The following is a 58269-nucleotide window of genomic DNA, read 5'->3' on the forward strand; positions in this document are numbered from 1 at the left end:
CTGCTCGATTGGAATGACACTGACAGATAATTATCATTCCAATTTTGACATTGTCGCCACTCTGTATATAGTCACTCTACTCTATAAGGCACTCTACACTCAAAATAATCCACACGTCCTTTCCACGTGAAAAATCACGTAAATTTCTCTACAGGGAGTTACGTGACTTTCAGCTGATTGTTATTGGAAAAAATAATAACATCTATCTGATTTTCACGTTAACGCATTAGTATGCGTGCGAACTACCTGAAAATCACGTAAATATTACAGGAAAAGCTGGATGGAAAATATTCACATAACTTTTCCTATGATTTCGACGTGAAATTTATTTTGAGTGTAGACAACGTATGGATTTTTTACAGTGTTAAGGTTTTCGATAGTTAACGCGAATCGATATAAGCAACATCGTTACCAAGATCGCATACGCTGCTAGTTCACTATTCACTTTAGTACTGCCCATTTCTCGCAGTCGCTGCTGTCGCATATTAAAAGAAAAATCATTTTATGCTAATGTCAAGTTTCATTTTGCTATAGTAAGTGTTTTTCAGTATATTTCTTGTGTGCTAGAAAATAATTAGATAATAGCAATTAGTTCTAACTGCAACAATCATCTGTGGTTTTGTAAGGTAAACTAAAAACTAATTGTTGTCCATAAAAAAATAATTGAAGCTATCAACGAGGAAATTCATAAAAATTGAATTGAAGAACTAAGAAGCCCCTAAAGTTACCGGTGTGGTGTCTGTTAATTGACAATTTCCTCTGAACAGGTAACAGCCCAATACAGCTATTAATTAAATTAATCTAGATTAATAGGATTCGTGGTGTAAAAATGGTCGGAATAGTTGTGAAAAATCGTTTCGAAAGATCAATTTCAATTTCTAAGCCACAGCTATTTTAAAGAATCTAATAAAAATTACTCACATGTTTGCAGCAATAAAAAATGAAAAAGAAATTTTTCTTGAAATTATGTTTGCTATTGACGTTACAATTAGCTGAAGCGAACGATAATGCTGTAACAGAAACACCAGAAATGGCTAAATCGGCAAATATCTTATCTGGAGATGTTAAGTACAAAAGTCCTTATGCGGATCCTGCTAAATTTTACTTTGGCGACAATTTTGACGACAACGTCCAATTTGCAACAAAATGGATTAAATCTCAAGCGAAGAAAGACGACATTGCTGATGAAATTTCCAAGTATGATGGCGAGTGGAAAGTAGAACAACCACAAAAACCCCTGTTGTCAAACGACATGGGATTAGTGTTGAAATCGAAAGCCAAACATGCGGCGATTGCGACCCGCCTGGTTCGACCATTTGTTTTTTCTAATAAACCACTAGTAGTACAATACGAGGTAAATCTACAAGACGGGCAAGAGTGTGGCGGATCATATATCAAACTGCTATCAGCAGGGAAAGAAATTGATGATTTGAAGCAGGTGAGTTTAGTTTTTTTTTACATTTTTAATTTATTTTTATCGACAGTTCCGCATGTTTACCAAAAAAAAAGAAATTTTCATTAAATTACACTACTAATAGGATGGACTGGTACCGAATGACCGAAACCCAAATGGCCATTCGTAGGTTATAACCTGGATCTATCCAATGAGACTAACTACGTATCTGAGAACTTAACGAGGTTCATTCAGGAATAATCCTTCGGATAGAATAATCATCAATGGATCAATAAATACAGCTATACTTGTGACAACTGCTTGTTTCTAGCGCTAGTGTCCATTGACCCGTCCATATACACTAGCGCTAAAAGTAAGTTGTCACTTCAAAACCAGCTATCTTCAATGATCCATTATACAATTGTACTTCATTTCAACTTTCTGTTCGCTATAGGAAAGCTGGTATCTAACTTTTCAGTTGAGCGGCTAATTTTACTTCAAAGTTGTTAGGCTAGGCAGCATATACAAAGTATGAGGTATTTCAAAATTGCATATATTATGACAATGTGAAAATAGGGATGAGCAAATTTTTTATTCGCCGATTTCGTAAATTTTTTTATTGCAAGTTGTAATGTTTTTGCTGTATTTGGTATATGTTTTTATTCATTAAGGCAAACTCGATTTGATGTAGTGTGAACCATTTCACGATTTTTTAAATTTTATGTTAATTTACTTGAAATTTGACATGCTGATGTGATATGTTATTTTACTTTTCTTTTGGTCTAAAATAATCACTTTATTTCTAAACATATCGAGCTGCAGTAAAGGTGCATTTAGATTGGCAACATGTGGCATGCAACTTTTTCCAAACTGTTGCCCAATGTTTCCAAGCAACATGGCAACGTATCACAAATATTCAGGTGGGAACTGAAGCAACATCGAGGAACAACTAGCAACATGTCGCATATCACATATTCATTCCATATGTTGCCAAAAAATGCCCAGTTTAAACGCACTTTAAAGGTGTATTTAGATTGGTACATGTGGCATGCAACTTTTTCCAAACTGTTGCTCGATGTTTCCATGCAAGTATGGCAATGATGGCAACGTATCACTAGTATTCAACTGAGAGAGAGGCGCCAGCTCGAGCTCAGTGACAGATTGATTTATGTCGTTGTCTTCTTCTTATATTTGATGCAAAAAATTCAAATACAGTAGGATTTCGAATTTGGCAACAAATGCGTGTCGCCTATGTTGCCAAAATCGAGACCCTTTTTCGATATGAAAAAAATTAATGTAAATGCTTTAGAAATTGACTAAATATCATTAATCAACGATTGCAACTATTTTATGTTTAAAAAGTCCGACAAGAACTATCCGTCCGGTACAAATAAGTTATTGGCACCAGTGAGACGTAGTCCTACGGCAATAAAAATATTATTGTTCGAAATCACATAACTTTTTTTCATGAACATACTGAGGGCAACATTCCTTCGTCATTTGAAGCATGTATGCGGAAATTGATTGATATTTAAGCATATTTTTGGAAGTGAAATATCTTGTGTTGTTAAAAACGAATACTTTTGTTGCCAAAATCGAGGCATGCCAAAATCGAACCGTTGAAATTTCAACGCAAATAAATACTTCCCCTGTTTTATTCAATCAAGCTAGCCCGGTTCATACTGACATTTCTTACCCGGTTTCCACTGACAGTTCGATGCACAATAACAATCCCAACTGGCGCCTCTCAGGTATTCAATAGACCAAATCAAGGTGATTTCACGAAGCCGATTTGGCGGATACTGGCACCCTTGTTTACCTAACAGACGACAGAATCCAGCAAAGATTCAGCTGTTTAAACGGCAAGTTTGTTGTTTGAACAGCAATGTGACTAATTTAGAAAGGCCATTATCATTATGCCTGTAAAATGTTAAAAACATACGCTGCATTCGATATTGACCTATTCGACAGAAACTTATGCGCTGACGGTGGTGATTTTTGGAACTAGCCGAACCGTGAGAAAGTTGATAGTTTGCTTGAAGAATCGGAAAAAAGTTCACTTTTTTAATTTTCTTAATGTAGTGATACAATGTACAAGTGAAACTATTAAGAAAATTGTGTACTTTATTTTTGGTATATACTTTGTCAATGGTTTTTTACCAGTATGTACGAGAAAATAATATTTTTGAAGTAATGAAGAAGGATTTTTTGGGAATGGAGGGGTTATCCTTTAGTTAAGTCCGAACGAGCGGCAGCGAGTAAGGACAGCATATACCCAACAATTGACTAGGTCGAATTGGAGGAATTATTGGTGGGGATGGTCACGAAGATCCATGTACTGCACTGAATTTACTAACGAAAGTAATTGCGGTGATTTCTAGGGAATGGTAGGTTCTGAGAAGAGGCTTCCTGGGGAATGGTATTTTCGGGATAATGACTTTCTGGGGAATAGTGTATTGTGGGAAATAGTTTTCTGGAGAATGGGTCATTCTGGGGTTTGGAATTCTGGGGAATGGTTTTCGGAGGAATGGTATACAATCGTACGAGCTATGTCAAAGGGATTTGTCTTATATCGAGGTAAAAATTGTCTTATATCGAATTGTCCTATATCGAGGTTATTTTATAACGAGGTTGTCGTATATCGAGGTATCCCTGTAGTTTGGCCTGGCGGATACAAAATCAAAAGCGTCAAAAGCGCAGCTAATCGTTTTTCAAAATCCGAAATGTAGGAGCAATCTTTAGAAACACATTTTATTATCTTAGAACTACACAATTTCAACACCCGCTAGAGATTATTTTCCATAAAAACCTGCACATTTCTTCATAATGCTAAGTTTCATTTAAAAATCAGGGATGCCAATTTGCCTGGTTTTCTATCCGCCGAACTATAGAGCTTTCTGACAGCTCAAACACCCACACTAGCGAACACGAAATACGCGTATATATACATGATATTTGCCTCATTTTCGGAAAGGGCTGATGAGGCAAACAATCATTTTCAAGAACCAACACAGACATAAATGGAAAGGTCTATATAACTATAAATACTCACAGTAATGGCCCCCATACACGTACGCATATGTCGCGTTGGAAATGAACAAAATGTTGAAGAGTCATTCCGACCGAGCGCCGTGCCGAACATTTTCTTCTGCCAGTTTGGTTCGTGGCACTCACACACAAGCGAGCGTGTTGGACGAACATGAATTCACCAACATTTTCGGCCAACATGTACGTACGTGTATGGGGGCCTTAAGAGATACGCGGAAACTAAAGCCAACGATTTAGCATCAGTGTACAAAAACTGCCAGCACTTGCTGCGAAGCAAAATGTCGTAGCAGTGTGACTTGATTGTTTTCAACATGATCCGCTTCTGTTTTGTTTACAACAATTTTGCACTATAGAGCGATATATCTTTAAACTTAATCAATGTAAAATGCATCGCAAAGCTTTTTACACACTGTGTCCGAGTATAATATTCAAGGCGCGTGACAATAGTCTAAGTAGATTTCATAACTATTTCAATACTTGTTATTCAAACATTTGAGCAAACAGTATGCATAGACCATTTTACGACGAACTAACAACATTGCTGATTTTGATATTGGTTTCCGTGGGGTCAGCTGTGAATTTGTCAAAGTACTAGCATGGGAAAGCGCAATATTAATATCAGCACGTTAAATACCTTGTCGCTTGTCATGAAGTATTCCACCCCGCACACATATAAAGATTTTTTGACATTAGCTGTAGACCTCGCTGAAGCTATTTGCAGTAGGAATAATATCAACAACATCAAATTCCAAACTCCCGGATCTTCTCCTCCACTCTTTGCTCCCCTCTCACTTCTACATAATCGAGCCTCAGCTAATGCCATTCTCGTTAGTGACGAAACCTGAACTGCTTGCTTACATCTACCTGACTATGCTCTAACCTTCTTAGCAATCTCTCACACTCTCTCTTCTCTGCATAACATCTCTACATCCCTTCTCTACTCCTAAATTATTAATGTGGTTCTGGTTATTATAAACTTTCAATATAGCGACGAGGTACTTCTCCCTCTGTGGACGCATAGCAAGTCTTTCGGTTGATGTCGATAACGGCGATCCTCCAGCTGCAATAATCCGTTGCGATTAATTCGGCGACGATTCTGGAACTTGTAACGATGTATTAGGTTGTGTATCAGTGACAGGAGTTTCCGACGATAGTTCAACATCTCTTCTAGTTGAGGGCCATTTCTTGATGTGTGATGTGTTGATGTGTAACACATCTACGCAATATTATTCCCTCTTCATTTTCAATTTTTGTATCATTGCCAATTTTCTCTATCACCTTAAATTTTTCCAATCGAAACTCAAGCTCAAGCTTTCCGTGTTCATAATTTTTTGCCATCACTGTGTCACCTACTTTTATCTCTGATTCTCTTGCATGGCGACGATGGTCAGCGTACAATTTGTCTTTAGTCTTCTTTATGGCATCGGCTTCACGGATGCTCTCATCACGGTACCAGTTTGGGTCAGTCCTAAGCGAAGGCAACAGGTCCTTTACTGGTCGGCCTGTGAGAAGCTCCAAAGGTGCTTTTTCTGTTACCGAGTGGGGGGTCGTATTGTAGGTGCAAATATATTCCTTCAAGGCTTTCCGCCAATCCGATTTCAAAGCCATAGCTATCCGCAACGTTTTCAGGATCCCCTGATTCTGCCGTTCTACCAAACCGATCTGCGGCCAGCAAGGTATAGTGCGAATCAGTCGTATATTTTTGTTTATGCAGTAATTTGCGAACTCCTCGCTTGAAAACGGAGGACCGTTATCATAACGGATTGTTGCGGGGTATGTATGGTCATAAAATATCTCTTCAACGGCCTCTACAGTTTTGGCAGCATTCGTACCTTTCATCTCGATCACTGAGAAAACGGCTGTAATAGTCGACCACCACTAAGAACGTAGCACCGCCCAGCCTAGCTTCGAGGTACGATGCTGGTCTAACAAGCCAGTCGTCGTATGTTCGAATCTCGGCTAGGCGGTGCTTGCTAGTTAGAGTCAGTAGGATTGTTGCACTGGCCCCGTAATTTTCCTGTACTCTAACAGCCGGCTGCGAAGTCTGTCGATAAAGAAGGGTAATGTCTAAAGACGGTATAAAACCCATGGCTTTGCAAAAACGTAGCACAACTCTTCGCTGAAAAAAAAATCAATGGCGATATCTTGCCAAGCTCGCATCGGCATTTCTTTTCTATATAGTGCTTCAGGTGGAAATTGATTAGAGACCACAGCACAGCCGACACATTCCTGTACCTTATCAACCACATCTCGGTCCATGCAGGGCCACCATAGCCTTTCCCTAAGATTTCGGCGCATTGCTACAATACCTGGGTGGTCCCTGTGTGCAATATTCAAAGCAATTGGTCTCAGTTCGTTTGGGAGCACAATCCGTTCATCGCGAACAACAATTCCTTTAGTGATCCCTAATTCCTTATGAAATGCCTGGTAACGAAAAAGCTCCTTTGGCCAGTTTCCCGATTCTAACGCTGTCATAACGCCTTGCAGTGTTTCATCATGTTTTGTTTTCAACCTGATATCATCTAAAGTTATAGCCGGAAAACCCTCACCAACAGCGCATAAGTAATGTTCGGCGTTATCATCGAATGCTGTATCTGACGGAGGACATAGACGCGATAGTGAATCAGACATATTATCTAATCCCGAAATATACTTAATTTCGAAATCGAACGGTTGAAGGCGAAGAGCCCAGCTTTCTGCCCTTGAAACCGCACGTTTCCCTTCTCGGTGCTTTATAATGAAATGTATGCCAATTAAATACAAATAAAACTTTTCTACTGCCCAAACCGCCGCCAGTGCTTCTCGTTGAGTTTGGGGATAGATTCGCTCTGTCGCAGTTAGTCCCTTTGATGCATAACTGGTTATCCTTGGCGTGTCATATCGATCCTTCTGGACAAACACAGCCCCAAGCCCTACCGGAGATGCGTCAACAAATAGCTCAGTAGTATCCGCAGGATCAAAGTATCCCCAAAGTACGCTGATCGCTGCAAATTAATCCACCTTGACTCACTCAGCGTTAGGAGAGATGTCGCCAAGGCTTGCTTCATCAGCGACTTACTAACGTCCTATATTGACTGCCCTGAACTTCTCGGCTTCTTGGACGTGAACATCCGCAGACGTGCTCTTCGTTCCCATATGTTCCTCGATATAGGGAGATCCAGAACAAACTATGGGATGCATGAGCCAATAAAAAATATGTGTCGTGTATCTGAGAATTGTTTCGAGTGCTTCGATTTTAATTTGTGTAGACGTGTTATTAGGAGAAGACGGGGTAAGACGGCCCCCCTAAGCGAATAAATTGCTAGCATAAAATGTGTACGAAAATTCATATTGTCTTGTTCCACACATGAAAAAGCATTCATTTATCTACCATTTAAAATTATATAAAGAATTAATTAATTTATTTTTCCGTGATTTTTCATCAATTTTCGAAACGTCTAAAAATTACTCGTTCACAACCAGGCGGGGTAAGAAGGACCACCAAAGGGGTAAGACGGACCATGGGGGAGCAAGGCGGATTGTGGCAGATTTGAAGGTTTCTTTGAGTTGTAAACACAATTTCAATATTATTAACTAAGTAAGAACAAGTTCTTAAGGGGTTTTTAGGTACATGCTAAAAGAAGGTATAGTTTAATTTAGACACCCGCTAAAAGAAGGAACTTTACTACAAGTTCAATTTTGAAAATAAGAGTAGACGTTATTTTACTCCACTGGTTTTTATTTACTCTTTTCTTGGCGTTATTTTTGTTGATTTGTCAGCAGGACGTTTACTCTTCGAATACCATTAACTTTAGGTGAAGGTAAAGAAGGCAACGTTAAGTGAATTGGAATCATCGAATTTTGATTCCGTTAGATCCAAATTTACATTGATTATGTTATTCGAATGGCACTTGTTGGCTTCTTTTGACGTGGGAGGCTCTGTGTTAGACAGGATGATCTCAGATTCAGGGATAATTTTTATTACAGGTGTACTCTATTTCGAAAAAGACACTGATGAAGCCTGCAAGTCGTAAACGAAATGCATATCTGTCAGAATAATAAAATAGTTAGTCAAATTTAACAGGAAAAAGGTTTGTTTTTTTATTCAATATTTCTAAAATCTAAACACTAAACTAAACACTAAACAGAAGAACTTTAGGCAATTATGAGCACTATGACGTATGGCGCTTTTACCCCGTGAAAAATGGCCCGTCTTACCCCTAGCTAACAATTTACATTATTTTGCTTTTATCTCTCAATCCGTACTATTTTATATACATTTTCCGCCACACGCAGAACAAGAATTGCCCAATTAAAGTCAGTGGTAAGAGAATCGTCAAAATACTTAGCTTTTTTTACTGAAAAACCTTAAATTTGTTGCTGCTGAAATTATATCGCATGAAGATACTGCGAACGAAAAGTTTGTTTTGATTCTAGTTTTGACGTTGGATACGGCCGAGTGCCACAGGTTGTCTCGAAAGTGTTTAGATAGGCTAATAAACAAACATACTGGGGCATTTGTAGAAAATTAAAGGATTTCTTGACGAAATCGATATGGTCCGTCTTACCCCGTCGGGCCTTCTTACCCCTTGTTCCCCTAAAGGATTTTGTAAGAGCGTTATCGGTGTGATGTTAAAAGATGTTTGTATTATTTGTAAATTAATTTAAGTAGAGTCATTGAGTTTGTTTTTAACCTGTTCACTGTGTGTATAAATAAATAAATAAATAACATCCCAATTTCTTTACGTTTACAGTAAGCTCTAATCGAAGATTATTGAACGCCGCAGATTGTTCTGGACCAAAAATTGACACCTCGCCTCTCAAGAATTGACGTAGAGGTTCAGTTTTGGTCGATAGATGGGGAATGAAGTGGCCAACAAAGTTGACTAAGCCAAGGAAGCTGCGAACTTCCTCTTTCGTTTTGGGGTTTTTGAATTTTTTGATGGCTTTAACCTTTTCTTCTGACGGGTTTATACCCATCGCACTTACTACGAATCCCAGAATTTCTAGTTGTTGAACTCCATAAACGCGCTTTGCTTGGTTCAACTGAGCATTGTTTTTTGACAAAACTTCTAGAACTTGTTGCAGCCTTCCATCGTGTTCTATTTTTGTTCTGCCAGTCACAACTATATCGTCGATGTAGACAATCACTCCTTCAACTCCTGCGAGCATTTGAGTCATGATTCGCTGGAATATTTCCGGCGCGCAATTAATCCCGAACATCAACCTTTTCAAACGCATCAGGCCCCTGTCCGTCTTGAAAGTCGTAATGTCTAGCGATTCAGGATGCAGCTCTACATGATAATACGCCGAAGTGATGTCCAACTTGGAGAAATACTTAGCTCCTCTTAACTTATTCAGAAAAGTTTCAATGATCGGAATAGGGAAAAGCTCACGCTGAATTGCTTTATTTGGATGCCGCATATTTATACATAATCGAATATCGTCGCTACCTTTCGGAACGACGATCATCGATGAAATTCAATCAGCCGGACCGTCAACCGGTTCAATAATATCTGATCGTAACATCTCCAAAATTTTCGTATCAACTCTCTGTTTCATTGCTTCAGGTATTCTTAAATATGCCAGCTTCCAAGGAACTACTGATTTATCAATTGATAGTTTTATCTGGACATTAGGAAACTTCTGAAATAGAGTTGTATTCATTTCAACATTATTGACGTCGAGACCAATTTTCAGTATCTTCAGGTCTTCCGCCGTCGATTTACTCAATAAAGATCTATTCGCTCCCTCTATCACGAAGAACTCAGTGTAACACTTTGGTTTGTTTTCGTTTACCAAAATCCATCCTTCAAACACCGCGCGTACCCGCAACGGGTTTTGACTTGCATACGCAGTAAACTTTCTGTTATAGATCTGCGCCTTGTTTGAAGCGAGATTGTCCCAAACTTTCTCCGACATTGTATTAATAGCAGCACCCGAATCTATTAAAAATGTTACGGGAAAACTGTCGATCAAGCACACTACCATCTCGTTATCTCGTGCATTTGGTTCTACTCTTAAACAATTGCCTCTTAAACAATTTCCTTAAAACGCAAAAATAAGATGCTTATTTATTCAGTTTTGAAACATGTATGATACACAAATAAGACTTAAGATAATTCTCCTTCAGCATAGTTTGAACAAATGTGAATATAATAACGTCATCAATAATACTTTTTATCTACCTTCATAACATGTTTTGTCTCTGGGAGACTTGGGCGTTTATTGATCCACTCGTCATCTTCACGCCTCCGACATTTTGCGACGATAGTTCTGTCCATTATAGTTTGTGTACCTGTTAGTTCTATTTGTACTTCTGCATCTCCGAGCGAAGTGCCCTATTTTACCGCAATTGTTACAGCGCGCATTCCTAGCAACACATTGCTGCGAATCAGCTTTATGATTATTTAATCCACATCGTCCACATTCATAAAGTGGCGGTCTTCCTTTCCCTTGCTGAAAGGTACGGCTAAATCCGACATTTGATCTTTCGCGGTCTAAATCGTTAATCCTCGGTTTTCCTGTTTTATCCTGATTCACCACTGCAACTGAAGATGACGAATGATCCTCTCCAAATGGTTTCAGTTTTGCTTTTTGCTTAGCCAACATTTCACGATTTATAGCGTAATTTATCAAATCATCAAGCCCCATGATATCTTCTAATGCTTTGTCTCGCACTTTTTCGTCGTGAGCACATCGTATCATAATCTGCTGCAGGATTTCTTTTTCCTCTCGTCCACCGAAATCACATCTTGCCGACTGAGATCGCAACCGGAGAATAAATTGGTTGAAAGGTTCCTCACTAGACTGTTTCACGGCACGGAACAGTTCTAACTCCACACGTTCGTTTCGCTTACGAATGAAAAACTCGTTCAATCGTTTTACGGCGTTGTCATATTCTGGAGTTTCCTTTGGCATGAAAGGAACCTTAACCGGATCAGGATAGATTTCATCAGGTACGGGTCTCAAATTACCAAAGGTGCGTTGAAGCCCTCTGCCACCGTAAGCCAACATCATAACAAGCTTCTCGTGCTGCGTCTCGACGTTTCGAAGTTCCGTTACCAACTCAAACGCTCTGTGCCACTCTTCCCATTCTCTCCGCAGATAGGGCTTTTGCTACACACACACATGCAAGACGTCTGTTAGGCATACATTGCATCTTTTCCTATTCGATGCAGCAAAAACGCGTTGGATAAAATGATCATTTTTTCTGAAACTATTTATCCATTCAAAACAATTAATGTTTAAATCAACCAAGAAATGTACCCCGATATATATATACATGTATACATGTTTACATTTAGCAACTAATATTTCAGTGAATTAGCATTAAATCGGTGACCCAAAAATACGGCTTTCGAATGCAGCATGCCGCATAGCCCAAGTTCGAAATAACTGAATTTGATTTTAGTATAATTTATTGTTTTCTTGTCCGAAAGTAATCGCTGGCTATCGATATTTGTTCAGTTTTATCCCGCTAACATAGTTAATAGTTACATTTTTGATAATTTCTATCGCGTTTTAGCTTGTTTGTTGAAAATAGATTTGTTATTTAGTAAACAGATATATTACCTTGCTATACATATAGCGCAAATAATAATTTCTGTTTTAAACGAAGAAATTAAATTATTTAAAAAATCTCGCCCTTTCCGGCCTATATGGTTTATATGGAGCTGTCACTTTTGCCTGCTCAACAGCTCTTCAATACATATGCACTCTGCAAACACCCTATTCTGTGGCTCAGTCATATCCAACCCGGTAACAATGTGACAGCTCAGCTCCCATACTAATCAAACGTACCTAAAACTGCTGGTTCATGGTTCACGACAGATGTTTGAAAATCCCTTGTGCATATAAGATAGGGTTGCCAAGTCTGTGCGGGGGGGTTGTGGCAGCATATTAGAGGATTTGTCTGTAATGTGTAACGTGCGTTAGACAGTTTCCTGTGTAAATTATTGAAGATAGCTAGTTTTTGAGTGACAACTACTTGCTTCTGGCGCTAATGGACAATTTAATGTATATTACCGCCAGAAGCAAGGTATTATCACTGCAAAACTAGCTATCTTCAATGATCCAATGTTCAGGATTGGTAATGAATTTATCAGAAAATTTAACAAACCAGGCAAAAAGTACAAATCCGGCTTTATACGTCAGAAAACCGGCCTTTTTGCTGGATTGACCGGCCACCGGCTTTGCAAGTGAAAAACCGGCCACCTGGCAACCCTAATATAAGATCTGAATTGGTTTATTATTTCAATAGAGTATTTTACGAACTGACAACATTATGCCAAGTACCAAAACGTTTCCGGGGTAATGACAATAGCAGCATAAGTGGTTCTTGCTCTATTGCTCTATTTGGTTCTGTCATGTAACAGATTTTTTTTGTACAACTGCAACGATCTCTATTGCTTGAATTTACTCTTGAATTTTGCTTAACTTGTTCTGTTAACGACAAAATCGATCCAGCAATCATGAAAGAGCATTTCATTTTAAATTGCGCAGCGGATAACTTTCAATGAAACACGCAATATTTAAATACTTTAGAGCAGACAACTCGTACACAAGAGTGACAATCTTGTAATAAATACCGCTTTTTATCTTGTAAACAAATCAATCAAACAACCCACCAAGAATTCAAACAGTTTTACCGAAAACATGAAACAATGCTGAAATAATCAATACGCACTTTTCAAATCGTTGTCCAGACAGCTTTTTGCGTTCACATTTATTGTGCGCGCATTCCCTTACTGGACACGACGGTTGAAACAGTCGTGTTTCTGAACGGTCGTAAAAAGGGTCGTTTTTAGCTTTTGACAGATAAAATGTCAAATTGTGTCATCATCGCTGTTTCATTATTGGAACCAATCGAGCAAAGTAAATAAACCTAGGAATTACCGTTCTATCAGAAGAAACGGAATGAAATTCAGCATGAAATGAATTTGTATTTTCAACGCCGGTTTGCCGAAATTTCATAGTGAATAAAGCGTAGTTTATCCTTCATTATCCAAACAAGCAATAACAAAGCAATAACGTTCGTATTCGGAAACAATTTGTTTAATGCTTTTGTATGATTAACACGAAGTCACGATTAAGGTTGCGACAGAAACGCAATGAGCCTGTGTTGCCAGTTATGGCGATAAAACATTACGAACTGTGTTGCCAATTTAGTCATTTTTTTACCTTTAGAACGTTTGAAACAGTACCTGAACTCCCCTCGGATTCCATTGATCAAGTAAATGCACAATAACGTAACAAAAATTAACATTTCCTTTGGAAATCGAAGGTGCGTCAATTTTGATCGGCACGTAAAAACGATCGTCGCTACATTTTTGACACTGGCGGGTGTTATGGGAAACTGTTAATAACTGTCACTTTGTTACGGGGTAGGTCATATCGTTGACTCTTTCCCTGTTGAGTACATCTGAAAAAGTTGATTTAAAAGATTCAAACTCACTAAAACGTTGCGTGTATTAGTTTAAATTAAATATCACAGGACTAATAATTTGTTTTTATATTTCGAGGCTTACACTTTAATGCATTATGCACGCAAAACACACAGATAAAGAAAATCTCAATTATACCGAACAGCAGGCTTGGTATACACTTTTCGCATCGATTTTGCTCTTTTGATTACTGCATCTCACCCAAGCAAAATTTGAAAAAGTGATGTATGGGGCGTTTGTAGAATTTGTTATTATCTACAATATTGCTGAAGTAAGCATTACTGTGCATTTTGTATTTATGACGCTATAAGGCTGCTACTCTCTTGGTAGCAAAAAGAGCGCACTTTTGGCTACCAACGGCATTGCTACGCAGCAGCACCGTAAATACCAAAGATAAAACTTCACTTTCTTCAGCAATATTATAGATAATTACTAGCTCCACAAATGCCCCATACACCACTTTTTCAAATTCTGCTTAGCAGAGGAGCAGTAATCAAAAGAGCAAAATCAAAACGAAAAGTGTATGCCAAGCCTGCCGAACAGTATTAGTGATGATTCTATCTTATTTTGTCAACCTAAATGCCGCAGCGAAACGTATAAGAGAGCGATGATTACTGCTCAAGTCCAAAACTGTATTCTTCTCTATTGTAACTGAGTGTATATTGCTGTAACTATACTGTATTAACTATAGTAGTGGTGGGAACTGCGCCTTTTGACACATTGATTAAGGCTGTGAACCATTTCGCGAAATTTTTAACTTTTTGGTTAAAATTTGACAGTTCGATGGTTATTTCTCCTTGAGTGGTTAAAATCAGTTCAGAATGTGAACCATTTCATATTTGACGGATTGATAGTTTTTTTTTGCTCAATGAGAGCATATAAGGTGAGGATGAAAATATTGTTTTTTCTGTCCGAGTTAAAATCGGAGGAATTTTTGATGTTCATTTGCTTTTTTTGATAGATAAAATTCATCTCATTTCAATCCGGGTTGTTTGAACAAATTTGTAATGCGATAAGCATCCATACCAATGTAAAACAAATCTATCGAAAAATCAGCGAAACTTGTCGAAGCTCTCTTCCTCACCTGTGCATATCTCATTGGCTCTCAGAACTTGGTTAAAACTAACCATGCTCCCGAGCAGGGTTATTTTCGGAAAACCATCGAACTGTCAAATTTTAACCAAAAAGTTAAAAATTTCGCGAAATGGTTCACAGCCTAAACTCACATTCTCGCATTCGCTCTTCAAATTACCCAATTGGACTTGCGTTGAAATCAGGGTTGCCACATGCACAGATTATTCTGTGTTTAACAGATATATGAAAGAAGTCGCCTGTACAGAATCTGTATGCACAGAATACAGATTTTCGCCAAATTACACAGATTAAACAGATTTTTGAGCTTTCACATGAGAGTGAAAGAGACGGAAATAGTCAGCAAAATGACTATCTATCTCTTTCATTCTCATTGTTTTGCATTGGACAGATTTTTGCACAGATATTTTTCCTCGCTGTACAGCTTGTCAGATTTTTCCAACAAAAAACACAGAATTATATGTGGCATCCCTGGTTGAAATATGCGCTTCCGTATAGAACCGGACTCGCTTTCGTATTTCAATCATCGATAGGCTAACATTTACATATGCGCTTCGGCAACACCGGACTCGCTTTCGCTCTTCGATTTATATAATCGGACTAGCGTTAAAAGATGTGCGCTTCGGTAAATAGACCGGACTCGCATTCGCTCTTCAATTTACCCAATTGAACTTGCGTAGAAATATGCGCTTCGGACTCGCTCTCGTATTTCCGTCACCGATAGGTTGACATTTACATATGCGCTTCGGTAAAAGGCCGGACTCGCTTTTGCTCTTCGATTTATATAATCGGACTAGCGTTAAAAGATGTGCGCTTCGGTACATAAGCCGGACTCGCATTCGCTCTTTAATTTACTCAGTTCGACTAGCGTAGAAATATGCGCTTCGGTATAGAACCGGACTCGCTCTCGCTCTTCATCGGTTGAAGTGAATTAGTTTTGTAGTAGTGAACTCACTGCGCAAAGTAAATTGATATATACCAGGTATATGACAATGCGAGCTGTCATATACACTTTGCACTAACACATTTACACTAGTTCTGAGATTTCGAGCATTTTGTATGGAAAATTAGTTAATTTTTTAAAAAAATCGTTGGATACGCAAGATTTGTCTTTTTTTTTCTTACAGCTTTTATGTTTATGCTTAGAACATTATTTCTAGTATGTATTTTCATGAATACAATGAAGTACAACATTCCAAATTGCAAGCAGAAATTTTTTCGTCAAAGCGGTATCAAGATATCTCAAAGAAATGTCCTTATATCGCTTTCCTACAAGTAGTAAAACAAAAAAGAAATTCTTTAAAATGCTCGGACATGATTGTTCAATAAGCAGCATGAGCAACATTGTAATCCGCCCGCGATATTTTTCGTCTGATTTCTGGTAAGCTTTTAAAGTGTTAATTATCATCTAAGACTGTTTTGTAGCAATCTAAGATTACTTTTTATGGTTTTCTACGTAGTGTTGAGACAAGAGCATATATATCAAACAACGTGAGCAGGCAAATTTATGATAAAAAGGTATCATCTTGGAATAGTGACTTCAACTTAAGGATTTTCAAGCAGTAGCACACGCATCTATTCGAATAAAACTATTTTTTAAAAGAAGACATCAGAGGCAGATATTCAAGAACATCATGCAAGCAAAATGTTGGACGGAACGTGTTTTAATTTAAGCAACCGTATACCGTATTGATCGTGAAGTATTAGAAACATTAATTCATTTTTCAATTGTACATCGAAATAGTTAGTCACCCATGTTCTCAAATTTTTTACGCATAATTAAAGAAGGCTACAAGTGCAAATGACTTAAAAATATATTCCTTACATTTCATTGTAAATGTTCAAATATTTCTCTGGAATAATATAGCTGCATTCATTAATTACAATTAATTTAGTTTTAATTTTCATGCAAGTTCCACCATATTTCAGAACTATTTCTTCTTCTTTCTACACACACTAATGCAACCCTCGATGGTCACATACCTGGTATATATCAATTTACTTTGCTCACTGCGTTGGCTAGAAGATTTCGCCATTTTCTTTTTCTTTTGCGGCGGCAGTTCTATATGCCACGGTAGAGAACCAACTTTAACTTGAGATTTTTGCTAAAGTGCCACAAAGCAGAGAAACAAAACTATAGCAAGGTAACAGCAAATAAAGTATCCTACCGACTGCGCCAAAATTGTTGTATCTTACCTTGTCCACTTTCCGAACACTGGTTTTAAATCAAACTCCTTTGTGACTTTTAAACTGTATTTCGACCATTCACATCAACAGTATATCGATCCTGAACTGCTTGCTTACAGCTACCTGACTATGAAGTAATTTGCGGTTTCGTCACCAACGAGAATGACATTTGCTGAGGATCGCTTATGTAGGAGTGAGAGGGGAGCAAAGAGTGGAGGAGAGGATCCGGGAGTTTGGAATTTGATGTTGTTGATATTACTCCTACTGCAAACAGCCTCAGCGAGGGCCTCAGCTAATGTCAAAAAATCTTTAAATGTGTGCGTGGTGGAATACTTCATGCTCTAACCTTCTTAGCAATCTCGCACACTCTCTCTTCTCTGCATAACATCTCTACAAATACAAATCGCGTATACGTATACGCGGCGAAGTGTGCGTAAGATAAATGTCAGCAATCTCTATACTCTGAGTATTTAACTATAGCAGCGATCAGCGAGCATTCTGCTAATATTACTGTTATTCCTTTCTATGTAAAAATCTTCCCAAGGAATGACAAAATAAACACTCTGTTACCAATTTTGACCGCAGAGTATTTCACTTCTGTTCTGTCTGTGCCTTTACTCAGTTTTCTGTGCTCTAACAGCTGACAGTGAAGTCTATCGATTAAAAGCATACAAGATCAGCTTAATAACCAAACAGCGCCTAGCGGGAATCTAGCGGTTTTCTTATACAGTCGTTCCACAATTATGGGCCACATACAATTATTAGTCACTTTTGACTTTAACTGCTTATTTCCGTTTTAAAACTCCTCCTATTGAAAAAATGATTTTTCAATAGTAGACAACTTCATCTTGTACCACCAAACAAGTTTATTATACAACTGAATACCGAATAAAATATGTTTACCCGTATATTCGTAATAACTTAGAACCTACGTTACCTTCACGTCGTCCGCTCCAACGTCTGTAACCTATGACTGATCCCTCGTTGCCCCCCACGACAACGTACGGGTTACCGTGGGAAGCAACGACAGAGATCAGACAAGGAAAAAGAAACGAAAAAGAAAAGGGGGAAGTTTTAGTTAACATGTTGATTGCAATTTTTGGGTTAGTAATATCACGAGGATTCTTAAATTCTGTCTGTCCATATCCTATGCTACTACTGACTACTCGCTAGGAAAGACGCTACTCATCTCTCTAACTACCCATGTCATCACGGTCGGCAAACCCAGCGCTGTTCAACCACCTACGCTCATTAAAAGCCACAGCCACATCTTTACATGCCATCAGAGATGGCACAATCACTTTGCCTCAATTCACATTCATTTGGCAGTACCGTCTCAGTCATGCAGAATTTGAAAAAGTTATATATGGGACTATTGAAGAACTAGTTATTATGTACAACTTTTCTGAATAAAGTATTCTGAAAGCTGTATCTTTTGTATTTACGGTGCTACAATGCTAGTATCTCTTTAGTGCTTTAATGCTAGTATTCTTCTTCAGCAGCATAGAGCCGGGGTGGCTCGTGCTGTTTCAAGCACTCGTCTCCATTCAACTCGGTCTTGGGCCACTCGTCGCCAATTTCCTGGTCGTCTCAGAAGTCGCAAATCGCTTTCGACCTGGTCGAGCCATCGTGCACGTTGGGCCCCCCTGTTCCTGGTGCCGGTGGGGTTGTTGAAGAGGACTATTTTCGTCGCACAATCGTCCGGCATCCTTACGACGTGTCCGGCCCACCGTAGCCTGCTAACTTTCGCTAGATGTACGATGGGAGTCTCCCCAAGCAGTGCCTGTAGCTCGTGATTCAGACGCCTCCGCCACTCTCCGCTTTCAGTTTGTACTCCGCTCAAACACGGCAAGAGCGCGTATGTCCTCCATAAGCAGCGTCACTGCTTCAAGTCCATAAAGAACTACCGGTCTAATCATGGTTTTGTACATTGTTAGCGTCGTGCGGCGGCGTATGCTTCCTGATCGTAGCGTTTTACGAAGAGCAAAGTAGGCCCGATTTCCCGCTTGGATGCGCCGCTGGATCTCCTTACTAGTGTTGTTGTCCGCGGTCACCAGCGATCCCAAATACACGAACTCTTCTACCACTTCTAGTTCGTCGCCGTCAACGGTTACCGTCCGTGGGAGGCGCGCATTTGTTTCCTTTGAGCCTCTTCCTTTCATGTATTTGGTCTTCGACGCATTTATTTGTAGCCCAATTCTCCTAGACTCCGCTTTCAGTCTGGCGTAGATTGCCTCCGCCGTCGCAAAGTTCCTGGCAATGATATCGAAGTCATCTGCAAAGCCTAGAAGTTGGCTACTCTTGGTAAAAATCGTGCCTCTCGTTTCGATGCCCGCTCGTCGGATCACCCCCTCAAGAGCGATGTTGAACAGCATGCAGGATAGACCGTCACCTCAACCCTCAACTCGCGTCGCGTCTCGAAGGGACTCGAGAGTGTCCCAGAGATGCGTACGAAACACATCACTCGATCCAATGTAGCTCTGATCAGTCGCGTCAGTTTGTCCGGAAAACCGTAATCGTGCATTATCTGCCATAGCTTGTCTCGATCGACTGTATCGTCTGCTGCTTTGAAATCAATAAAGATGTGATGCGTGGGCACGTTGTACTCCCGACATTTCTGCAAGATCTGTCGGATAGTAAAAATTTGGTCCGTAGTTGCGCGAGCCCCCATGAAACCCGCCTGCAAATTCCCTACGAAACCTTGTGCTATCGGTGACAGCCGGCGTAACAGGATCTGGGAGAGTATCTTGTAGGCGGCATTTACCAGCGTAATACCATGATAGTTGCAGCAGTCTAGCCGATCACTCCTTCCATCCATTCCTCCAGTAGCTTTTCCTCCTCCCAAATCCTCGAAGTAACCCAGTGTAGAGCCTTTGCTAGCGTTTCTCCGCCATGTTTATAAAGCTCTGCCGGTAGTCGGTCCTTCCCAGCGGCTTTATTGGTCTTCAGCAGCCTGATTTCTCGTTTGACTTCTCGGAGATCAGGTGCTAGGACATCACTATCTTCCATAGGCGCTCCTAGGTTAATTTCCGTTCCGCCTCCTTCTGCGACTTCGCCATTGAGGTGTTCAGGCTTGTTATTTCCTCACTCATTGTGCAAAAAGTGCAACTTTTTTTGTTCAACACAATGAGCAGAACTGCTTTCAGAAATGAGAAGTAAATCCCCACAATGAGAAACAGACTAAACACAATGAGAAAAACTGACGTGCAGAAAAATTTCTCAATGCGCTCTTTAAATGAGCAACTTTCGGTTTTGCTCCCGGTCCTCTCGGTAGCTACAGCAGTAAACGTGGAAACAAAACAACCGGTGCGCGTACAGCAACTATAGACTCAGAGGCGTCAAGACAATCGAAAGTCGTTATATTTTGAATCTTTGCGGAGAATTGCCTTTGTTTATAATGGGACTTTCCTGTTGGTACGCGTCAAGAATCAAATGTATGGGAATTCAAATGTTGCCATATCTAAATAATATTTTTCGCACTGTGACATGCTTAACCATATGATGCAGTTGCGTTCACGGGCAGTCAAACTCAACTGAATATACTAAATGTAAGAATCATGACTCAACTGCATTAATGGATTAATATTTTTCTGATGGCAATGACCGCTACTGACAATCGTCGTTTTTTCTCAACGCACTACCCATGTTAAAACTACCCGCAGTTGTCATACGTCAGCGCATCGCATCAACGTATTCAAAGTGTATTAACATTGTCCTCAATGAGTAGCACAGTGTGCGGTTGCTCATACAACTGCGTTCAGCAAGAAAGAGCACAGTTAAAATGAAACGGAGCAGAATAAATCGCGTTGAAGACTGAGCACAGTTTGAATTTTTCTCTTCTCTTTTTTTCTTCTGAGGAGGTGCCATCCCTGGAGGTGTTCATCGAAGAACTGCTTCCACCTGTCGACCACCTCGCGCTCGTTTGTAATTAGATTCCCTCCCTCGTCCCTACAAATGTCAGGTTTCGGTGTGTAGCCCTTCCGAGTTTGGTTCACCTTCTCATAAAACTTGCGCGTGTCATTAGCTCGGAATAGTTGCTCTAATTCTTCACGATCTCTGTCCTCCTTTTGGCGCTTTTTTCTTTTCAGGATCGTGGTCAACTTGTTCCTAGCTCGTCGGTACTTGGCCAGGTTCTCTCTAGTGGCAATACTCAGATAATTTTTCCAAGCATTTTTTTTTCTCCTCCACCGCTTGTTGGCATTCCCCATCAAACCAATCATTTTGTGTACTCCGAGGCTCAATACCTAGTGCCGCGGTAGCGGCCTCTCCGATGGCCGAGCGTATTCTGCCCTAACCGTCTTCGAGGTTTGAAGCACCTAACTCCTCGGAAGAAGGCAGTGCCTCATTCAGTACTCGCGCGTAGTTCTCGGCAGCTTGTGGGTTATCTAGCTGCCTGATGTTCAGCCGAGGAGGGCGGCTTTGACGTGTCCGGTGGACAGCTTTGAGCGCACATGTACTGCTACTAGGTAATGGTCAGAATCGATATCCGCACCCCGACGGGAGCGTACGTTCGTGATGTTAGAGAAGAACCGGCCCTCTATGAGAACGTGGTCAATTTGGTTCATTGTACGTTGCTCAGGTGATCTCCAGGCGGCTTTGTCGATATCCTTGCGCGGGAAAAAGGTGCTTCGGATCACCAGGCCTCGGGAAGCTGCGAAGTTTATACATTGTTGGCCGTTATCGTTTGTGTCGGTGTGCAGGCTATGGGGTCCCACCACCGGTCTATACATTTCTTCCCTACCGACCTGGGCGTTCATATCCCCGATGACGATCTTGATGTCCCGTGACGAGCAGCTGTCGTACGTTGCCTCCAGCCTCGCGTAGAACGCTTCTTTCTCATCGTCGGGTCTACCTTCGTGCGGGCAGTGCACGTTAATGATGCTATAATTGAAAAAACGGCCCTTTATCCTCAATACACACATTCTCTCGTTGATCGCCTTCCAATCTATCACGCGATCCTGCATTCCGCCCAGCACTACAAAGCCCGTTCCCAGTTCGTTGGTAGCGCCACCGCTCTGGTAAAACTGGGCCTTTCCGCCACGGATCTTCCATACCTTCTCTCCTTTGCGACAGATTTCCTGCAGAGCCACGATGCCGAGTTTGCGGGGTTCCAGCTGTTCAATCAGCACCCGCTCGCAACCTGCGAAATTTAGCGATCTGCAGTTCCAAGTCCAGAGTCTCCATTCGTCGTCCTTGTTCCGTCACCTAGGTCGATGCCGAATATTCCGCTCCGAATATGCTTGAATGTTGTTAGTTTAAATTTAATTTAGGTGTGTAGCCGTACTGGGGCAACACTACCGAGTCTCGCGATGGGGCTGCCATCTCATAGTACCGAGAGTCACTATACCTCCTTCCCGGTTAGTATACGACCTTAGTTTCCAGCGGGGTTGGTTACCCGATCTCCGTTAAGGTTGCTCGTATTCCGGCTGGTACCATGAGGAGGTCGGGATCGGAGTTGCTGGATAAGAGGCTAACAACCACTATGGGGTCTATAATCCGCATCATTCAGCCGTTTACCAACCAACCAACGTTCATTTAGTCATTAGTCGAATTACTAGAAATGTCCCATATAAAACTTTGTCAAATTTTGCTTGGCTGAGACGGTACTGTCAAATGAATGTGAATTGAGTCAAACGGATCATGCCATCCCTGCATGCCATCATTGCAGTATTGTAGCTGTTGGCGTTAATTTCCGAGTATTTTGTGCGGAATATTATTCAAGAGCAATATTATCGCTCAGCATTATCAAAAAACTACTTGAACTTCCGAATAATCGAGCGGATGCGATATAGTGGGGACTGGCACTCGCTCGTATTATTCCCGGTGGCAGTAATTGCTTATTTGTAGCGGTAGCCAACCGGTTTCTCGGTATGCTCATCAGATAGTCGTCAAACTGAAGCATTTCTGTAACTAAGAAGGGTATGGTGGATCATGTAGAACTTCACTTGGAGATATGTATATATGCCGTGTTAAGTATAAACTGTTACTGAAGCAAGACTTAATAAGATGTTAGCGAAATTGATAACCCTCTGTGAGGATGGTATTAAAGCGACAATATCCGAACTACATGGCCGTTTTTCAAGCACTATGAGCATCTTTTAAGAAGTGGGAATGATAGTATATTGAGGATAGCCTTCCGCTATCCCTTGAATCAGCCAAAGCCAAAGAATCGAATACCTGCTTTTACTTGAAGAGCTATACTCCAAAAAAATCTAGATAGAAGTGGAATTCCATTTGAAGTCTGCCAGGATTGAGCAATGGATAGAACAAAATGCATATCGAGGCTATACAGCTTTTCGAGAGATCCACTGAGTCCGACCGCGACGACAGCTTCAAGAATGGAGAGGAGCAGGCCACCGGTGAGTTGCCAAGTGTCCGACTTGATGGATTCTCCGACAGAGGCTCATCAGCATTAGGAGGGTCTTTAGGTGACAAGCAGTGTCATTCATGATAATTTTATATTGTAAGTTGATACCGTTAACGCGATTAGTCACAAGACATACAGACCACTCTAATAATGGAAAGAAGCGAGAAAAGGAAATAATAATTACATCCAAAACAATACAAAACAAAGGTAACAGAAATGATAGCAATAGTGAAGATGGCTATAATTGTGATATTAGTGAAGTACTAACACAGGAAACAGCTACTGACTATAACTTCCTGCCCATTAATAATTGTAGTTTGGCAGCATAGGTATAAGAGAAAATTCCGACTCATCATAGAACACTCAAACATATATTCATACATTCCTATACATCCATGCACACTCATACATGCGTATATATACACATGTATACATGCACATGTGTATATTTTGCAGTGCTGTGCTGCCCATAATCGCATAACAGCCACAACTTCTATGGCAACCCTATAGAAAATGTCTCGATTACGCAAGTAAAGACATCACATCATTTTTGAATACTCGTTCGTTCTAACTAACGATGATTTTAAATTATCATGAGTAAGTCAAAATCTTATGAATGGATTTGATTTCAGTTTTCTAGAGAAATTTCTGTTATATCAGCATTTCATCTAGGGAACTGAGTAAGCCCTCTCGGTGCTTCGGCCTAAACGGATTTGATTTAAAATTCCGTTCGATTCCGCTCAATTCCGCTTTACGAGACACATATTACACGTAAAGGTAAATTATTCAATACTACATACATCACATATAACTAACTTAAACTATATTACATTCTACATGCGGAAATAAAATTTTGGCGGATGCCGAAGTGCTCGTCAACCAATTTCCTCATGGGATTTCATGAAGTAATGCACTACAAAACTCTCATAAGGTGGTGATATTGACAAAAACAGGGCCATCACTACTTTTTAGAAGTAGTTTAGTCCAATGCAGTAAATTTTTTCATCCATGAAGCGAATTTAATGCTTATAAAATAAAGAAAGTAATGGCGTTCAGATTATAACAGTTATTTTGAAGCAAGCAGTTTTGCAATAAAAGTTATAGGCGAATCTAGACCATAATCCCCCGAAATCAAATTAGGAATGACAATTGTAAAGAAGAAATCAAAATAATCCCAAACCGTTTGTTCTTTCATCGTTTTGAGCGTATTATTCTTGAGTGACTAATATGTAACGAATTGACCCATAATAATTACAGTTCGAGTTTTGACCCATAATTGTGGTTTTAGTTAGACCCGCACTTTTTTCTTAATTTATGCAATTTTACGATAGAAGACTAGCTAAAATATGTTTGAAATAATAAATCAAACATATGATAATCAGAATATATGATTATTGTGGTAAACGGTTTGCTTTAAACTGGATAATAATTTATTTTGTAGTGCGACGATTCGTTACGTGACCCATCATTGTGGAGCGACTGTATAACTCAGCGGGATTTTAGCGGGATCTCGATTTAGCGATATTTGGTAGGCAGAAGAGTGCTGAAAGAGAGGTTAACAGCAAAACACTTCGTTTAGTGACATTCTAATGTCTGCCCATGCATTGGCAGATGGTTCAGTATATTCTGTTGATTAGAAAACTTCGTGATTTTTGTCTAGAATGGGGTGAGTTCTGACAAATACTCATTAGAACTTTCTGAAAAAGAAGACCACCAAACCAATCCGTTGTGCATATTCCTAATTTTTCCACAAACTAATTCGTTGCCAATGGCAAAATCCAACCGATTCATGCAAGGGATTGGCAACCCTATCCCTACTCAATGTGTTTGACAGTAGCCAACATCTACTGCCGGCGTGGGTATTATTTGCAAAAATCTGGCTAAGATTTGAAAATACTACCCATCTGCAAGCATACTGGCTTTGCAGAGTGAAACGAACAGAACGTATAGCGGTGTTATGCTGTTCATTTACGCAAATGGTTAGACGTTGACTGCAAAAACATGGCTGCCTAGCAGGACTACAGAGACTGTAGATTACAGAGGCGCCGAGACACCCAAGAACCGCTAAATTTTGAACGAAAACGGAGATCGGAGAGTTACCTTTATTTATGATGGTACTCTCCGTTTTGTTTCAAAATTTAGCATATTTTGAGTGTCTCGGTGCCTCTGTAACCTACAGTCTCTGTAGTCTCTGTTACAGAGACTGTAGATTACAGAGGCGCCGAGACACTCAAAATCCGCTAAATTTTGAAGCAAAACTGAGAGTACCATCATAATTAAAACTAACTCTCCGCTTTCGTTCAAAATTTAGCGGAATTTGAGTGTTTCGGCGCCTCTGTAATCTACAGTCTCTGTAGTCTCTGTAGTCCATATTTTTGCAGTCAACATCTAACCATTAATCTTATAATTTTTGCGAAATTTCGTAGGTACTAAACTTTCATTATATGAGGGATAACAAGATTTTTCGTTTTCTGTTTCGTGAAGTCAAAAACTTCGTCAACATGAATGCAGCAAATTTGCACAATGTTCATTTAATTGCAACCTCTCAATTTCAGCAGATCATCTTAATTTTAAATGCAAGCCTTACTGAAATGAATATTTTTTATTTTTTATTCTGCACCAGAAACCAGAATAATATGACTTTTGATTCTGCGGGATTTCTAGCGGGAAATAGATTCTAGACAGCGGGAAATTAACCTCCGGGCAGCGGGAAAATGGGCAATCGACCTGGTAACACTGTACAAGATCAGGTTCGAAAAGCAGAATTACCAATGCTTTGCTTTTTGTGAAATTTTATTATTCTAGAAGTGATTTCAGACACACGAATAAAATACCCGTATTAATGTATCTTTGTCTCTCAAGTGCCTTTATGATGTGAATGCCGCTATAAGAAACGTTTTAGAGTAGGCTAATATTTTTTTATTTTATTTTTAGTTCCATGATAAAACTCCCTATACAATTATGTTCGGTCCTGACAAGTGTGGAAACGATATTAAGTTACATTTCATATTCCGACATGTTAATCCTATTAACGGAACTATTACGGAAAAACACTGCCGAAAAGCCAAGTAATAAACTCAATACATATTCCTAATAGGTTCATATAAATAATATTATCTAACATATTTTATGATGGGGTTTTACAGAGATCGACTAGACGATGCTTTTAAGGACAAACAACCTCATCTCTATCAACTAATTGTACGCCCTGATAATACATACATTATTCGATTTGATCATAAAGTCATCAATGAAGGATCACTTCTTACTGATTTTACGCCGCCGGTCAACCCTACCAGGGAAATCGATGACCCGAATGATTTCAAACCCGAGAATTGGGACGAAAGAGAAAAAATTCCTGATCCAGACTCCAAGAAACCTGATGACTGGAATGAAGATGAACCGCCACAAATTCCCGACCCAAATGCTTCGCAACCAGAAGGATGGCTCGATAATGTCGAAGAGATGGTTCCCGATCCAAACGCTGAGAAACCTGCAGATTGGGATGTAGACATGGATGGCGAATGGGAAGCACCATTGATTGCTAATCCAGCCTGTGAAAAAGCTGTGGGTTGCGGTCTATGGAAAGCCCCAATGATTCCAAATCCAAACTACAAGGGCAAATGGCGGGCTCCATTAATTGACAATCCTAATTATCAAGGAAAATGGGCACCCAGAAAAATACCCAATCCATATTTCTTCGAAGATAATAATCCCTTCCAGATGACCACTATCGTAAACGATTAATATTTGATGTCGTGATAATGAGAAAATAATTATGTCGCTTTTCAGGGTGCCATTGGTATTGAACTGTGGTCTATGTCTAGCGATATTTTGTTCGATAATCTGATTATCACTGATGACGAATCTGCTGCCAATGACTGGGCAGCAGAAACATTTGATCTAAAGCGTAAACTAATCGACAGTGAAGCGGTAAGTAAATAAAGCTAAATTGCGATCACATGAATAACTTAAAAAGCTAACCTAATTAATATATGGGTCATTCCACGTCAAGTGACTGAGAAAAAGTATAAATTTGTAATCGATCTTTTTGGATTAAAAAAAATTGACAGATTGTTCGTTTCAAACCCTAATAGCGTTTTTGTTTTTTAACCTGGGTTAGTTCCAACCCGACCACCTAATAAACAAACATTTTCGGGAGAATAAACAAACGTTTTCAGGTTGTCAGTGTATTAATACACGTAAAAATATGGACGTTTAAAGAGATTCTAGTATACCTCCGCTTCCAGCTTTTGCTCCGTCAAATAACGTCCGCAAGTGCGGGCATGTCCTCCGTGAGTATCATCAAATGCTTAAAAATTACCGGTCTAATAAGCGCTATGTACTTTATCAGCATGGTACGGTGGCTATCGTTTGCTAGCGGATGGAAACGTTTTGCGAAGGGCAAAGTAGACAAGATTTTCTGCCTAAATGCGCCGCAAGATCTCCATATTTGTGTTAACCGCGGCCACCAGCGATCCCAACGATTACCGTCCACGCAAAGTGCACGTTCGTCTGTTTGAGCCTCTACCCATCATGTATTTGGACTGCGACGCATTTACTTTTAGCCCAATCCTACTAGCCTCCGCTTTAAGTCTAGCGCAGATGGCCTCCGCCGCTGCGAAGTTTCGGCCTACAATATTGAAGTGATCAGCGTAGCCTAGAAGTTTACTACCTTCACTGAAATTTGAGTCTGACGTTTCGATTTTGCTCGCCGGATCATCTTGTCAAGGGCGATGTTGAAAAACATGCAGATTAAGCTGTCAACTTGTCTCGACTTTTGCCGCGCCTGGAAGGGACTCGATCCTATACTCTAATAGTCTCTCCCAACCAAGATTTGAATATACAACGTACCACGATGTCAACTGGGAGGCGCAATTTCAACATTTACTTTTGATTGATTTATTTTGTCAAATGAAGAACCCGGAGTATAAACCAAAATAGCTTATGATACCATAAGGTCGCCATTCACCGTTCAGCTTCATTTACCGCTCATTTCAAACAAAAAGTGCTTACATCTTTTTAAAATGGTTCATTTATTGTAACCCGCGCTGTCCTGTATTCGAATAGCTGGTTGCGAAGCCTGTCGTATAAAAACAGAAGGTCAAATTTCGATAACGGAATTAGCACCCAGACTTTGCTTTTTTTTCATTATTGTAAAAACTATTACGGATGATACGAATTAAACATAAATTTCCACTATATTCATAAAAGCTCATTCTCAAAATAAATAATCTTTATAGTGAGGAGCGAAAAACGATATTTTGATCGCGTCTGTATTAAGACCGAGTGCAAATGACTAAATGTATTATTAGCTCAAGCGAACTTGTTGCTTTGGTTATTTAGAAACTATTCTACTAAAGAACGTGAAATAAGTCAACAGTATTTATATTTGCGTTATATTCTGCTATAAATGCCAAGCCTAAAACAAGGGTCAAAACGCGGGTTGTATTTATCTGGTAACAGTAAAAAATATGAGCGGTAAATGGCACCCATATGGGCGGTAAATGGATCATCATATTTCAAGTGAGCGGTAAAGGGGGTCATGAGATTGCATTACTTTTTTTAAAAAAGTCACTATTATTAAATATTTAGAAACCAAGTAAATTTTGTAAACACAATTGTTTTCTCTATCTTATGACACAATTTGGGTTTCGATGGACCTCAATTTAGATTTGCTGAGGACAAACTAACTTAGAATCGTTTTTAAATGAGCGGTAGATGGCGACCATACGGTAATTGAAAATAATTCCCCACTTCCTGAATAACCTCCTTAAGGTTAGGGTATGTCAATTTTTTTTGTAAAACCCCCCCTTAGAAAAATTTCTGGTTACGCCCCTGTGTGATTTCCTTTTGCGACAATATTTTTACGTACGGAATTTGAATTAATGTCGTCTCGTTTTACGCCTGGGAAATAGGCGACGAGTAACCCAAAATTGAGTTGAATGCAGCCGACTAGTTGAAACAGCACGGGGTCTAGGCTACTGACTAAGACAACGAGGATCATAAAACTAGCCCCGTAAAGTTTCCTGTGCTCTAAGCAATTGGTAGCAGAAATTTTAAGCTTCAAAGTGTAGAGCAAATTTTCGAATAGGTTATTCCGATCAGTCCCGAATTCCGATCACTCAACTAAAGTAGTCGATGTCCTGTAGATTGAATCAAAAAGTATGAAAAGTATGGAAACTGATGTTCCACAGCTTGTTACGCAAATTTAAAGCTTTGTTAGATGAGGTCAAGATTATACTTTTCAATGCCACAGCTTAATCCGTTTCTTTTAGTTAGTTCTATAAAGAATTAAACCATCAAGTCACAATCACACATCCTTTGGTGATGACACATTTTGTAGATTTTTGAGTAAGTTTAGATAACTGGCTGGAAACTACACACCAGTTGACAATCGATATACGTTTATTGGCTTTAAAAACTAGTTCAAACATAAAATATTTTTCATTAAACGCAAAAGTTTTGGCTAAACAGTAAATAATAATCAATTGATCTCGGTTATCGTTAATAAAACTAATTCACTCTTATCAACTTATTCGAAAATAGTTAAAAACGCCATTTATTATGACATATCGTTTTGATGTATGCTTGGCTTTCAACAACAACAAAACATGTAAAATGCTAGCTAACCTTCTGCGGCTGAGTTGCCCTAAACTTAACGATTATGCTGACGTGGTAGTCTGCTGGTCACCTAAACTTAACTTAATAATTCTTATTATTGAATTTTAGAATTAGATTTTTATTATTTTAGAATTAAGTATATCTTTTTAGCAACCTATTGGATGTAATTAAATCGCAGATTTAAGACGGGAAGACACTGCAAACTTTACAATCAAAATACAATACATAACTCTAACTTCTAACTACATCGGATGTTTTCTTGACACTCTGCTGTTCCAGAAATTTTTATACTTTATTACAGCAGTTAAATCAAAAGCTTGTAAAGAATTTCATGGGTAGTCTTTAAATAAACATTGGAAATTTGTGCCTCATGTCACATGCTAGAATATTCCATCTACCACGTTTTTATACAAGACTTCAGTTTAGAATATATTTTTGTAGCACATATTTCGATTTAATCGGTTGAAGAGGAGAGGTAGGTGCGTTCTTGTCTTCAACTGTTTACTTTCAGGATATCAACTTTGTCATAAATTTAATGTTGAAATAATAAGATCGATCGAAGGGTAGGGATAATTGAATACACTTTTATACATTTGTTTACTTTCAGGACATCGAATTCGTCTAGGTTCAATGTTTAAATAATAACATCGCATCGATCAAAGGGCGATGGTAGTTTCGAGTTTTTACAAAAGTTGTTTACCTTCAGGACTTCAATTTTGTCCAGGTTTGCTGGAAATGAATAATTGCTGTTCTATTGAAAAGTAAGGTAAACGAAACCGCATGTGTATAAGATTGTCGTACCGGGCCTAGGAAGCAAAAGCGTGCTTCCATCCGATTGGCTGATTCCTTCGTTCTTGACAATGCTTACTCTATATGCTTTTATCAAAAGTGATTTGACAAATTATTTTTATATTTGCTATGTTAATCAATTTTTAGAAAAAATTCTTATCGATTGTTCTAAATATCGCTAAAATATATAATAGATGATGAGAATCCTCATGATCGTAGCTTGCCCTTTGAACTATGAATTTTAAATCAATTTACTCCGCTATTTTGGTTGAGTAATCGAAATTAGGAACTGATCGGAATTATCTGCGTTCATGGCAGGTACATGGTAAGCAAAAGAAAATCAGAAGATTTGACAAAAGACGTGTCTTCTCTTTAAAAATGGAAGTACTCCCATTAATCAAGAGGACGTCCAATCGACACCAAATTTTGGGTTTTTCTTGCTGACTTCAAACGAACAATCTGAAAACGAAAATTTTTGGTAGAGTGGCACCGAATATTCGGTCGGCCGAATATGAGTACAATTTGGAATTGGCCGAATATTCGGTTTGCCGAATACTGTATTAGACTATTCACCAAATAGGCCGAATACATACCGAACAATAAAAAATCTGTATTAGGTCTTTCTATTTAGCTACTTTCGTGAAATAGTGTTTCATATAGTTTAAAACCAGTTGTTGCAACAAATCTTTTGCTCTCTTCCCGCAACATGCAAATTTAAGTTAGAAAACAACACCTGAAATAAAAAAGCAAACAGGCAATCTGTCGAATTTACTAATGGTCTGAATTTATAACAAGTTTGGCAATGAAACATATTAAAGATCAGAAACGAATTGTTTCAGTTACAGCTTAGTCTAATATATGTAGATTGCAGTGCTTGGATTTAATTTAGAATGACTCGAAGTGACATTTGGTCTTCATTGAAGTATTTTTGTATTTTTGAAGGTGCGATTGAGAAAGCTTTTGCTAAAATATTTGAACCCAGTGTCAAAACATGAAAACTTCAGTTATAAAAATTTTGTAACAGATTTGCCACTATTTAGAATAATTCATATTCAAAATACATTAAGCTAGAATATTTGAAATGAAGTTTTACTAACATTTTTTTGGCCGAATATTAAGACGAATATTCGGTTCACCGAATAATAATCATAAACAATATTCATATTCGGCCGAATACCCAATTTCGTTATTCGGCGCAACTCTAGTTTTTGGGGCCGAGAAAGGTTCTTATAATGGTTCGAGGCTCCTCCCCCACTGGAAGAGGGTGGGTCCCATACAAATGAAACATAAATTTCTGCATAAATTGAGAACTAATTAAGCAAATAGAACCACATTTGCCATGTGGGGGTTTTTACAGGCAATGTTGCTATTCATCGATAAAAGTACTGATTTGGTTCGAAACACACTCAAAGGTGATTCCATAACGTCAAATTCTCTGGCAATGCTTTTCTAGCTGAGAATTATTTAATGAGAGTGAGAGAAAAGCGAATTACCACTCACTCTTTTTCATGCAATGATTTGATCGCTAGTGATGTTAATCAAAAACGAATACCTCGCATTTTACTCATCGCGATGAGTAACTATGATTTATCAATTTTGGAAAACAGGCAAAAACGCTATCGGATATTGAATTATACCGTCAAAAAAAAACTTGTACCTAACACTTATGTTGGTTTTTGGGTTTTTTAGTTCGACTATTAGCACCTGAGGTACTTGGAATATACATTTTTGCGACAGAATACATAAATGCGCTTCAAAACATTAACGTTCTTCTACACCCAGAAGACTTTTAATCTCATAAAATTATTTTAACATGTTATTCATAATTTTTCTACATTCACGTTTAGTGCAGCATAAATCTTTTTTTCGTGACAATGACAAGCACCAGCAACGTTTGCAAATGTTTACAATATACAAGCGATTTTTCAGACTTGTTGGCAGGATCAAATTTTGAACAGTGGCCGACGATATTTTTATTATCAACCTTCATCGTTAGTCACACAAGAAGATGTATTATTTTTCGTAGCTTCGAACCTTCTAGCCACCAAATAATAATAATAATATTGCACCAGGTTTGCATTTCATTGAAACTAAATCTTGAAACCATTTTGTTTGTCCGTGTGCCGCTTGAAGTTACTGGTTGTGTATGGCGTCGCAAGTATATGTTGACGTTTGGCAAGTTACTAATTATTATATGTGGTACGAATATCGTTTTATTTTTGAACGAGAAATATTTTTTTTTTGTAATTTGCCAAAAAATATGCTTGTTTACATTTCATCGCAAAATACATTCTTGGTTGGATGATAGCAAGTAACGATGATTAGCGATGAGTGTGAGACAGAGATACCAAGCGAGTATTTGCGAGCGTAATCCATTCATATTTTGCTCATCAGTTTTTGCGTCGGCGATTCATCGCGAGCAATCAGGATACGATCGAGTTGCCAGTTGGTAAAATTCAAATCGCTGACGAGCAGGTGATGAGCCTACATCGTGATGAGAATTTGCAACATTGTTTACAGGCAGAATTTTTTTCTATGGTGGTTCGAGACACCACTCTGGGAGGAACTCCTATATTCTGCTTTTCATCTGAGTCAAATATTTTTGTAAATTACAATACAAACTATACTATCAAAACTACTGGCTCGAATTTAAAACTGCGTAAATGTCACGGCTTCAGAAAAATATCAAGTTTAAAAAAAGTCAAGTCAAAAAATAAATTTATTTTTAAAATTTTATAATTGTCGTCGTTTCTCTTGCTCCGAATTAGATCCTCGGTTTCCAGACTTTAAAATTTTGTAGCATCTGTTTACCATGACAATTGATGATGGTTTTTTTTATTTAATTCTTAATTATTTCCACAAACATTTTCAATTAATGCCAAATAGTTAGGCGTTTTACGAATACATGTTAATATTAACGTTTGCTTTATATTTTTGTTATGTACCTATTACATATTATGTTTTTTATCTACTGACCATGCAGAACACTCTCTGGGACCGTGCTATGAAATACATGGGACATAAACCTGGTTACTGGTTTGCTTATTTTATTTATTGTGCTATTCCTCTTATTGCGTATGTTTGGTTCTTAATAAGACGTCGAAATCAGTACGAGGTTCGAAATTTAACAATTATTATAATAGGATATTTTTGATTCATTTGCTGCTATGTCAACCTATTCTTAAGGGGTATTACGATCAAGACAAGCATACGTGGAAATTTTCAAAATATTTTTTTAAAGTTCAATTAGTATAAACAATAGACAGAACATTCCGCGAAGCTTCCGATCAACTGAAATGCCTAGTTACTTTATTGGCGGGAAGCGCACATCCAACGGATACCGGGTCTGCCTCGAAATCGTCGCACTTTGTCGGGTTCTCTGCTGAATAACCTGCCGTGCTTTAGTTGCTTCACAATATCCATATGTTTTTATAGTTGGTATATTTCGTGATTCATTCGACGCGAAGAAATCATCGAAGTCCATACCTTTAACATAACCTGATGGAATGCACAGTACATCCATTCGTTCCCGACCTGCAAAAGTTCGATAATGATGCCGTCTTTTCCAGCTGGTTTGTCGTTTTTCAGTTCTTTAGTTGCTCTTAACCTCGTCCAAAGTTGGGTGATCCATAACTTAGCCGTTTGTTTTCAACGCTTGATTTCTTCCAATCATTCGGTAAACAGTTTCCTCTCCTTGTCGTTGTACATAACTGGAGTTGACACGGTCTGGTTCCTGATTCCACTAATCGTTTTAAAGAAGCTTCTCGTATTGTGCGTATGGAAGCAGTTTTCCGTCGCCGACGAGAACGGGCTTATGAAGTACGAGATCCCTGTAGTAGGATCACCATCATAAGCCCCCTTCAACCTGGGAACAAGCGCTCAAAGTTGGCAAGACTTTGCCTAACAATCAGCCGAAGCATGAGTGCCTACTTCCCTATCAACATACGACCTTAGTTTCCACCAAGTTTGATTAGCCGATCTAGTGATGTCCGTTAATCGTTCGATTAATTTAACTAATCGAATAACAAAGGAATATTCGAATAATTTTTAATCGAATACTGTCAGCACGAATAGTTGAATTAATCGATTAGTGCAGAAAACGCTCACCGATTAATCGGTAATCGAATAATTGAACATTTCGGACATCACTAACTGCCGATATCTACTAAAGTTGCTTGTATCGCGGCTGGTACCATCAGGAGGCATAGATAGGAGTGACTGGATAAGAGGCAAAGGCCTTTGCGAGGTCTATTTTATGCCTACAAGTACCCATTATTCAGCCATTTACATGCAACATGCCTCCTATCGCGCACACATCTACAAAATGAGGGCTATATATTCACGATTAAAAAAATTTGTCAAGTTTAACTAAATTTTGATCGTAATATCCCTTACGTATTCCATTTGTATCCTCATTAACACTGAAAAGCTTGATGATAAATGCTCCACTTTTTATTCATTAGGAAACATTTGTATCCCGCATTTTGAAGTATGCCAACAAAAACCCATGGTTATATGCCGTCCTTATTATAGTAGTAGGCTTACCGCTAGCTATCATATTTTATCTAGCTTGTTCATCGAAGGTATTGAATAGGTTTTATGAGTGCTATATTTTATACAATACTAATATGATTTTAACTCAGATTTCACCTCAATCGCCGTCATCCCGAGCAAAAAAAACAGATGAACATTTACCGGACACGGAGGAACAAGAGGATAATTCACTCGGTAAATCCAATCTCAATTCAATTAGCGGCGACATTCGGACACCTGATACAGAGGATGATCGTATTGAAGAAGAGTTCAAAGGTAACAACTATGACGACGTTGATAATGAGAATGAAGATGCAGAGGACGAAAAAGAAGAGTTTGATCAGAATGATTTAGTCGTTGAGGGTAAGGAAGCTGCAGAAGAATTTTTAGAAGAAACAAATAAACCTGAAGGTGGAGTCAAGAAACGAAAATCCAGACGAGATTAGATTGTTTTTCTAACATAAATTAACTTTTTGGTAGAATAATTTTATCCTAATTTAATCGTTTGCTCGTAACTAATTAATAATTACCTGAGCGATGTATTTTTAACTGTAACTGAATTTGAGAACAATGCAGTAAACAAGAAATTGGATACATAGTGTGTACACCATGTCATAAATGTTTGCGTAGTTAGCAGTATTATAAAATATGGCAGCATGATTCCAACACCTGCTGCATAAAACTGCATTTCTACAACCAATAAAACTTGGTAAGTTATTACCAATAGGTAAATTTGTTTCACGAAAATGAAATAAATGAAGATATGGAAGTAGAAACTGTTTTTAGTAAGAAAGAACAAGTTTGACTTTTAGGTGGTGATTTGCGGGATTGTTCCAAGCACTCTAAAAATCGACACGTTGCTTTCACGTAAAAAATCATGTAAATTTCTGTACAGCAACTTATTTTTTTATTTATTCCTTTATTTTAATATGTAACATAAGACTCGTGTCTTTTATCTGTTACAAATAAAATATCTTTAGGTAGAACAGGCGCAAAACTGTGAGCCCTAAAACTTACAGAACAAAATCATCACTATAACAAGAAATACCGCCAACCGGGGTGAGATTGTGCCACGGGGATGAGATTGTGCCAAAAACCAAAAATGTTTATTTGTGAAAATTTATTATATAGAAACTATAGAAACTGGTGACCTAAATTCAAAATGATCATAATAACATATTTATTCAATAATATATACATAACATATTTATTCATAACTTAGAATGCAACACAGATAATATTAGCAAACTATTTAGCCTAAACAGGGTTTCAAAGTTGGCGATCAAAAATACTCGGAAATAACGCTTGTAAAAAATGTCCCGCTTAAACCAACCCAGACAAGAAATCGCATCAACTTGTTATTTTGAAGGTATATAAACTAATCATTTACAATGTATTGAAAGGTTATTATGCGTTGGATAAGTTTTGATTACGAAAATAATATTTTTCGAAACTTTGTACTTTTTGAGCTTCACGGGGGTGGGATTGTGCCAAGCCATAATAATTGATCCAATTTGTGGATTTCACATACACAACAAAAATACGTCAGAATAACACGCCCTCCATATATCTCCCCCCTGTTAACGCTAGAAATGCTACTGGCTGTATAAAAGCTGTCCATTGACTACGAACTCATTTTTAGCTATTTCATACCTCCGCGGATTATTGTCGTTCAAACTTTTTGTATGATGCGTTATTTTTGGCCGACCCCCTGTCCCTAATAGTCCACTTAGTTCTTGGACGGCTGAGTACTTTATACTGATATTTATGTGTATTGTTCATAAACATGCTAATGTTCACTGTTTAGGTTTTTAGCTTAACTTTATGTTTCTGGCACAATGTCACCCCCTAGAAGGGGTGAGATTGTGCCAAAGTTCATGCACTTCCAGTAAAATTAGGTTTCATTGTAGCTAGACCATCTCTACGGTAGTTGTTAATTGAACAATTTAGTATATATTGACAGGTTTGAAATCAACTTAGTTCCTAAATTGTGTGTACTCTGAGCTAAGGAACAAAAACATACGCTTTTTTGGCATAATCTCGCCCCGGATGACGGTACTTAATTAAAATGTTCAATGCTGTGCTTGATTTAATATTGGCAAGACCGTTAGACAAAAAATTCCAGTGCACTACACCTCGTACGAAAAATAAGTTCGCATACTTTGACGTGCAAAACCTCGTCAAGATAGGGCCCTATTCTGTAAGTCACGTCGAGTGTCACTTTGCTCGACTAGTCGACTTTTGGTATTATGTAAGACACATGCGACCCGATTTTGTCGAGTAACTCGACTGAGTCCACCGCCAAAAAGCTAGTGACTAAACGGTTAGCAAGTGACGCTTGAGCTAGTTTTGTTTTGGTCCTGCATTGAGCCGCTATGCTGCCCGTTCTTCTTGCACTCGACACTCGACAGTGACTGAGTCGAGCCGAGTGGCTCGACGTGATTTACAGAATAGGGCCCATAACCTTCGTGGACCGATTATTATGCATCGAATTTAACTTGCAATGTAAATATCCAGACAGTTTCGTGTTCGAGAGACTGTGCAAAAACAAACAACAACGCAGTTTACAAAAATTTACATTTACACAAATTTCTGTTTGCTGTTTGCAGCACGAGGTGGGGCAGTTAGAACCAAGTCTGTCCAGGGCTGAGATAAGGTGGTTGTGATAATGATAAAAGAATCCTTGCGGATAACACTAGCGCCATAATGCATTGGTGATTATGGATTAATTAGGAGGAAGAAGAGTGACAGAACTTGGCTCGTTATAATTGTGTACTTGGTGAATATTGAATAAGATGGCTTGTACTTATCTTGTGTTCTCCTTCCTTTGTTTGTTTCCTCGTGTTGTTCGTCCCTTTCTTACTTTGTGCCTTTTCATGGCACCACGGCGTCCTCATCCATCGTTGTCACCAGTGTAGTCATCTGTGGCTGATCTTTTGCCGCCCCTCACGACAACATTATTGTTGCCGTGAGAAAAAGCGATAGAGATCAGGCAGAAAAGAAAAGAAAAGAGGAAATTTTTAGTCAACATGTTGTTTGCAATTTTCGGGTTATTAATATCACGAGAATTCTATGTCTGTCCATCACCTATGCTACTAGCGACTAACTACTCTAACTACTCCCAACTACCCATGTCATCACGATTGACCCAGCGCTGTTCAACAACCTATGCTCATTAAAAGCCACAGCCGCTTCTTTATCTACCATCTTTGCAGTATTGTAGCTGTTGGCCTAAATTTTCGAATATTTTGTGCGGAATATTATTCAAGAGCAATATTATCGCTCAGAACTATCGAAAAACTACTTGAACTTCCGCAAAATAGAGCAGATGCGATATAATGGGGACTGGTACTCGCTCGTATTATTCCCGGTGGCAATAATTGCCTATTTGTAGCGGTAGTCAACCGATTTGTCGGTATGCTCTTCAGACCGTGGTCACTGGTCAAATTGAAGCAATTCTGTAACTAAGAAAGGATGAGGTGGATCATGTAGAACTTCACTTGGAGATATGTATATATGCCGTGTTAAGTCTTAAGTGCAAGCTCTCACTAAAGCAAGACTTAATAAGATGTTAACGAAGTTGTAATTCTGTTAATTCTGATAATTGAATCGAAAAAATTCTCATACCATGACCATATATTATGTACTACGACCATATTTTAGGAAGTGGGAATGATAGTATATTGAGGACAGCCCTTCGCTATCGCTTGAATCAGCCAGAGAATCGAATACCTGTTTTTACTTGAAGAGCTATAGGGTAACCAACGTATTTTGGACCCCCTCAGCAACTGTACATAATTTGGACACTTACAGCAAAATCAAATGCAAGTGTCCAAATTATGTACAGCTGCTGATGGGGTCCAAAATGTCCTGTCCGACCGCGACGACAGCCGCAAGAATGGAGAGGAGCAGGCCGCCGGTGAGTTGCCACCGTCCGATTTGATAGACTCTCCGACAGAGGCTCATCAGCATTAGGAGGGCCCTTGGGAGACAAACAGCGTCTTTCATGATCATTTTATGTTGTTAGTTGAATACCGTTAACGCGGTTAGTCACAAGACATGCAAATCATTCTAATAAAGGAGAGAAATAAGAAAATAATAATTATAATTAATTACATCCAAAACAATACAATAGAGGTGACAGTAACAACAACGATAGCAATATTAGTAATAATAGTAATAACATAGGAAACTGACACAGGAAACACAGCTACTGACTATAACTTCCTGCCCATTATCAATTGTAGTTTGGCAGCATAAGTATAAGAAAAAATTCCGACACATCATAGAACACTGAAACATATATTCATTCATACCTATACACCCATGCACACTCAAACATACATACACATGTACACATGTATTCCTTAAGGAGACACCGAAAGTGGCTAACGTTATTGTGTTAGAGCGACTCACACTGTACTGTACATCTCATGTGTTCGTTAAAAACCTAAACGTTTATTTGAATGTTGCATTAGTATTGGTAATATATGTCAAATGGCAGAGCTTGCAAACATAAACACAGTTTATCCGCAGCCAACCGCACCGACCACGAACATCCCGATATGTGGTGTATTTTCTTTTTTAAGACATTCCGATTCATCTAAGATTTGCAGCAGCAATCCTATTGATCCTATGCATTCGATAGGATGGCTAATTAATCCGTTTGCATCGAAGGCGAGTTTTTGATTGCTGATCAGTTGTTGTTTGTTTACATTCTCTAAGCTTATCGATGCTGCAAAAGCAGAAAGCTCTTTAAAAGCTCATTGATGTGGCGAAACTTTGAGACCGTGGTGCTGTTTTTTTCGGAAAGCGCTAGTGCAACGAAATATGTGCGCAACCAAATATCTATTAACCAATTCCAGATTATACGTTTTTTGAACACCTAATGATCTATATGATCCGTTGAATTTATTTTCCATTAGTAATTACGTTTTGCTGAGCGTTTGTTGATATATACCGGGTCGATAAATGGAATGCAAAATTTAGGAAATTCTAACTGCACTAGGAGCAATGTGGTTTAAAAAGGTGTGGAAGAAGAAGACATTTGATGATATTAATAGCAAAAATTCAGAAACGATGTCAAACTACAAAAACAAACCGCGCCGAACAACGGGATTTGTTTTTGGAGTTTGACGTCACGCTTGATCGTGATTGGTCGATTTACGATTTCACCCACACCATGATGAAATTTCTTCATGGCACTAGCACCACTTTACCAACATCGCCACACCTGTATATACCACATTGCACTAGGAGCACTGTTTACGTGCTCTGCCAATACATATGCATTTTTAAGGCACAAAACAATACATGCATCGAACGGTAGCCATTTATCCAGCCATCTTTGAGCCATTTTCGGTTTCCCCTTAAAATCAAATCCGTTGAATTCCGCTCCATTCCGCTTTACGAGACACATACTACACGTAAAGGTAAATTATGCAATACTACATACTACACATATATCTAACTTAAACTATATTACATTCTACATGCGGAACTAAGCTATAGGATGATGCCGAAGAATACGACAAACCACCTACCCATGGGAGGGAAAAAATTTACATTTACACAAATTTACACCCATATGGGAAAACCTGCTCAATTTAAACACGAAACGTACACAAGAGTTTAATGCAACCTTAAGTTTATACAAAGTAAAGACGCATAGATCATCAAGTATGAAATCACAAGCTATAAAGTAAGGAAGAATAAGGCTCTTGAATAGTTGAATAGATTGAATGCGTAAACCCAAACTGGTAGCAAAATCTACAAATTCAACAGGGTTATTTCCCAATGATGATCTTAAATTGATGTGATGCGTTCTACTGGAAATAAAAATCGCGTTAGTTTTAGAAAAGTAAAGGTAAGCGAATTTAGAGCGCTCCAATCCAGAACCCTTCTAAGATCATCATTAATTTTCCTCCCAGTAAACAATTTGGTTTGTATACCTCGATTACAACTGAGAAATTCGAAATCATATCTGTGTGTGTGTATGTGTGTACAGGGATACCTCGATATAAGACAATTTATAATTTCAAAAAGTTGTCTTATATCGAAATTGTCTTATATCGAAACATGATTTTTTCACAAAAATTTGGCATTAGCAGTCACCAAATCTGCTCTGTGTTGTGTGTTTATGTTTTTTGAACTATTTAATATTGTTTGAGCTATTAGTTGTTTACAATTTTTAGGATTATTTTGAAATAATGAACAAATTCATGGCGCCGCTTTTGGAGTGGAAAATGTGCTCTGGTGTCGTTACCAACTATGTCAAAGGGATTTGTCTTATATCGAGGTAAAAATGGTCTTATATCGAGGTTGTTTTATGACGAGGTTGTCTTATATCGAGGTATCCCTGTATATCCTATCTGTCTCCCACTGTCCAACAGTGATATTATGAAAAAAAGTTAACTGCAGTGATGGTTAGTCCATGCAATTATCTTAGTTTCGGGTTATAGATGGTGTTAGCTCTACTAACTATCCAAAGACCCATGAAGAATGACTGAGTACTTGCAGCGCATTCCGGAATCATTTTCTAGTCAGCAAGCCCCGCCAGAAGGTAATACTAGAATCCTATGGGTTTTACTATTACATTCGGACTTTCAACTCGTTTGGTATGTTATTACCAAAAGAGTCGACCCGTATATGGTAACATATGAAAAAATTCAACTTGAAATGATCTTACCAAATTGCTGATTGAGTCAATATAACATTTTCTTACTTATCGCGTCATTTGAGTTTCCATCAGTGTATCTAATAGCCAAAAAATAATTATTTCTCCTTCTTTCTATGTGCATTATTTAAACATAGTACGGCCAAACTTTTTGATAAGAATGAAAAACACGTTTGTACTTTGCAGTGTTATAGTTTTTATTGAGAACAACAATAATAATAAAGAGCACAAGATCAATACATTTCAAGGTATGGATATACATGGTTAATCAGAAGTAATCACTTTTATCAATTAGAATATGCTTCAGTCTGGTTCACAACACCCCCTCTCAGACCAAGCCTGTAACGATCTTCTTTGAACGGGCCACTCGGAAGGCTCTTCGTGAACACGTCAGCAACCTGCCTCTGCGACGGTATAAACTCCACTTTAATCTGGCTTCGTTGGATACACTCTCGGATGAAATGGTAACGTATGTCCAGGTGCTTTAACCTCTTCTGATCACGAGGTTCGTTAGCGATATGGATGCACGATTGATTGTCCTCATACAGTGTTGTTGGAGAACAGCAATCGATCCCGAGGTCGCTCAGGAGATTCCTAAGCCACATGGCATCGCACGCTGCCTGACTCAGTGACACGTACTCTGCCTCAGTAGACGATAAGGAGACAGTCGGTTGTTTCCTTGTTGTCCAAAGTGTTGTGTTGCCGAAAACCTGGAGAACATTTCCTGAAGTTGATCTACGTTCATTAATGTCGCTACCCCAGTCGGCATCGGCATAGCCAACCAAAGGTTTTTCGTTTTTGTTGCGCCGAAATACTAGGCTGTAGTCCTTCGTGCCCTGCAAATAGCGCAATACGCGTTTCAAGTGCGACCAGTGGGTGTCAGTAGCTCCACTCTGAAAACGGCTGAGCAAGTTCACAGCAGAACTGATATCAGGTCGTGAAGATATCATTAGATACGTTAGGCATCCTATAAGTTCACGATACGGATGCTGTGTTGCTGTTTCCACTTCGTTTTTTTCCAGCTTGACATTTACTTCCAATGGTGTGGAAACCGGTTTAGTCTTGCATTCCAAACCGCTTCAATAAAGCACGAACGTACTGGGATGGACTAATCGACAGAAATCCCGCTTTCATATTTCTTTTCTTTCACATATCTTCCATCTCAAACTCTTGACTTAAGCTTTGCTTGATACTTATAAGCTCTGCTAACGAATTGCACGATACGATAATGTCGTCCACGTATAGGATCAAGTAAACTACAATGTCCTTCGTCTTGCGTACATACAAACAACTATCATGGTGAGATCGTTCGAAACCAAGTTTCAGCAAATGAGCATTTAATCGTTCGTTCCAACTGTGAGGAGCCGGTTTAAGCCCATACAAGGATTTGTTAAGCTTGCATACGCTACTCCCCCTCTCAAATCCTGGAGGTTGGCGCATATACACGGTTTCCGCTAAATTACCGTTTAAAAATGCGGTACGCACATCCATTTGGTGAATGTAGAAATTCTTCTGAACTGCTACCGCAATCAACGTGCGAACTGTGGCAATGCGAACTACTGGTGCATACGTTTCCTGGTAATCAAAACCTTGTCGTTGCGAACATCCCTTCGCCACAAGACGCGCTTTATACCTATCGACGCTTCCTTCAAATACAAACGTCTAATACTCCAGTAGCGACGCACTAATGCATTTATTCAGGGTTTTCTCAGATATTATTTAGGTTGCAACTTCAACAAAAAAAAATGGAATCGAAAAGCTATTCCTTTGAACTATTTGTAAAATTATTTTACTGTTGTTATAATTTCCAGATACACTTTTGTTATTGTAAATTGTTCAAATATAAAACAGGAAAACACCAATACTGCTAGTATTTTTTGAATGTTTTCCGGAATCTCTTCGATAGATAAGGAAGATAACCTACAATACAAAGAATGATAACCAAATCTGCTTCATCCTGAACAGCAACTTACCTGAAAGGCGAGGAAGATAAATTCAGCGCCCATGGTTACGCCGGTGTTTCATTAATCAGAATCGTACGAGCTGACATAACTATGAGCTGATATGCTAGCACGTATAGTTTATGCCGCCAAGGAGTAGAATTTTTCGAGTCGATTTCCTCCCGATTATAGCTTTGCAGCAGTTCGTTCCGATAAGCATGCTCAGGGAGACGGAGCGAATAGCAGCTTAACTAGTGCTACATTCTTGAATGTATTTACTGCCTTGTTACTACCGGTGATGCGCTAATCTAAAACACTATACCATTTGCGTAGACCTGGGCCCTGTAAAAATTCATTTTATTACAAAATTTGTGAATTTAATAAGTAAACAGGATACTTACTTCAATATAAAATCCAAAACCGAAAAGCTCGCGTACCGTCATTAGCGATCAGTTTACGTTTTCCGATCAGTGTCTGCGCAGTTATATGGACTAATCCCACCAAAATTCCCGGCTGCATAGATTGCACCAAAAGCAAATATTTCACTAGATGTTGCAGCATTACGCCGGCATCGAAATAATCACACAGCCGATAGTCGATATTCTCTGGCTGCTCTTTGTACCACCCAGGTAACCAATAAGCATTTCCAATGCAATTTAAAAGCTAGCCAATAAGCATTTAGGTTGCCTTAAATGCTACTTAAATGCTATTTTGGCAAAATATGCGGCTACTTTACTGCTAGCCCTCTTATAGTGCTGACAATGCTTATTTGCAGCTAGTTACCAACAAGAAGAATTTAAAAAGATTTGTGGATGCCAATTTACAACAGTTATGCAGTCAAAAAGCTGATAAACAACAACCTGCAGTATAAAACGCCAGGGATGCTAATAAACGACTGATTTACTGCTTATTAGTTACCTGGGCATGGTTTGCTGCAGAATATATTTCTTACTTTGCCGTGTTTTCTCCCTGGTGGTCAAAAACATGTACACAAAAACAAGTCTCAATTCCAATCGTCATAAATAGGGTATATTATTGCAGACGGCGCTTATCATTTTTGCATCGTTTTTACTGAGATTTAGCCGTTCCGGAATGACAGAAAAGGCGATATGAAAGGCACGGCTATCCAACAGTATTTTCAGCTGAGCGGATTTGATGACGGTTTGCTTCACTGGAAAGTTTAAGTGTTTTTAGTACCCGTAGCAGCTGCATATCATATAACAGCAACTTACCAGAAAAGATAACGAATTCAGTAGTTTAAAAAGAACGACTTTCATACCGTTTATTGTCCGTTTCTTTGGTAACAAAACGCGCTGCTCACTTTTTTGATAGCTTGAAATCGTCGCAGAGAGAATTTGCTTGGCTGTATAGATCATTACACGGGAGCTCCTAACCACACTTTTTTGACAGCACTTGATGGTTTGTTTACATGGTGTTAAATTTTGAATTGAGTTTTCTATCTTTGTCCGGCAGATAATGATAAAAATTTATAGTTTTTATTTAAGAGAAATGCATACATGCATGCGTACATGCATTTTACAAAAACTTATGCAGTAATCCTTCACGAAATTTCAAATCGAAACTGCTGGATGTGACAAAAAACATGTAAACAAACCACCAAGTGGTGTCATTTGACGGAAAAATGACGTCATCGCAAAATGATCTATGTAAGTTATAAGTATATATTATGCTTGTCTAGCACGTAAGCTATTGATTTACTTGACAAAATAGACGATATTTGCCCCCGCGACGATTCTGGCGACGGTTATAATAACCCCATCGGCAGACAACCATGTTTTCACCGCCAACATCTCGCGTGTGCGAAAATGAGATAGCATGTCAGCACTGCGTTTCACTCAACTGCCAGCAGTCTGATTTGGGCCCGCTGTCAAATTTTGAGCCCCGGACATGCTGTCGCTGACGTTTACTGCAGTTCGATATAGAGATGTCGATGGGTTGGTTATAATAGGAAAATCAACCCTCACTCGGTTTGTTTACGCTTGCGACATTCGCCCTTTTGTTAGTTCTATCTTCAATTGGCCATACCGTTGCCAAGAAAAAAAATTCGCGCCCCTTTTACACGCACACACACACACACACACACACACACACACACACACACACACACACACACACACACACACACACACACACACACACACACACACACACACACACACACACACACACACACACACACACACACACACACACACACACACACACACACACACACACACACACACACACACACACACACACACACACACACACACACACACACACACACACACACACACACACACACACACACACACACACACACACACACACACACACACACACACACACACACACACACACGAAATCTCGTATAAGTGGTAAAAATCCAAGATATTTCTTTCTCCCTTTTATTGTGCATTTACTTGATCGATGGATTCCGAGGGGAGTTCAGGTACTGTTTCCAGCGGGGTGCTATCCGTATCTTAACGAACGGTGTTTGACAGTCCACTTAACGAAGGGCGCTATTTCAAAAAATGCAAGAAATAGCGCCCGTCTGACAGGTAGATTTGCTGCCAACCTTTGTCGAGATGTGCTGAGATGTTGGCAACAAAAACATGGCACCCATCGCAAGCCCCTGACTGTTTCAAACGTTCTAAAGGTAAAAAAATGACTAAATTGGCAACACAGTTCGTAATGTTTTATCGCCATAACTGGCAACACAGGCTCATTGCGTTTCTGTCGCAACCTTAATCGTGACTTCGTGTTAATCATACAAAAGCATTAAACAAATTGTTTCCGAATACGAACGTTATTGCTTTGTTATTGCTTGTTTGGATAATGAAGGATAAACTACGCTTTATTCACTATGAAATTTCGGCAAACCGGCGTTGAAAATACAAATTCATTTCATGCTGAATTTCATTCCGTTTCTTCTGATAGAACGGTAATTCCTAGGTTTATTTACTTTGCTCGATTGGTTCCAATAATGAAACAGCGATGATGACACAATTTGACATTTTATCTGTCAAAAGCTAAAAACGACCCTTTTTACGACCGTTCAGAAACACGACTGTTTCAACCGTCGTGTCCAGTAAGGGAATGCGCGCACAATACTTATGCAAAAACTAAAAGAACATGAAAAGTACTTCTCTAAACAAGCCGAATGATGGGAGTGTTACAAATGTTTTTTGATACTATCGAAACTAGTATGATATCGATAATATCGTCAAGCTTCATTGTTAGCCATTTTTTGCGATTTGTGACACACACGGTCTTCTAATGTTGTTATAATTGTTATTGCCCCTTTTATAACTATTTAGACTACTGTGATAATCATTTAATGCAACCAGGGGGGTGGTGTCAAGCGAAAATTTCGTACCTAGCATCGAAATCATCATCCCCATAAAAAATTCCTCCTATTTAATATTTGCAGTATTGTGCTTCCCGAGAAAATATTTCGTTTTCCAGTTTAATATAGTTGTGCGCAAAGGTAAATCATATATTATTGACAGTGTAAGCACGTGTAAGTTTTTTATGTTTATGCTCTTATTCTTTGCTTAGATAATATTTGTTTTGTCCTATTACGTACAGACTTACAAACAACACAGTTACAATGTCTTACGTTAACCGAAAATAATAAAATTTAAATGCTGATTGCGTTTGTGAAAAATTTGTCCATGTTTGAACGGGCAAACACGAAGCAAGCTACCCTAGCATTCAGCTGATGAGCGAGAGAGAAATATTGTTGTTTTTCTCATCACTCTTGCGTTGACAGTTTCTTACGAGATTTCGTAAGAGTGTAAAAGAGATACTTTGACTGCGAGCAACCAGAACAGAGCTGCGCGCAACTGTTAGGCGCACAACTAAACCGACGAAAGAAAAATTTTAGATAATAATCGCAATAGTATCCCGCATTTTGCACCTTACTGGACACCGCAGTCTAAAAGTGCGACTGGCACAAAAAGTGCGACAATGCGAATGCTGTGAGTGAGAATGAGAAAGAGTGACAACTGTTATGTTGCTGTTTTGTTTTGTCATATACATTGGCATTAGAGAAAATAATCTGGATTAATCCAGATACAGCTGCAAAGCACAATATTTCAAAAACAACAATCCCAGTTCTTCCAATGTTCGTTCTTCATAAAAACACAAATACTCAATAGTAAAAAGCATTCAGTCTATTCGTAATAAGCTAACCAAACTTGTTTTGTTTGAAGGTCATTGATAATTGTCGTAATGAATTTTTATTGTAATTAATTAAAAAGAGCTTAAAGTTTCACAAGCGATTTAGTTTTATATGTAAGTCAATTTTTTTTTTCGCTGTTATTTCAATTTCTAACCAATTAAAAAAAACGCCTTAATTGAAAGTAAAAAATTTATAAGAATATTGCAAAAATTTCTTGGTCACTCTAATTTGGAAAAAATGGTAACCCTAAGAGCCAAATTTTTGGTGCATGTTAGTAACGCATCGAATATATGGAGTTTGACAAGCACACCATAGCCCTGGTTATTCCATATACATTGCTAGGTTGCTAAGTGAAAAAACATACTAGCAAAACTATAGATGAGCGCCTATAGTTGTGCGCTCCAACTGCGCGTTAGATTTTGGAAAATTGGCATTTTAGCAAATAATGCTCTAATTTTAAATGGTGTAGTCTAACTACCAATAATTCTAAAAGCCTGTTTTATATAATGAATGTAATTGTTTTATCTAAAATGCTACAGTGACGAAAATATACATTAATAATGAATAGTAGCGCAACTACAGTGGACCCCCGTTCGTTTGAACGATTCCTCGTGCAAACTAACGGGGTTAGTTTTTAATTTGAACAACTGGTAACCCTAAGTATGCTGGAACTTGTGTGAACTGGCTGCCCTGCTCTTTGTTATTGTTTTGGTGGTTTGATTCAGTTGGCAGTTGCAAGCAGCGTATATTTCATTCTCCGATCGGATTTTTACCATAATCGTTGGGAAAACGCAATGTGAAACAGTTTAAACACGGTAGATCAGCACAAACAAATCGTGTTTATTTGCATTGTCTGGATAAGCAAATGTTGTCATATTGAGAATGACGTTTGAACCATTTTTAATTTGCACGTCGTGCAAACCAACGGGCTTATTGCTTGGAAGATAACGAAAAAGTGCGCCGAAGATACCGAAACGATTTAATGCAAAATAGCACTTTTATGAGCGATATCGCACTTTGGATGGTACAATTTTCCTTGCAATTGACAATACTTGGGGGGTATTTATCGATGATTTGTTGGATATCATTTCAACCAAAAATAGGGTAGTTGATCCAATAGTTGTGGTAGTACCAATACCGTGGACCCCCGTTCGTTTGACCGTTTTTAATCTGAACACTTTTTAATTTGAACCCCGTTGGTTTGCACGACGTGCAAATTAAAAATGGTTCAAACGTCATACTCATTATGACATCATTTGCTTATGCAGACAATGCACATAAACATGATTTGTTTGTGCTGATCTAGCGTGTTTATTCTGTTTCATATTGCGTTTTCCCAACGATTGTGGTAGAAATCCGATCGGAGAATGAATATTCGCTGCTTGCAACTGCCAACTGAATCAAACTACCAAAACAATAACAAAGAGCAGGGCAGCCAGTTCACACAAGTTCCAGCATGTTTAGGGTTACCAGTTGTTCAAATTGAAAACTAACCCCGTTAGTTTGCATGAGGAATCGTTCAAACGAACGGGGGTCCACTGTACTTACACAAATTACGAGTAAATTTAACTCAGTTATGAGGTCGACCTAAACTACTCAGAATTGAGAAATTGCCATTACTCATATTTTTGGGTTGTTCCACTTTTTGTCAAAGTGAGTCGGTTTTTACTCATTTTTGAGTTGAAAGTCACTCATTTCTGAGTTAATCTTATTCATTCGCGGGTTAAATTTTTTAAGCGTGTGTATACATGCGAATCGGTATATCCCCCTGTAAAACTCCCATAAGGGTAGGCTGGTAAATGCTGCAAGTATCGGCCGATTCGTATAGGAAGCGAAATAGGGCGATTCACCCTACGCGAACCAACTAAATAGGGGGAAAAGTACAAGGGATTTTTTATGGAGTATATATATCCAGCTTTTTACGAGCCATAATGGCGGACGTGTTCGTAATATTTGAACAGCATTTTTGACATTTCCCCAATACATCGCACGTTTTCTTTCCGCGCGTTCACGGTAAAACTAAAGGAATGTAGGGAAAGAAAACGTGCGATGTATTGAGGAAATGTCAAAAATGCTGTTCAAATATTACGAACCCGTCCGCCATTATGGCTCGTAAAAAGCTGGATAGTAACTATCCAGCTTTTTACGCGCTATAATGATGGCCGCTATAAATTGTGTTCGTAATATGCGAACAATCTTTTTGACAACTCTGCATACATCAAATCTGGCACTTTTCTGTTGCAACACTACCGTGCTCTTTCTTTCGTTTACGTCAAAGAAGGAGAGCAAAAATATGCGAAATGTATAAACAAAACAATTGCTCTCCTTCTTTTGCGTAAACGAAAGAAAGAGCAACACTGCCGTACATAAGAAGAGTGCCCAGTTTTTATGGATGCAGAGTTGTCAAAAAGATTGTTCGAATCACCCCAACGGCAGACAACCATGTTTTCGCCGCCAACATCTCATGTGTGCGAAAATGAGATAGCATGTCAGCACTGCGTTTCGCTCATCTGCGAGCAGTCTGATTTGGGCCCGCTGTCAAATTTTGAGCCCGGACATGCTGTCGCTGACGTTTACTGCAGCTCGATATAGAAATGTCGATGGGGTGGTTCGAATACACCCAATTCTTTTTTTGCACGGATTTTTTTACACGGATTTTTTTTGCACGGTTTCTCGAAATAACACGGTTTTTCTAAAATTTCGCCAACAACAGTTGTACACCCAATTCTTTTTTACACGGATTCTTTTACGCGGAATTTTTTTTGCAAGACTTTTTTTGCACGGTTTCTCGAAATAACACGGATTTTTTTACACGGTTTCTCGAAATAACACGGTTTATTTTTGCACGGTTTTGTTTTACACGGGACGCATCCCTCGTGTAAAAAAAGAATTGTGTGTATAGAGCTTTCTGGCAGTTCAAGCACCCACACTAGCAAACACGAAATACGCTTGTATATACATGATGTTTCCCTCATTTTGGGGAACAGCTGATGCTGGAGGAACATACCGAAAAATAGCGATTACCAGTTGTATTTCTCCGTTTGCCACACTGCAGAACACATATTTCGGTCAAATTTTTTATCCTGTTCCAAATTCAAGCTCATATTTTGAAAACTTACTGGTATTTAAGCGAGCGGAAGACGAAATTCATTCTGTACCTTGGTGACAAGAGAATGCATCTCTTTTGTTTACTGTTGTTTGCCTCATTTTCAAGCACCAATACACACATAACTGGAAAGCTCTATCCAGCTTTTTACGCGCTATAATGGCGGACGCTATAAATTGTGTTCGTAATATGCGAACAATCATTTGACAACTCTGCATACATCAAATCTGTCACTCTTCTCTTGCAACACTACCGTGCTCTTTCTTTCGCTTACGCCAAAGGAGAGCAAAAATGTGCGAAATGTAAACAAAACTATTGCTCTCCTTCTTTTGCGTAAATGAAAGAAAGAGCAACACAGCGGTACAGGAGAAGAGTGCCCAATTTTGATGTAAGCAGAGTTGTCAAAAAGATTGTTTGTATATTACAAGGGAATGCTCCATTAACAAGAGCAGTGAGTACAACATCGAACAATGAAACTTGATGTTTTGCTTTTTTCTTTTTTTTATCGCTATGTTATTGCGTTGAAATTTGACACTTTTGGAAGCGTTGACAGTTTTGGAAGCGCGATGTTATCCTCTGTCAAATACATAGCGAGGGATAGCACAGCGCATCCCCTCGGTATATTACGCACACAATTTATAGCGTCCGCCATTATAGCGCGTAAACAGCTGGATAGAGCTTTCTGACAGCTCAACCACCCACACAGCGAACACGGAATACGCGTGTATATACATGATATTTGCCTTATTTTGGCAAAGGACTGATGCTTGTTTGCCTCATTTTCAAGCACCAACACGCACAAGAATGGGAAGCTCTATTACGAACACAATTTATAGCGTCCGCCATTACAGCGCGTAAAAAGCTGGATAAGAATAATCTGTGCATGTGGCAACCCTGGTCGTGACAGGAAGGGATTTTTATGGGGGTGTCACGTACAACAATCCCCATAAAAAATCCCTTCTACACTCAAAATAATTTTCACGTCGAAATTACGTGAAAAGTTATGTGATTATTTTCCATCTAACTTTTCCCGTACTATTTACGTGAATTTAACGTAGTTTGCATTAGTATGCGTGCATTTACATGGAAATCAGATAGATGTCATTGTATTTTCCAATAATGTTCAACTGAAAGTCACGTAACTCCCTGTAGAGAAATTTACGTGATTTTTCACGTGGAAAGAACGTGTGGTTTATTTTGCGTGTACTTTTCCCCCTATTTAGTAGGTTCGCGTAGGGTGAATCGCCCTATTTTTGCTTCTTATACGGATCGGCCGATTCTTGCAATATTTACCAGCCTACCCTTATGGGAGTTTTACAGGGGGATATACCGATTCTCAGGTATACAAAATCGACCGACTAGAACCGACTAAGTGGGCTGATTAGCAGGGTGATGAATTGGAGCCACCCCATAGGCAGGCAACCATGTTTTCGCTGCCAACATCTCGTGGGTGCGAAAATGAGATAGCATGTCAGCACTGCGTTTCACTCAACTGCCGGCAGTCTGATTTGGGCCCGCTGTCAAATTTGGAGCCCAGGACATGCTCCAAGCCGAACGTTCGGTAAAAATGTCGATGGTGTATATCGACCACCCCAGTGGCAACTTTGACGTTTGCGAACAAAATAGGTGAAGCCAACATAGATGGATCACTTTTATACATATGGGATCACTAGTGTGCGTGTAAAAGAACGATTAACACACCCCATCGGCAGACAACCATGTTTTCACCGCCAACATCTCGCGTGTGCGAAAATGAGATAGCATGTCAGCACTGCGTTTCACTCAACTGCCAGCAGTCTGATTTGGGCCCGCTGTCAAATTTTGAGCCCCGGACATGCTGTCGCTGACGTTTACTGCAGTTCGATATAGAGATGTCGATGGGTTGGATTAACACGATATTTCTGCAGCGGAACATGTGATTTTCGCAGCATTATCATTTATCACAGAGAACAGATTACCAGGTAATTGACAAAAAGTGTGTAAAAGGTTTTCATGTAATCTACGAGTAATCCTTCAATAGAGCACCCCTCGAGCAGTAAGTGGCAAACTAAATCTTGATGTCGCTGCCGTCGCTGCTATGTAACTCCAGCACAAAGAAATATTGATAAAGGTACATGAATATTTTTTGATGCGTTTGGCAAACTATTTCTGGAGGGCGCTACCGACAGATTTTACACACAAAAAACCGATTACTTTCTTCGAGCCTGTTAATCTGTTCTCTGTGCCTTTTTTTCTTGTCCTAAAGGCAATGGTTTCTGTTAGTTGATAGTAAATTATTTTATCGATGAATTGTTATTGAGATTCATGTAAAATTCTTCACTTCTACGTGATTATGTTTTGTTGGCTTGATTCAGGAAACATAGTAGATGCCCGGGGGTTGATATCGACGTTTACGGATCTTTAGTAACGTTTGGCAACATAAAAAATTTTCCCGAACGGTCGGCTGTTGAGATTTCGGCAAAATTTTGCCGAGCCCAGAGCTTTTATTTAAGTGTGTATAGATGTCTCTGAAGTAAAAAAAGTATAGAAATAGAAAAAACTTGTCAAATCGTTCGGACATTTTAACAGATAAGCAGTAATTTTTATTTTATTAAAAAACAGGTAATTACAATGTGATAAATGGGTGCAGATGGTAATAAAAAATGTTTATTTTCTACTGGTAGGTACATTGTATCGAGATCGTTGTTGCTAAATCCGAGGCTATATCTAATTGGCCGAAAATTTGTTTTCCTTACAAAAACCGTAAGACTAAAGTTTGCCGCACTCTTGCATTACGAAAACCTGTCGAAAACAAAATTGTCAGCTATATCCTAGGTTATATTCCGTCCCCTTCGAAGGCAGGAAAATGTTTCATAAAAAAAGAGATTTTTAAAACCGGGAAGAGAGTTCAACTAGAGAATTTTGTGCTGATCAAGTTATTCCAAAAGATTGTATTAATGGTAAGTAGAGTATGAGGCATACTGCTGGAAAATATTAAAAACATGCTGTTTCCATTGTATTTTCAGTCGTTACGTCAGCTTAAAAGTCGGGCAACGCCGTCGATTATTTCTGCGCACCGTCTGCTAGTTGATATTACTGCAACTATAAAAACAGGATGTTTGATTGCTGGTTGTCGCACCCATATATGAATATCATTAAAACGTCTTTCTCCAGTTACTAATCGTAACACCTGACTTCAATGGATAGCACGTTGGAAAATGTATTTTAGATTGCAAGATTTCAATAAGAAAAACTTGAACGCAAAATAAGAACGCTTTGGTGGAGACATTTTCTAGCTACTGACCAGATAAACAGTACAGTACAAAATGCAAAGAAATCATTCTAAATAACTAAAATATATTTTTTTACAGTGACGTGACGATACCTAGCGGCACAACATTGAAGTTATGCCAAAAACCTCTCCCAGGCGAAGAATTTATATAACTAACATATCAACCCCGGTTTCAGATTTCATGATACAGTCGTATTTCGCTGGTTGGGCCTCTAATACTTGGGCCTTCGCTACTGTTTTACCTGACTCACTGCGAATATGCGTATTATTGAAATAAAACGTAACCATACGTTTTATTCGTTTATAACGCATATGCAGTTAATATCGATAACAAACGATTTTCTATAAGTTGTGCTTTTGTTATTGCATTTAATTTGTAAAAAGTTGCATAAATAACAATTCAGTTTCACAATACAATTATTACGTACTACTGGCACATGAAATATAACGTTTAAGTACGTTATTTTTAGTGATCAAAATTAACGATATTTTCGATACAAGGGCGATATTTTTCGAAACCTTTCGAACCAACACGATCCCGCGAATACAACGCATATTCGCAGTGAGTCAGGTAACATAGAGTGACTATATACAGAGTGGCGACAATGTCAAAATTGGAATGATAATTATCTGTCAGTGTCATTCCAATCGAGCAGACGACCTATCCAACGCGCATGCAGGAAAGAGAAAGAAAAACCTTGGAAAACCCGCATTGCATACATTTGGGATGACTTGTCGCCACTCTGTATATAGTCACTCTAAGGTAACACAGTAGTTGGGCTATGGCCCAACTAAAACGAAACTGGAGGTCAAAATTGGTTGTCAAGTTAGAACTGACAATCACTCGTCAATTCTTTCAAGGGGTAAGCAAAAGCGTATCAACTTGTAATTCGCGTTAATTTTCAATAATCAATTTTTGAAATTTTCACAGATTATTTAAAAAAGAAAAACATACGCATATTAACCATTTCGCTTTACCAAACTTCGATTAGTTCAAAGAATTCAAGTCGCGTAGCTTCCGATACATTGTTCTCAACATATTGAATGATTTAAGTCGACTAAGTCTACGGCTATGCAAATCCACTTTAATACATCAGCTTACTTAGGTCTTTTTGAAAAAGTAGTTTTTATATACGGCAGACTTCGCAGCTACTGTGTTATTGTCAATTGCAAGAAAAATTGTACCATCCAAAGTGCGATATCGCTCATAAAAGTACTATTTTGCATTAAATCGTTTCGGTATCTTCGGCGCACTTTTTCGTTAACTTCTAAGCAATAAGTGCGCCGAAGAGACCGAAACGATTTAGGCTAAAATAGCAATTTTATGAGCGATTGCGCACTTATTGATTGCACAATTTTCCTTGTAATTGGCAATACCTGACTCACTGCGAATATGCGTTGTATTCGCGAGATCGTGTTGGTTCGAAAGGTTTCGAAAAATATCGCCCTTGTATCGAAAATATCGTTAATTTTGATCACTAAAAATAACGTACTTAAACGTTATATTTCATGTGCCAGTAGTACGTAATAATTGTATTGTGAAACTGAATTGTTATTTATGCAACTTTTTACAAATTAAATGCAATAACAAAAGCACAACTTATAGAAAATCGTTTGTTATCGATATTAACTGCATATGCGTTATAAACGAATAAAACGTATGGTTACGTTTTATTTCAATAATACGCATATTCGCAGTGAGTCAGGTAATACAGTAGAGTACAGAACTATTGCAGTGCGACTTAGTGCAATCCTTATTTAGATATCTGGCATAGTAATATATTCAACTCATTAAAAAAGTACAAGGGTCCAAGTAGGACTACGAATGTAGAGCAATTGATCTCCCTATACCAAAGCCGGTGATTTTTGTACGAATTTCATATAATAGATTCTCCAGTTGCGCAGTAACGGAAGGTTTACTCGCGCTGTTGTATTTTGTACAACGCCTGTGAACCGTTGACTTTATCTCGGGAATCTAGCAATAAATACTGTTTTCAGTAAAGTTGATCCGCAGACAAAGATCTTTCAAATGGTGGAAAAAGTTCCATAAGTTTTTCCCCAAGTGGCATTAGTATTCGAGTGAATTCTGAACGTTTTAGCATGTCTATAAATCGGAGTTTGCGCGAGTAACGAAAGGTAAAGGATTGTGTTCTTACATGTGAGAAATTCATAATTTCAACTCTTCAGCTAATTTAAATGGTGGACCTGAAAAGGTCCGTTTGTTAATCCTGAATTCTCAAATTTCTGACTCGTGCTGTCCATTGTCTACTTTCGTCCATCAGATTGGTTATTGGTGTGTGGATTAATGGTGGGAATACCGTTTATCGAGCAAACGCTACTGGTAGGATCTGTAATCAAGATACACACAATCAACAAAAAGCACCGAATTCGGTAAAATTTTACCGAAATCTAAACAGCTGAACGTTCGGTAAAAATTTCGATGGTGCCAATCGACGTTTACAGATCATTAATAATGTTTGGTGCACTAAAAAATTTTACCGAACGTTCTGCTGTTTAGATTTCGGTAAAATTTTACCGAACCGATTAAGTGTGTAGAGTTTTATGTTTATGATGTTATGAGTCGCAAGCTAGCTGCTTGCCGATGTGTCTCCAACGAAAGCCGGTGACCGACTGATGCACGTGCACCGAGGCAAACGCAAATAACGCTTCAAATACAACCTTTAAAATTATGCCACGGATGTGACTCGAAAACTGGCTGTCCGATGTGTCGCAAGCTAGCTGCTTGCTGATGTTTCGCCAACGAAAGTTGAGGGCTGCCGGACGAGTGAATTGAGGGTGTGGTTTGTCCCATCTCGGATAGATTGCTGTAATTACCGCAGCATAACGCTGGTCAAAGCCACCAACAGGGTGCTCTCCCAGATTGTCTTGCGTCGTCTATCCCCGGTGGCAGGAGAGTTCGTAGGGTAGTACCAGGTGGGCTTTATGAAGGCCCGTGCTACTACCGATCAAATATTTACTCTTCGGCAGGTCATCCAGATGTATCGGGAGTACAACACATCATATTTTTCCTGGGATTCCTGGGCAGCATACAATGCAGTCGGGCGGAACAGCTGTGGCAGCTGGTGCACGAGTGCAGTTTTCCGTACAAAGAGACGTGCCCGACATAGAGCTGTTTTTATTGATTAATTTTAATGAATCCCTTTTTTGTGTAGCATTTCCCTTGGCATTTCCTAATCCCAGAATGTAGCCTTAAATAGTATCGATAAATCTAATATCGATGCTTCACGAACGATATATCGACGGTATCGGTAAAGCGGCGGATTTGATATTGATATTCAATTATCGATACTTTCGGGAATTTTGGCCAATCCTAGCGCACCCTTGTTACAGACGGTAGATAATCTACAGACGCGCAAAGAGAAAAATTACCAATTCGGCAACACTTTTTTTTGTTTATTTTATTTAAACAGTTTTGGCAACCAGTCAGAATTGGAGCAATCTCCCTATATAATCAGCAGTAAGTTGCGTGAATCGCGAGGTATGTTCCATGGAACTTCGCGAATTGCGACGCATATTTTGCAAATTGAACAAGCCAATTGAATTTTTCAAAGCAATATGATATATCGAGTGTAACTAATCCATATGTTGTTAGTAGATCAATAGTTAAA

General features: G+C 38.8%; 1 protein-coding gene across 3 annotated transcripts; it reads left to right on the forward strand.

Annotated features, from left to right (window-relative positions):
- The first annotated feature begins 480 nt into the window (after nt 1–480).
- Nucleotides 481–36222, forward strand: LOC128744694 (calnexin-like). Of its 3 annotated transcripts, none has more exons than XM_053841866.1 (7): nt 481–533; nt 932–1438; nt 26447–26580; nt 26659–27247; nt 27305–27445; nt 35389–35508; nt 35569–36222. In XM_053841866.1, the coding sequence occupies exons 2-7, from the start codon at nt 941–943 to the stop codon at nt 35902–35904; spliced, it is 1818 nt and encodes a 605-aa protein (XP_053697841.1). In that variant the 5' UTR covers nt 481–533; nt 932–940; the 3' UTR covers nt 35905–36222. The 3 variants fall into 3 exon arrangements, with proteins under 3 accessions (XP_053697841.1, XP_053697840.1, XP_053697842.1); XM_053841865.1 differs by lacking the exon at nt 481–533 and adding an exon at nt 552–767; XM_053841867.1 differs by lacking the exon at nt 481–533 and adding an exon at nt 602–626.
- Nucleotides 36223–58269: the final 22047 nt, after the last annotated feature.

This window comes from Sabethes cyaneus, chromosome 3 (genome assembly GCF_943734655.1).
Source record: "Sabethes cyaneus chromosome 3, idSabCyanKW18_F2, whole genome shotgun sequence".
Lineage (NCBI taxonomy): Eukaryota > Metazoa > Arthropoda > Insecta > Diptera > Culicidae > Sabethes > Sabethes cyaneus.

Coding starts and splice junctions, on each gene's coding strand:
- LOC128744694 (XM_053841866.1), top strand. CDS start 941: ATGAAAAAGAAATTTTTCTTGAAATTATGTTTGCTATTGACGTTACAA. Junction 1,439..26,446: donor AAATTGATGATTTGAAGCAG/GTGAGTTTAGTT, acceptor TTTTATTTTTAG/TTCCATGATAAAACTCCCTA. Junction 27,248..27,304: donor CCTTCCAGATGACCACTATC/GTAAACGATTAA, acceptor GTCGCTTTTCAG/GGTGCCATTGGTATTGAACT.